This window comes from Bufo bufo, chromosome 5 (assembly GCF_905171765.1).
Source record: "Bufo bufo chromosome 5, aBufBuf1.1, whole genome shotgun sequence".
Classification (NCBI taxonomy): domain Eukaryota; kingdom Metazoa; phylum Chordata; class Amphibia; order Anura; family Bufonidae; genus Bufo; species Bufo bufo.
In genome coordinates, this window is record NC_053393.1 from 508,933,930 (window position 1) to 509,001,190 (window position 67,261).

General features: G+C 46.4%; 2 protein-coding genes across 3 annotated transcripts; one reads left to right on the forward strand and one right to left on the reverse strand.

Annotated features, from left to right (window-relative positions):
* Nucleotides 1-6,935: 6,935 nt before the first annotated feature.
* THNSL1 (threonine synthase like 1) lies at nucleotides 6,936-27,146 on the reverse strand. 2 transcript variants are annotated; one of them, XM_040434394.1, is made up of 2 exons: nucleotides 22,941-23,040; nucleotides 6,936-9,834 (listed from the first exon to the last, which is right to left on the reverse strand). In XM_040434394.1, the coding sequence occupies exons 1-2, from the start codon at nucleotides 23,011-23,013 to the stop codon at nucleotides 7,607-7,609; spliced, it is 2,301 nt and encodes a 766-aa protein (XP_040290328.1). In that variant the 5' UTR covers nucleotides 23,014-23,040; the 3' UTR covers nucleotides 6,936-7,606. The 2 variants fall into 2 exon arrangements, with proteins under 2 accessions (XP_040290328.1, XP_040290330.1); XM_040434396.1 differs by lacking the exon at nucleotides 22,941-23,040 and adding an exon at nucleotides 27,071-27,146 and having other exon boundaries at nucleotides 6,938-9,837.
* A 6,224-nt stretch (nucleotides 27,147-33,370) lies between these two features.
* ENKUR (enkurin, TRPC channel interacting protein) lies at nucleotides 33,371-54,181 on the forward strand. Its single transcript, XM_040434397.1, has 5 exons — nucleotides 33,371-33,519; nucleotides 43,109-43,254; nucleotides 45,237-45,487; nucleotides 52,029-52,175; nucleotides 53,940-54,181. The coding sequence occupies exons 1-5, from the start codon at nucleotides 33,443-33,445 to the stop codon at nucleotides 54,111-54,113; spliced, it is 795 nt and encodes a 264-aa protein (XP_040290331.1). The 5' UTR covers nucleotides 33,371-33,442; the 3' UTR covers nucleotides 54,114-54,181.
* Nucleotides 54,182-67,261: the final 13,080 nt, after the last annotated feature.

Sequence of the window (67,261 nt, forward strand, 5' to 3'; positions counted from 1 at the left end):
ACATAACAGTTGCAAAACAGATTAGGAATGCACATTGTGGAGGACCTGGAAATAAATGCATAAGATTACATTATATTAGCCCATTAGAGACAGTAGGAGGGTGAAGAAGTGGTAATGCCACTCTGGGGCGTTACACATTGAAGTAATATAGGACTGTAATACTATGTCCATAGACTGCTATACAGTACACCCATACTGTGGCCGCATGGATGGACCCTTCAAAGCTGCAATTTAAAACTATAAAACTATACACTGGGGGCAGATTTATTATTGAAAATGCAGCTGTTTTTGGAGCATTTTGCACCAACAAAAAAACTGGCGTGCATGCTTTGCATCAAATTCACTATCTGTTTTACAGTATTTTTTAAACACTTTACACCTCGTCTGATAAGGGGGCATGGCTTCACAAGAAAGGGCATGTGAAATGGGAGCGTAACCTAAATGCACCTTCATGGTCCAAAAATGCATCAAACTGTTGGCACATTTTAAGACTATACTTTCAGGGATCATTTCTATAGTTCTTTAAAAAATGTTGGCACATTTTTGGAGTGAAACTACACCAACTTATAGGTCATGTAAACAACCTAGACTGAACAGATTTTTTTGGTGCATAGACTGGTGCATGGACAAATTTTTGGCGCACAAACGGAATTCTAGTGTGAATCTATAAGATATATATAATATATAAGATAATATAAGACTGGGGTTTGTATTCTTAGATGTAAAGTGCGACACTATTAGCAAATCTTTGGATTTTCCATGAATATGCAAATCATTTATATGGTATTCTATCATTTATAAAATGATATGAAGCCCTTGAGACAGGCTTCTTGTGATTTCATATTTTATATTTAATGATATTTTAAATGCAGATGGGGAAAGATCATTAGTATAAATATGTTAATCCAGGCTAACAGTAAAGCCCATTCATCATCCAAAATAATTTTAATTCCCTCATAGCTTTACAAGTGACTGTTTAAGTGGATTCTTATTATGTTACACCCAAATCCAGATGTTAGTACAGCAATTGGAATGAAAGCTGTTTTTATTTTTTTAACTAATTCGTGTATTTACTTCATCTTACCACCAGAGGTCACTGCAAATCAGTAATTAAATTTGCATGAAGTGGGCACAGCTGCTATGACTAAAGCAGGCCATAGACTTCTACTAATCATTATCAGTCCAGCCCTTCAAGGAAAAATGCACTTTCAAAACAAAATTTCATAGTTAAAACCTGGATAAAAACGTGAAGGTTTTCTAGGCTCCCGATATTGATGACCTATCGTCAGTATAGGTCATTAATATGCGACTGCTATAGGGTCCGACGTCCTGCATACCCTGAGTAAGGTCATCAATATCGGGAACCTAGAAACCCCCTTTAAGTAACTTTATAAATACTTTATCTTGTGCTGAACTTGAGGAAATGTTATTTTCCTTGCAACTATAATGTGTTCATGTGTAATTATAGCTTGTGGCCTATTGTGATGATGTCAGAATGTTTTGTCATGATGTCACATTAGTGTTTGTGTGTATTTACAGGTGGTAATCTATTGTGATTTTCGCAATGAAGAAAATAATGGACTGGAGATCACGAATTCTCGAATTCGTGAATAATGACGAATATTTGCCCAAATATTCGCAAAATAACGCAAATTCGAATATTGCCCATGCCGCTCATCGCTGCTGATGAGGGACAATCACCACAATCCAGCTGTCTGCAGATGAGATGCTCACTTATTTAATATCCGAGTCATGTCGCAAGGCCTGTTTAAAAGGTCAAACATTGACTTGTAGGATAGCTGCCTAATATCTGGTGGCATCAGAGCTCATTTGCATCTCTTTCTTCCCAGAATTCCAGAGGAGCACATATGGCCTATAAGTCTCCTCACACTGACTAAGGCGCTCTCTCCCTAAGGAGAGATAATACCCCCTGTGTAGCTTTTGATATGCTGCCCTCTCGTGACTATGTCACCTTAGTGTTTGTCTATATGCACAGGCTGAGTTTTAGGCCTTATTCAGATGGCATTAATGTCGGCTGTTTAGTAATGATGTCACAATGGTTTATGCATCTATGCATGGTTTATCTATCCATTGTGCGCATTTATTAGCTCTGATCTATTGTGGTGATGTCACAACAGCTTGAACGGTGCTTTTTTGTGCTGCTGTCACAATACTATGTGTGCGTATTTTTATCATCCACACCCTATAGGAATGATGTCATAATAGGGTTTTATAGTCTGCACTCTTGAGTGTGTGCTTGTATTGTAAATTGCTCTCCATTATGATAACCCCATCATTACATGTAAACGAGTAGACGTATAAATATAGCCTGTTCTCTACGGCGATTATGGTCAAATAGGTTGTGTGTAATATTTTGCAGCTTGCACTGTAGGATATCAAAATTGCATGTGTATGTAAAGTCATATATTGTACTCTGTGGTGAAGACATCAAATTGTATTATTTTAAATTGTTTCATAGTGGAGTTTTGTGTGTTTATAGGCTGTGCTCTATTGTGATGATATATAAGAGGGGGGTGAGAAGTCCCGGATCATAGGTACCTTTGCATCAGGAGTTAAGGAAAATACTTGACACCTTCTGGGGGATTCTGAAGGCCTAGTAAGAGATCACCTGATACCTACCTGAGGTCCCACAGGTGACCTATCGCAGGGGGAAAAAACCTCAGAGATCACCTTGTTCACAGCCAGTTTATGGAAAATCCCTAAAAAAACATGGTTGGAAAGGAAGCCCTGTGGTACTTTCAGGTGCGGTCACTGCTCGGCCTGTGATCTTATAAAAAAAGGAGCGTTCTTCTGTGACACCACCATAGGAGTATAGTACAGGAGCCGACATCTTGTTAACTACTCCACTATTGGGGTCATCTGTTTGCTGACCTATTTGATACGTGGGGAAAACCTACAGACAGTTCTGTTGCCATATTCTGGAGAATGTCAACAATCTCTTCAATATCATTTTGTTGCTAAGCAGGGTGGCAACTCATCTCTTCTGAGATTTCAAGGCATTAAGGATGTAGCACCACCCGTGAGAGGGGAGATTGGGACGAACTGATCCGAAGAAAAGAATCCCAATGGATCTTTAGGTTAAATACCCTTATGCCTAAGTGGATTAATGACCACATTTCCCCCTCCTGTTTTATTGGCTAAAGGATTACACCGACCCCCGATTCAATAGTGGTTTAGTGTACTTTCTAGGCACCTCCCTGTCACATTTGTTACCCCCACCCCTTTTTTTTGGGGGGGGGGGGGGTCTGGCTATTTTTACGAGTTATTTATTTCTGTTATTTTGGCACACATAGTGTGCACGTTTTGTCACTTAATTGGAGATGTTGGCTGCTTACCCAATGTAGGATATTTTTTATATACCTGGATTATTTTTATATCTAAAATCTATATCCTGAGTAACCCCTTTGTAAGTACTGTTTATACCGTACCTTGATATTACTTTCATCACATGGCCAACATCATCTCATTGTGATAATTACCTGGAGTAACATCCTATCCAGTCCCCCCTTTTATTTGATGTTCAGGAGTTTTATTATTTAGTACCCATGTTCAGGGGCAGGGAGGCAATTGCCCCCCAGGCCGCCCTAAAGCATGTTAAAAACGTCCGTCTTTAACAAATAATATATATATTTTTTAATTCCTCATTATTTAGGGGCACTATGGGGGAGTGGAGCACTATTGGAGCATCTGGTGGCACTAAGGGGCATTTTTTACTGGCACATTATGGGGGAGAGGAGCACTATAGGAGAATCTGCTAGGGGCACTAAGGGGCATTTTCTTACTGGCATATTATGGGGGACACTATGGGGAAGGGGGAGAGGAGTACTATGAGGGCATTTACTGGGGCACTATATAGGGGTATTTTATACTGGCATACATTATGGGGACATTAGCTCAACTGCGGGCACTAAGCGGGGGTATTTCATGTACCGTCATATTATAGGGAGAACTATTACTACTAGGGGGTATTATGCGGAGCTTTACTACTACTGGGGGCTATGAGGAACATGATCACTAGTATGCGCACTATAGGGGCATTATTACTACTAAGTGTGCTCTGGCAGAGAACTATTTCTATTGTTGGGATTTTGGGGAGGACTGTTACTTTGGGGGGCACCCTGGCATAGTATCAGCTTAGCACAATTATTTTTGGGGGACATTATCTTTATACTACTAGTGTCTGGGTGCAGTTATTTTTTAGAGCACCGTGTGCCAATAATTGTTGAAGGGGGCACTATCTGTGTGGTAGTAGTATTTCCAGGGGGAATGTTTCTGCAGTATAGTATTGGGGGTGGCAGGAAAGGGTGTTCAGAAGATGTGAAGATGAGAGAAATGTGGGAAACTAATGTCTGTTTGTCAATCTCTGCAGAGACGGGAGATGGCTAAAAAATCATCATGGTGGTCTTGTCTGAATGGAGAAGATGAGGAAAGAGAACGTCTACAACAAAGGTGACATCACTGGATGTAAGAGGTATGGGGCGCTATGTAGGAGAGGAGATGCTACGGCTCCTCTCCCTGCCATTTACAGAGGGAGGATTCAGAGCTGGGTGAGGACGGCCAAAAGGGGCAGCAGGACACGGGCGGGTGGCAGATGGTGGAGGGAACCACAGGCCTTGAGCAGGATCTGGGGAGGGAGGAGAGCGGAGGAGCTTCCTGGCTGTAGCCTGCTGTTGTCTATTGTATAATGTGAAGACGGCAGTGCAGCCAGGACAGGCCTCCCATCTCCGTATGATGTGTAGAGACAGGCCTCAACAATAGAATTTCAGTTGTACAGTGTTTGTTGGGAGTGGCCTATTATATGTAGGAGGTGCTTTTAATAATGGGCGGGGCTAAAATGGTCCACTTGACTGGATTTTCCCCTGAAGGACTAACGCTGCCAGCCCTCCCCTGCGCCATGTTTCCCCGCTTCTTGCATCATCTTTGGGAATGGGAGGGGGTTCTCCTCTATTAGTACACTCACCACAGTGATAACCCTCTTTGCATAGCAATAACCCACTTCTTCAGCCTGTGTAGTCTGTGATGTGTTTGTCTAGGTTGGTTCTCGATGATAATCAGCGATCCTGCGTGAGACGTGAGAGAGGCGTCTCGTTTCCCTGACATTGAGTCCTCCCTGATGCAAACCTCTGTGACTTGGCAGTGATGCGCGCAGGAGGTGTGGACGGGAGGAGGCGTTCTAGGATGAGAGGGAGGGGTCTTGTTTATAAAAAGCCAACGTTCGGATTGCTGCACGTGGCCATTATCAGTGCCTGTGAAATTCAAGCAATCTAATAATATCTCATGGACCCCTGATGACATAGGCATATAGAAACACGTAGGGTCCTGTTCTTAATTTACACTGGTCCTGTTGTTCAGTAGTAGTGGCTGATAGGAATTGCCCATTAGTGTCGCCTTGGATGTCAGCTGGTATCGGTGGCAAGGTTTCCTTTTAGGAAATCTGTTACAGGAACAATTTATCCTACCAGATTTGCAGCCCGCTTTTTCATGCTGTGGACTGACAGGCCCAGGTTCTGAAAATGGGCCTCAAAGATCCAGAAGAAAAGAAACCATTTGGCTGCCTTAAGAGCCAATCACGCACCACCAGGGTCTATTTCTTTGATTCAACACCTATTAAACTATATTAATATAGGTGGTGGGCCTCAAGAATAATTTACTCTGGTGGGCCCCAGTCTGACGATGTTTGTTGTTATAATGCCACAGCAGTCTTTGCGTGTTTTTATAGGATATATTCCCTCTTATATAACAGTAGTGTTTGTACAGTTTTATGGGCTATGCTCTCATTATGATGTCACAGTAGTGTTTGTATGTTTTTAGGGTACAGCTACATGCCGATTTTGGGTGTGACGCATGTTTGCATGCCCATGTCGCATCCAAGTATCAACTTAATAGAAAGTCTATGGGGCCAGTCTCCTGCATGCAGTGAGGAGAGAGAGCATGATATGCAAGTGCTCCTCTCCCCTTGTTCTGGCAATCTGTGGTGGTCTCAACATTCCCCACCGATCAAAAATGTTTATACATCTGATATATCAAAAGTTTTCTGAAATCTTTGTGACGCTTTATGTAGTTAAAAGTTACTACCATATTAGTAGAAAATTAGTACTGATGTAATTACAGAGCTGCAAGCATTATTCTGCATCAGAGCACTAGAGGTGAAATCTCTCTGCATTCCTTGCCAGATTAATGTCTGCAGGTTACGCAGTAGGTGTGAACCCACTGTATTACTTGAACAGAGTTGGCTTGGGGCAACTCCTAAGGTTGTTATCCAAGTGGGCCCCCCTCCCCTATACAGGGATCTGGACTTCGCTGCAAGGGAACCACCAGGCCTGACCAAAGAATGAGACAAAACTGTAGTCAGGGACAGACCAAGGTCAGGCAGAGTATGTGAAATACAGAAAACAGTCCAGACAGCTCAGGGTCAGGACGGAGATCAGGCAGAAGTCAGGACAGGCAGCAAAGGGTCAAAATCCAGAAAACAGGCAGGAGTTGGTAGGATAAATGTGCAAATGAACACAAGCAGCACACCTTAGCAGGACACTAGCGGACTGGCACCTATTTCTCAGGCATGGTCCCACAGGGGAAGTTGCCCTAAGTGCCCCTCGGTGACAAGACATTATCTGTGGAAGATTAGCATATGTGCTGTTCCTTTAAGAGAGAGAGCGCATCCCCTACAGACCGAAAGAGACAGTGCTGGCAAGAAGCAGGCCGCAACCTGCGTGAGGAGCCTAGAAGCTACTCTGATGGCCAGACCCACCGAGGAGGAAGAGAGGACCGATGGGACCAGGTTGCTGGAAGGACAGAGTAGGTAAGCCAAGTGATGGCTGTGCCCGCCAGAGAGAGTGGAGTAGTCCACCTGTATAACACTGCATAGAGTTTGGACTGGTAATTTGCATTCTGGGAAGTGTAATTTTAACTATAATCTGATGTAAGAGAAACAGTAACCAGTAGAATTGTCAAAGCAATGTATTTAGATTAGATAGATAAAAAAAGAAAAAGATAGTAGAAAAAGAAAAGCACAGAATATTGCCGTGGGGTATGGCTAAGTCCCCCAAAGTTAAAATAGGAAAATGGATAGGAAGCACTCCAAATATCAGGTAAAAACAAAGCTTATTTATTCGCCCATATGTTCGTCGGTGACATTTCAGTCCACCTTCTTCGGCCCTTCTTCAAGCAGTGATTGCTTAAGAAGGGCCCAAAGGTGTCAGGCTTATAAAGCATTTCCACAATATATGAACACTGCAGGATCGGTATCACAATGCACTTGGCTCCATAGGTTGCTATCAACCACAGTCCATTCACTTCCACAGCAGTTACCGGGTTTTTGGTGTCATGTTTTACTACAGCTCACAGTACATTCCTGGCAGAAGAAAGTCCATTCTTCCGGCTAATTATAGATTGTTTCAGCCGAGGTCTTTCCTTTTGCAAAACTGGCACCGAAATAGCTTTCCTGCAACTTTACTATGTTTTGCTCATTTTCCTAATCTGTTTTGGCGGAAGTTATTTTGCTATTGTGTTTTTTTTTTTATCCTTATCAAACGTCTGGCTTTTCAAGGAGAAGGCTTCATAGGAAAGATCATTACCGCCTTGGCCCTTAGTGAACTTTTAAAAATAGACTTTGTAGGTAGTTTTCTACACAGTTCATAACATGGCTGGAGTCTGCCTGGCATGTATGGCTTTTGTGACTGTCTCCGTCTTTAAGCATCCCTATCAGGGACTTGTGAGCCGGAGGCAAGGGGTGGAAGGAATCTAACACGTGGAGCTGAGTTAATGGATTTTGCTTAATTTCTTCAATGTTTAAAGCTTGTAAAATAACAGGTGCAAACTTGGAGTAATGAGCTGTGCATGATATTATAACTGGACAAGTACGGTCCTGCACCCTGTCTGCAACTACTTTGGCAACAGCTGTGTGCGTGTCCAGGATGTATCCGGTTGCACCATGGACAGCACGGATTGCCGAAACGCAGTCAGCCTCAGAGCACCAGTCACCGATAAGGTCCTGCTGTAAAAGCTGGAATATATTTTCTGGTAACTGAAAATAGCCTTGACTGTCCAGCTGACTATAGAGTTTTTTGACAAGGCCTCCATCTTGGTTTGCTAGCAAATGCAAATAGCGTTCTAAATTGGAAGACTTAAGAATATCAATCGCCGGGGAGAAGGATTGCAGCAATTTCCTTCCTCTGAGGTCATAAAGTCCACTTTTTATAAAATCGGTCAAAATACGATTTTGATTGGAGGCACAGATAAATTTACGGAAAGGAATTCCCATTTGTCTTGCATAAAGTGCGGCCATGATGTTGCCAAAGTTTCCGGTAGGAATGCAAACATCGACTGGGGATCCGAAGGTGATAACGCCTTGGTCGACAAGATCTAGATATGCGGATGCGTGGTACACAATCTGAGGAAGGAGTCTGGCCCAGTTGATGGAGTTAGCAGTGCTTAGACTTGTTCCATATTCAGCTGTAAGAAAACCAGTGAATTCTGGATTTGTAAACATTTCTTTAATGGCTTTCTGACAGAAATCAAAATCGGACTTAACTCCCACTGCTAATCCATTCTCTCCCTGGCAGGCAATAATTTGTGATTTTTGCACTTGGCTTATTCCATTTTCTGGATAAAGACAAAACACAGCAGTTCTGCGCTTGTCAAGGTCCTTCAGTCGGCTGAACCCATCTAGGACGGCACTGCCAGTGTCTCCAGACGTTGCTACTAAGACTAGATAGTTACATACTTTTGGAATGCAGTAGGCAAAAATATGAGGCATAAACTGTAAGGCCAAGTCCTTGAATGAAGCTGTTGGTCCATGAAATAATTCAAGAAGAAACTGATTGCCCGACAAGTGTCTGATTGGAGCTATTTTAGGACAAGAAAAGTTGTCACCGTAAGCTTTTTCAAGAACGTCACCTAAAACTACAGGCGGTACATCGGTCGGATGTATACACCTTTCCAGTATTATCTGAGCCCTTTCCACATAGGACGACTTAACAAGTCTTCTCCATTCACCAGCGGCGAGCTTGGGAAGGCCATTTCCAGGAACATAAAGTCCACCATCGTTGGCCAAGCCTTCTATAACCACATCACTGAAGAATTTTGATTGTTTTTTGTGCGGCTCTTGAGATCTTGTAGAAACAAAGGTTTCGGAATCTGCTTGTAGATATCTCTTAATGGCATCAATCACTTTGTCAGCCACAACTTCTACACAATCTTCTGTCTGACAAAGTACACGAACATCATGCCACTTATTATAAAAAGGCTTCCTTATCTTAAGTATGTCGCCCATTGAAAGGCCGGACCTTTGGCCAACAATGCGGTCTACTTTCATTCGTTCAAGCCTCTCAATGATATCCTGTGAATGGACATCAAGATAAACAACTATTCCATTTTTCTTCGTGTGTTCCATGCTGCTAGGGTGAAGAGGGTTGGATCCCGTAAGGGAAATTACACTTCCAGATGCTGAAAACTTTAAAAGGGCTTTTCCTTCCTCTTCTAAAAATTGCTCATCACCAACATCCTGCAATTTACTGGAGACGCTCATATTCCAGGTTTTTTCAAGGACGTCGTCATCCACGTCTATAACGGGGCAACTAAGTTTTTGGCCAAGTACTCTACCAACAGAGGTCTTTCCAGATCCTGGAGGCCCCATCAGGATTAAATTCTTTTCTCCGACCAGAGAACTTAGAGAGGAGAGCCATAGTTTCCTTAGCTTGGAATGTGTCAAGGATCTCGAAAACAGAAACCTAGACATCTTATTTAAGGAATGCAGACTGCAGAGACTCGCCATTTTTAAACTTGTATTATTATCACATTCATTGGTATGGCTCACTGAAAAAGAAAAAGAAATAAAATATTTAGACAAAGGTAGAACCAAATATACAAACATATAGACATTAATAAGACCTCATGCACATGGTCCCATTGCGTCTCCACAGGATCTCTGAATTGTATGCTGTAATAGGCTACAGGGCCGTACTGTTCCTCTGTATGACTCTGATTTAATTCAGAAGGATATGGAGTTTTTCTTTTTCCTACAGATGCATATGGGCTCCATTGAATGCCATATTGTGAAGGTAGGAATATTGCTTTTACTAGGGAAGAATAGCCCTAATATGGCAGCATATGGAGGCATCATAAATCAGAATATGGAGTGCTACGGCAGATTCATATGCATGAGAGAGATTTTTGCTACAGCTGTGTTTAACAAAAGAATGTCTAGAGTGTTACTCTGTAACAAACCTTCTGCTGTGTGTAATCACCATTTACCATCCTCTTACTGACTAGTCGCATTTTTTCTACTCCATGCGTCTGAATGCCATAACTTTTTTTCCGTTCCGTTATGTAGATAATTTTCAATGATATATGGGGCTTAATTCTTATGTCATTTTTGTCTTTATTTTTTAGACCCAGGAAAAATGTAAAATGAAAAAAATAAAATAAATGAAAAGTCAGTTTTCTAAATGTTAAAATTTTTATTTTATTTTTTCTAGAAGAACAAAATGCAACTTTTTTAAATGATGGCCTCTTTCTGTAACAGTTATTTTGATATATGTTAAAGGAGTTGGTCGACGTTAATCCCTATCCATAGGATATAGGGGATAACTATTAGATGGTGGGGGTTCTACCGCTGGGACCCCCACTGATCACAAGAAAGGAGGCACCGTACCCCCTGCAGCACCCCTGAAATGAACAGAGAGGCCAGTCGCACATGCATGTGGCCGCTCTATTCATTTCTATGGGAGTTCCGGGCACAGCACTTCGGAATCTCCAGAATTCCCATAAAAATTTAAATTAAAAGGTGACCACATGCATGCCAGATCAGCCGCTCCATTCATTACAGGGGGGCTGCAGGGGGTACGGGGCCCCCATCCTCGTGATCTAACAGTTGTAACTTCAACCAACCGAAAAACCTCTTTAAGTTAAATAAGAAAGATGAAGCAGCATTGTGATCAATTTGGGAGATCCACCCCAAAATCTAACTAGTCCATAAATCAATGAAAGGAAGCAGCACTCCAGTGCAACAAGGATGTTTATTCATGTTATTGTCAGACAAGCAACATTTCGTTTGCTCAATGCAGTCATTCTCAGGCTTGAAATTTTTCATTTTGCATTGCGGATTTCTCCTGTAACCGGGGCTGACATGGTAGCCCCAGTTACAGGTGGAATACAACCCTTAGGCCCCTTTCACACGGGCAAGTATTCCGCGCGGGTGCAATGCGTGAGTTGAACGCATTGCACCCGCACTGCATCCTGACCCATTCATTTCTATGGGGCTGTGCACACAAGCTGTGATTTTCACGCATCACTTGTGCGTTGCGTGAAAATCGCAGCATGTGCGTTTTTCACATAACGCAGGCCCCTTAGAAATGAATGGGGTTGCGTGAAAATTGCAAGAATCCGCAAGCAAGTGCGGATGTGGTGCGATTTTCATGCACGGTTGCTAGGAGACGATCGGGATGGAGAGCCGATCATTATTATTTTCCCTTATAACATGGTTATAAGGGAAAATAATAGCATTCTGAATACAAAATGCATAGTACAATAGGGCTGGAGGGGTTAAAAAAAAGTTTAAAAATAAAACTCACCTTAATCCACTTGATCGCGCAGCCGGCATCTCTTCTGTCTTCATCTTAGCTGTGTGCAGGAACAGGACCTGTGGTGACGTCACTCCGGTCATCAAATGATCCATCACCATGGTAAAAGATCATGTGACGGACCATGTGATGACCGGAGTGACGTCACCACAGGTCCTTTTCCTGCACACAGCAAAGAAGAAGACAGAAGAGAAGCCGGGCTGCGCGAGCGAGTGGATTAAGGTGAGTTAAATATTTTTATTTATTTTTTTTAACCCCTCCAGCGCTATTTTACTATGCATTCTGTATTTAGAATGCTATTATTTTCCCTCATAACCATGTTATAAGGGAAAATAATAAAATCTACAGAACACCGATCCCAAGCCCGAACTTCTGTGAAGAAGTTCGGGTTCGGGTACCAAACATGCCGATTTTTCTCACGCGCGTGCAAAACGCATTACAATGTTTTGCACTCACGCGGAAAAATCGTGCATGTTCCCGCAACGCACCCGCACATTTTCCCGCAACGCCCGTGTGAAAGAGGCCTTAGAGAGGTTGTATAAGGTTCACTGCAGAGCCAAAATGGGTCTACTAGGACCCAGCAGCTCAGGCAGATACCCAGCCCCCAACAATGACATGATCAGTAGGAATGGAGCAGGAAGCACCATTGCGGCATCCTGATCTCTATACACATCACTTGTTGAGCCTTGTGTATGGAGTGATGGGGTAGGCTGGGATGGTAAAAAAATAAATAAAAAAAAACACACAAATTGCCTTCTCTATGAGGAGCAATGCTTTCACTGACAGCCCGTTCCCTACTTTTGCAGCTGCACAATTAGTCCAGAAACGTCCTTGCAGAGATAAGTGCCAAACGCCTATATGTATATAGTCAACAGGCAGTCAGCAAGCGGTTAAAGACGATCTGCGGCACAAAAACTATGATTTTATGTGGCCCTTTTAAATGGGAATAGGTATTAGTACAAATGCTCATCCCCGACAATTGTCCCAATCCTTGGATGATGTAAAAGGACCTTTATAATACAGCACTTCTAGACAGCAGAAGAACCTCTTAGCATTATTGGTAACACCTTTTGAGGTTTAAAAAATAAAATAAAAAGACAATGACAGTTTTTAGCACTACATATTGTCAGACCTGTTCTTCCCCTCCCAAACAGCAGTAATGGTGAACAGTAGAGATGAGCGAACTTCTGTTTTAAGTTCGGCGTCTAAAGTTCGGCTTCCGGTTAGCGGAGAATCCCGATATGGATTCCGAATTCCGTTGTGGTCCGTGGTAGCGGAATCAATAATGGTCATTATTGATTCCGCTACCACGGACCACAACGGAATTCGGAATCCATATCGGGATTCTTCGCTAACCGGAAGCCGAACTTTAGACGCCGAACTTAAAACAGAAGTTCGCTCATCTCTAGTGAACAGTCCTTCTGTTCTGGGGGCATCGATGGCCTCCCACCCCACAACTTTATCAGTAAGTCACTAGGGGCATCTAAACCTCATTCTCCCAATACAGAGCCCAAGCTATGCCGTGTATTACATCTACACGACTGCTTGTCTAATAATCTTTGCCAGATGGAAACGGAAAGGTTAACAAAATATCCAGACAGTAATTAGCAGCACTACAAGGTCAACGATGCCTGGAGAGGTGCCCAGTGTGTCCCTTACTAATAAATGGCTGCAGAATCAACAATTCTTTGCATATGACTAACACGGTCTCTTCCTCCCAATGGGACGTTACTCAGGGGCACAGTGGGAACCGGGACACCCGGATTGCTGTACAGAAATACAGGCTGCATCGGTAAATCTCACTTTACCGGCTCATACACATGGCCGCATAATGGTTCCCTGCATGAGTTGGGTATTTTGTGCCAAGAACAGGTTCGGATCCCATCAGAAAACATCTTGAAAGCCCTTTCCAAAAGGTAAACCTCCCGTCCCAGTCCATACACCACCAACTGTAAGTGACAAAGTGCAAAAGTGCAAAAGATATCCTCCATCCACATCTACAGCTGCAACTTCCACCAGTCCGGAGTAGGGTGGTCCAGTTACCCCGCCGCCTAAATGAAGCAGTAGGTGAAGCGCAGCGGCTCAATGCAGAGCAGCGGTACACTGTAAGGCCTATTGCACACAACCGTATGGCTTTTTCAGTGTTTTGCGGTCCGTTTTTCACAGATCCATTGTTCCGTTTTTTGTTTCCGTTGTGTTTCCGTTTTTGTTCCGTTTTTCCATATGGCATATACAGTAATTACATAGAAAAAAATTGGGCTGGGCATAACATTTTCAATAGATGGTTCCGCAAAAAACGGAACGGATACGGAACACATACGGATGCATTTCCGTATGTGTTCCGTTTTTTTTGCGGACCCATTGACTTGAATGGAGCATACGGAGTACATTCCGTTTTTTTTGCGGAACCATTGAAATGAATGGTTCCGTATACGGAACGCAAAAAACGGCCAGTAAACGTGGGGAAAAAAGCGGTCGTGTGCAGGAGGCCTAAGAGGGCTGTAAAGCTGTGTTTTCACATAATCAATGCATTTTTGGCATTTCTGTGCACAAGGTATGAATAGGCTGCATTTACACCTACCAGCCACCAGGTGGTGATGTTTCCCTTCCCCATAGGGAAGGAGGAGTTTCAAACAAACAATCTAAAAGCAGGGATCAGCAATCACCGTCACCCCCAACTGTTCAGAAACTACAACTCCCAGAATGCTTCATTCACTTCTGTGGGAGTTAGAAGAACAGCCGAACATGTCTGCATGCTGGGAGTTGTAGTTTCACAGCAGCTGGAGTGCTGAAGGTTGCGGATCCCTGATCTAGAGTCTAAAGGGGTCATTTAAGAACATTTTTACACCAGTTTTTACATAAAAAAGTTGCAAGACCCTTTTTTACTTTTTTTTTTTTTAAATGCCCGTGGGAGTGGCTAGGTCGCAGCAGGCACCAGGACTAAAGATGCCATTGTGTGCATGACCCCCTAATGTGCTTAGCAACTGTATACCTTAGAGCAGTGTTTCCCAACCAGCGTGCCTCCAGCTGTTGCAAAACTACACCTCCCAGCATGCCCGCACAGTCAAAGGCTGTCCGGGCATGCTGGGAGTTGTAGTTTTGCAAAAGCTGGAGGCACGCTGGTTGGGAAACACTGCCTTAGAGCACCAGGGAGCGCGACTGTGCGCCAGGGGCTTTCTCCAAGAGGACCCGTCCACTCTCCTGACATGTGTATTATTGTAGATACCTGTGCAAAAAACTAAGTTAGAGCAGCACCTCCAAACAATATGATATAAAGTACAGGTGCACGCTACCGTGGCTGACATGCAAAAGCAAAGAAACGCTCCATGCGCCGGGTCAGATTAAGGAAGCATTCTCACAACTGTATGTATTTTGTGGTCTCCAAAACGCGGATCCACAAAAAAATATGGGTGACGTCCGTGTTGCATCCATTTTTTTTTTGCAGACGCATTGTAACAATGCCTATTCTTGTCCGCAAGGGACAAGTGTAGGACATGTTTTTTTTTTTTTGCTGGACTGCAGAACGGATATACGGGTGCGGGCAGTACACGATGTGCTGTCCGTATTTTTGTGGACCCATTGAAATGAATGGGTCCGCATCCAATTCGCAATAAATGCAGATCGGATGCGGATGAAAAATATGGTTGTGTGAATGGGGCCTAATCCTAGTCTGCGTGCGTCTTTGTGCATGGAGCCGCGTGCTGCTATCCTAGGGAGAAGTCATCAAGAGTTAAATCCTGGAGAACACTTTTAAGTTAGAAAGCAATAGCGGGAACATGCAATATGTCAGGTCCAGGCTTGGATAAAGGGTAAAGCCTCATTCACACATCAGGGTTCCACGGACAGCACACATCCTCATTCATTTTAATGTGTGTATTCACACATCGCTGTTTTGGCGCTGTCCACGGGTCCGTGTTTTTAGCACGGTCCATGTCCTGTGTTCACAGATCCATCACGCCCATTATAGTCTATAGATCCGTGTCACATCCGAGTTTCACGGATCATTAAGAGGAAAATTCTTTGAAAATTCTTTTTAAGCTGTGCAGTGTCAGTAAAACATGGATGAGACACGGACATCCAAAAACGGACCCTTCACGGAGGCATCACTGACCACCTTTTCACGGATTTGAGGCTTTAAACTGAATACACTTTAAGCAAATTAACAAAAAAAATAAAAATAAATGTCTAGTCGATTTAATAGGAACCATTGACATGACAGAGGGCTATCCTGCTGGGGTATATAAAAATATTTGTGAGCTCGTAATAAATCAACAACCTTTCATTCGCCATTGTAGCGCGGCAGGATGCTCTAGAATATACTCTGTTGCCATGGAGATCCAGCAAAGTTTTCCTTGGCAATTAAAGGGTTATTCCCATCTGGGTATTTATGGAATAATTATCTGCAGGATATGTCATAAACGTCCGTATCATGGCTGCTGCGCAAGCTAGCGTGCTCATCTATTTTCGAAACTCCAATACAAGTGAACGGCGAGAGCAAAATAAGCACAGCCACCCCCACCCCACCTTCTCACGATAGGTGCAGGTCCCAGAGGTGGGACCCACACGTATTGCATATCCGGCTATACAGTGCATATGACTGCTGCAGCCGATCATGGGCCTCAGTGGTGATACCCGCATGTACAGCACTAGATCTCGGAGGCCAATGATTGGCTGCAGTGGTCATATGCATGTACATTACGTCATCAATACAGGACAAATTACAAAGAATGGCAGGGACCACTAGAGCGGAGGAGTATTGAACAGGCGAGTCATTTTTTATTTTATTTATCACGTGTCCTGAAACCCTTTAGAAAGAATCTGCACTCAATCCTGACATGTCTCTATCATTCTATTTTACGGGAAATACTTGTATTCCCCATAAAATAACTATTTGGGAGCAACCTATTATAGAACACTGCATTATGACATTATTCCGTTACTTCTCCTGGAAATATAGGAATAAATTGTCACCATTCTCATTGTCAGCAGGGCGCGTCCCTGCGCAATCCAGCGAGTGCCAACAGTGTCGGACTGTGTAGGGACGCAACCTACCGAAAGGGGCGATGGAAACATGCAGTTTTAAGGCTACTTTCACACCTGGGCTTTTCCTTTCCGCTATTGAGATCCGTCATAAGATCTCAATACCGGAGGAAAACGCTTCAGTTTTGTCCCCATTCATTGTCAATGAACTGAATGGAACGGAGTGCACCAGAATGCATTCCCTACCGTTTCACTGCGTTACCCATGACGCACACAAAAGCGCTGCAAGCAGTGCTTATGAGTTTTTGCAGGGCAATCTGTAGTTTTTATTGATACCATTTTGGAATATGCCTTTTTGATCATTTTTTACTCAGTTTTTTTTGGAAGATGAAGCAACAAAAAATAGCAAATCTGCAGTTTAGATTTTTTTTCCAATATAACAGATTTACATTTTTATACATTTATATATTTTTTTATAGTTTTAAAAACTTTTTTTTTTTTTCATTTCTTTTTACTTATTTTAAGTCACCCTAGGGGACTTTAACATACAATCCCATAGACTGTACATGTATAGCAGAGGTCGGGAAGGGGTTAAAATAAAAGTCATTCCCCCATATAACTAGGGCCTTGAGCATTATAATAGTGATTGAGAACACCCCGTGTATTTTAAAACTTTTATTCCAAATGGTCACTGGCGGGTCTTCAACAGGTACCTTCTGTATCAGAGGCAAAAACCTTAAGGCCTCTTTCACACGGGTGTTGCGGGAAAAGGTGTGGGTGCGTTGCGGGAACATGCGCGATTTTTCCGCGCGAGTGCAAAACATTGTAATGCGTTTTGCACGCGCGTGAGAAAAATCGGCATGTTTGGTACCAAAACCCAAACTTCTTCACAGAAGTTCGGGCTTGGGATCGGTGTTCTGTAGATTATATTATTTTCCCTTATAACATGGTTATAAGGGAAAATAATAGCATTCTGAATACAGAATGCATAGTACAATAGCGCTGGAGGGGTTAAAAAAAAAAAAAAAAATTTAACTCACCTTAATCCACTTGATCGCGCAGCCGGCATCTCTTCTGTCTTCTTTGCTGTGTTCAGGAAAAGGGCCTGTGGTGACGTCACTCCGGTCATCACATGATCCATCACCATGGTAAAAGATCATGTGACGGACCATGTGATGACCGGAGAGACGTCGCCACAGGTCCTTTTCCTGCACACAGCAAAGAAGGAGACAGAAGAGATGCCGGCTGCACGATCAAGTGAATTAAGGTGAGATAATTTTTTATTTTATTTTTAACCCCTCCAGCCCTATTATACTATGTATTCTGTATTCAGAATGCTATTATTTTCCCTTACAACCATGTTATAAGGGAAAATAATAATGATCGGGTCTCCATCCCGATCGTCTCCTAGCAACCGTGCGTGAAAATCACACCGCATCTGCACTTGCTTGCGATTTTCACGCAGCACCATTCACTTCTATGGGGCTTTCGTTGCGTGGAAAACGCACAATATAGAACATGCTGCGATATTCACGCAACGCACAAGTGATGCGTGAAAATCACCGTTCGTGTGCACAGCCCCATAGAAATGAATGGGTCAGGATTCAGTGCGGGTGCAATGCGTTCACATCACGCATTTCACCCGTGCGGAATACTCGCCCATGTGAAAGGGGCCTAATAGCTGAGCCACAGGCTTGACAGTTTTTCATGCCCATTTTTCAACCATTTGTGCATTGATTTTTAGATTTGTGCATCTGTCCGTTTTTAATGGCCGTTTTGCATCCGTTTTTCAGGGCAGTTACAAATGGCCTTAAAAAACGGGTGAATTTCATTGTTTTTTTGTTTTTTTTTATAAAAGATCCCAACCTCTGCAGTGCCCTCGGTACACATAATGTCCCCCAGCAGTAATAATGTCCCACATAGTGGCCCCAAGAATTAGCAATGTCTCCCATAGTGGCCCCAAGAATAATTAATGTACCCCCAACTGTAATGTTTTGCTTTAGCAAAAACCCAAAAAATACTCACCCCATCCACTTGAACGTGCAGAGGCAGTCGCTTTTCACATGAGCGTGTGGTGACTAGGGACGAGATGAAACATCCGAAGTCGATTCGCATAAAACTTCATTTCAATACTGTATGGAGCGAGAGCTCCGTACAGTATTAGAACGTATTGGCTCTCATGAGCCGCAGTTATTACTTACAGCGCTTCTATTGGAAAAAGTACTGACCCCATTAACCAAACAAGCACCATCATATCTGTCAGACACAGGACATATGACGGATGCAGTTTATACACGTCAAGAGAACACGGCAAAGGGATGAGATGCCTGTTAGGTCAAAGTGCCTGCAGCGAACAGGAAAAACGACTTTTCTTATCCCTCCTTTCCATAGTTCTTCTTATTCCAGGACACATTTTACCAAGGGCGGTGCCGGACCGCGAAGGGTTTGAATATCGCACAGCCGTACGCAAATTGCTATATGGCATGGTTTGAAAAGGAACTTGTTTCCGCCAAAGCATTACACGGTGAACATTGCATTTGTTGGCGTTGATTTATCGACGACATATTTTGCATATGGCGAGACGACATTCAAACCCTTCTAGATTTTTACAACTTGCTCAACTCCATTTTGCACTACATCATGATAACAGCGAGATCAATGTCTCAGTTCCATGGGTAATAAAAGCGGATGGGGGAGAAGATACACGTACAGATCGATCGCAACAGCCTATGGCTATACACCGGCAACCACCCACCGGCTGTGAAAAAGCCCCTCCCCTGGTCGCAATATCAAACAGTAAAACGTATCGTCACCAAACCAGAGGAGTGTGAAGCGAGACCAGTGGTGGGCAGTTTAGTCAACTGAGCCAAATATCAACAAAACCGCGATTTAAATTTCTTTTAAGAGCCAAATTTTTTCCCTACCCGGGAACTTTCACCACCCTCGTCACTTCCTGTTGTGACGCAGCACGTTCCGACGTTTAGAAGGAGGAGCTTCCTAATAGTGGGAGGAAATATGGGTGATATGAGATGTACACGCCCTTTCCAGCTATGCTAGGTGAAATGGGGCCCTGGGGCGAGAAACAATAAGGGCCCCCCAATGCACATTTCTCCAGTCCAAACAGAACCAGGGCGGCTGCGGCCCCATGGCACATTTCTCCAGCAGGGCCAGCACATGCACCGACATCTCTCTCATGAATCTGAGATGTCTGTGCTCGCACTGGCACTGCTGGAGAAATGTGCCATGGGGCCGCCCTAGGGTTCTGTTTGGACTGAAGAAATGTGCATGGGGGAGGTTCGAATGACTCAGAGTCATGAGAGAGATGTCGGTGCATGTGCTGGCACTGCTGGAGAAATGTGCCATGGGGCCGCGGCCGCCCTGGTTCTGTCACATCTCTCTCATGACTCTGAGTCATTCGCGCCCCCCCCATGCACATTTCTCCAGCTCAAACAGAACCAGGGCGGCCCCATGGCACATTTCTCCAGCAGTGCCAGCACATGCACAGACATCTCTCTCATGACTCCCCCTCCCCCCCACCCCCAATTCACATTTCTCCAGTCCAGTCCAAACAGAACCAGGGCGGCCGCGGCCCCATGGCACATTTCTCCAGCAGGGCCAGCACATGCACCGACATCTCTCTTATGACTCCCCCTCCCCCCCACCCCCAATTCACATTTCTCCAGTCCAGTCCAGTCCAAACAGAACCAGGGCGGCCGCGGCCCCCTGGCACATTTCTCCAGCAGGGCCAGCACATGCACCGACATCTCTCTTATGACTCCCCCTCCCCCCCACCCCCAATTCACATTTCTCCAGTCCAGTCCAAACAGAACCAGGGCGGCCGCGGCCCCATGGCACATTTCTCCAGCAGGGCCAGCACATGCACCGACATCTCTCTCATGACACCCCCCCCCCCCCCCATCCCAATCCAATGCACATTTCTCCAGTCCAGTCCAAAAAACAGAACCAGGGCGGGCTAGTTACAGTACACTGGCTGGCACTACTGGGACGGGTGATATGGTGGGAATGGGATCCAGTAACTAAGTTGTTATAACTAACCTACCTACCAGTAAGTGTTGGAACTCGGCTGCCTCCTGTCACAGTCCTTAAGTCTTCTGTGTGTGGGCGGCAGGCCGCGGGCCTTCCCTGGCAGGGTCTGTGGGCGGCCGCTGGTTCTTCCTCTCTGCTCTGGGGCGGAGCTGTGGCAAGGACAGACAGACGCGGCGCGCTCACTCACAGCCACTGCTCGTCGAGTCTCTTAAAGAGGCAGGCAGAGCGGCCGCCGGCAGGGGGCCCGCTCCTTTCCATATTAGTCCGGACCGCGCGCCGCCCAGGACTCCATGGACAACTGCGCTTAGCGGAGCGACAGTAGCGGAGTTACAAATCTTAGCAGCGCCGCCACACAGGTCACCGGTAAGAGCCGCATTCAAGGGGCTCGCGAGCCGCGGTTTGCCGACCACTGAGCTAGACTTAAGGAAATGACAGCCAAATTGTGCTGCGGTGTGCTGATAGATTGTTATACCAATAGAGAACACAACTGGATACATTAGAGAGAAATAAAGAAACAAAGTAACCCCCGCTTACCATTTTTTGTTAAATATTACCCCTGGATTAACAGAGTAAGGGCTCATTCAGACGGCCGTATGCTGTCCGCAAAAATGCGGATCTGTTTTTTTGCAGACAGTTCAGCATGTCCGCAGAAAAACGGATTGCATTCAGTTTTTTTGCTGATCCATAGACTTGAATAGGGCCATGTCCTGATTTTCACTGACAAATATAGGACATGTTTAATTTTTTTGCTGAGCCGTGCAATGTAAAAAAAAAGGGCCCCATAGAAGTAAATGGGACAGCATCTAATCCGCAAAAAAAACAGATCCGCATTTTTGCGGACAGCATACGGCTGTCTGAATGAGCCCTTAGGCTGAGTTCACACTTCAGTTACTTGGTCAGTTATTGTGAGCCAATACCAGGTTTGGGTCAAAAACACAGAACAGGTGCAGAGTTTCCTACTATACCTGGTCTCTGTGGAGGCTTCACTACTGGTTTTGGCTCAAAATAAGTGATGGAAATAACTGATCAAATAACTGAAGTGTGAACTTGGCCTAAGAACAGCGGCCTACTTTCACATCTGCGCTTTAGTTTCAGGTTCAGAGGATCTGAAAACCGGACCTAAATGTTTGGATTAAACATCAGGATGCATCCGCTCCAAACGGAACAAACCAGATCCGTCATTAAATACATTCTGTTGCGCTGTATTTTCTACCTTACTTTGAAAACAATAAACAGATTTTGAAAAGAAAAGAAAGTCAAAGGGTGACGGATCTGTTTTTTTTTTTTTTTTTTTTTTTTTTTTAGGATCCTAAAAAAACCGGATCCATCACCATTGACTTACATTCTTTTTAGTGACCGATCTGGTTTGTTCAGTTTCAATGACTGGACACAAAACCGCACCTTTCACAGATTTTGTTTACGGTCACAAAATGGAATGCAGCCATCAATAGAGACTGGGACGCGGTATCTAAATCCTCCCCACAGGTGGAAGCTTTCCCTGTATGATCTGCGAGATCAGAGAATATCAGAGATAAAACAGTGAGAGTGGACATAGGTGGTACAAAAAAGTAACTGAAAAAAAAAAATACGTTCTTTCTACTCCCAAGCGTATCCTTGATGTGTTCACTGTTCAAGCGTAATAGGAGGGGAATATTCCGCTCACCGGAATACAGGAGAAAGAATCTGGATTCAAGGTATTTACCACCTGTGATGGTAATTACATCTTAAAATGTCCTTGTGCTCCGTTATATGTGGGAGAAACCTCCACACGAACGAAAGAGAGATTCTCTAAACACAAGTCCTCTATAAGGGCTCATGCACACGACCGTATGGCTTTTTCAGTGTTTTGCGGTCCGTTTTGTACGGATCCGTTGTTCCGTTTTGTGTTTCCGTTTCCTTTCCTTTTTTCCGTATGCCATATACAGTATACAGTTATTACATAGAAAAAATTGGGCTGGGCATAACATTTTCAATAGATGGTTCAGCAAAAACGGAACGGATACGGAAGACATACGGATGCATTTCCGTATGTGTTACGTTTTTTTTTTGCGGACCCATTGACTTGAATGGAGGCAAGCACCGTGATTTGCGGACAAGAATAGGACATGTTCTATCTTTTCACGGTACGGAAATACTGAAACGGAATGCACACGGAGACGCTTCAGTATTTTTTGCTGAACCATTGAAATGAATGGTTCAGTATATGTACCGCATACTGAACTCAAAAAACGGCCAGTATACTGAGCGCAAAATACTGTCGTGTGCATGAGCCCTAAGACAAGGTATCTCAAGAATAAAAAAGTTCCAGCTCACCATCCATAATCAGTGCACGGAGTGGACCGGACCCGTCCTTTGCACAATTGAAAAATTCTGGAGTCTCCATCATCCGAAAAAATCTGCGTCGTCTTTATTTCAATTCCGGTTAAGAGTACACGGATAAGACTCCACCACAGGTTAACAGGTTTCAAACGCAATGTTCTTAATCATAACCTTCTGACGTGTGCAACACCTACTGTAGGGGGAAATAGTCTCCGTCCACCAATGGGAGAGGAGGGGGAGGGAAGAACAGGTCTATGTGGACAGAGAAACTCATTGTTGCACATCTAAAAATCTACTTGCCACCTCCAACGTGATATTTAACATCTCAAATTCAGTGCATATATTTAATACCATTTTCTGCTGACTAGCTTGCACATGGACACAAAGCTACTCTGCAGACAAGTAAAATTAAAAACACAATGTAAAAATACAAAAGCGTATCTTAAATACAATCAAAATAGGGCACCTCAAGGAAAACCGCAATGTGTGAACAGCCTCCTAGTTCTAGATCTAAGCGGAGACCAATTAATGCCCTAATCCTGGAAGGTGCTCAAATTAGAGTTGTTGCGATACAAAATTTTTGATTCGATTTCGATACCATAAAAAAGTATTGCGATACTCGATACCACGCGAAAAAATAAACCAAAAAAGCCACGTGCATTCCGCATTTAAAAAAATGGCGAATCGCACAGTTTTTATTTCTTTTTTCTGTTCCGGCGTTAACCGCATAGATTTTTTTTATATTTTAATAGTTTGGACTTTTATGACGTGGCGATATGTAATATGTTTATTATTTATACATTTTATATGTGAAATTGGGAAAGGGGGTGATTCATACTTAATATTTTGGTGGGGGTTTTTTTAACTTTTTTTACACTTTTTATTTAATAACTATTTCCCCCCTTAGGGGCCAGAACCTGGGATTTTTTTCATCCCTTGTCCTATTCACCCTGATAGAGCTCTATCAGGGTGAATAGGACCTCACACTGTCCCTGCTGCTCTGTGCATAGTACACACAGCATCAGGGATGTTACCATGGCAGCCAGGGCTTCAGTAGTGTCCTGGCTGCCATGGTAACCTATTGGAGCCCCAGGCTTATACTGGGAATCAGAAGCTGCCACTGCCACCAATGAGGAGGAGGGGATGGGACCCTTTGGCCACTGTCACCAATGATTTTAATACTGAAGGGGTTGAGAGGGGCGGGCGCAGTGTACCACCAATGATTTTAATGGGGTGGGGGGTTGAGGGCGCACTGCGCCACCAATGATAATTACCCCTTAATACAGGAGGCGGGTACAATTCAATGCCATCAGTATCATGCTCTTTGGAACATCTGGATATACAGCATACCCCAGCAGCACAGGGGGGGGGAGAGACAGCTTCCTTCTCCCCTGTGCTGCTGAGAGAACATGAGCGCGCCGACAGCAGTGCGCTCATGTTCAGAGATACTAGACTGCGCAGCAGCGCAGGCCAGTATAGAAAAAATGGAAATCCCGGTATCGTATCGATACCGGGACAAAAGTATTGATTAGGTATCGAAATTTCGATACCCGCAACAACCCTATTAGGGAGACTATTTCTTCCTACAGTAGGTGTTGCACACGTCAGAAGGTTATGATTAAGAACATTGCGTATGAAACATGTTAACCTGTGGTGGAGGGTGGTGAAGTCAAATCCATGTACTTTTAACTGGAATTGAAATAAAGACAACGCTGATTTTTTCGGATGCTGGAGACTCCAGAATTTATAAGACAAGGTAATGTGCTTCTCAAAATCCACCATTATTTTTATAAGTGCAGGCAGGGGTGTAACTGCAACTGCTATGGGGTCCAGGGCAAGAGGGGGCCCAGTCTTAGTTGGAATTATCTCCTCTTCTACAGGTGAAAACCTGGTCAGGACTCTACCCTATAAAGGAACAACTTTTTGCACATGAGGCAGTGGAAAAATGGCCCAAGGGTCATTGAAAAGGGTTTAGGCAGAAACCCTTCTGTCCTGTGTGGCGGTTTGATCCTTGCTATGGGGCCCTCACTTCTCTATGTACGCCACTGAGTGCAGGCATATCATATCAGATTATAGGGCATGTTGTTAAACCACGCAGAGGAGGAGACAGGAATAAGCTGTTAATGAAGCCCATGGGGCTTGAATCGCAAATATGAGCCGAATACCGTATTTTTCGCCCCATAAGACGCACTTTTCCCCTGCACCTGCGTCTTATGGGGCGAATGCTGCCATTTTACATCGCAGACTGCAATGTATCAGCGGGGAGGGAGGAGGGGCTGGAGTCTGGGAACTTGCGGAGGGGCTTACTCTTACACCGGGCCCCGCCGCTCACAGCAGTATTTCTAAACAGTAATCCTTAACCTCTTAATAACTTTAACAAAAGTTGCGCTCTCCCCTGTATCAGCACTTACTAACGAGCATCCGGAGCAGGCAGAGCGGCTGGCAGCTTACGTCACTCGCGCGCCTGCTCCTCCCACTTTATGAATGAAGAAGGCAGAGCAGGCACGCGACGTCAGTGAGTGACGTTACACTACCAGCCGCTCTGCCTGCTCCGGATGCTCGTTAGCAAGTGCTGATAAAGGGGAGAGCGCAACTTTAGTTAAAGTTTTTAAGAGGTTAAGGATTACTGTTTAGAAATACTGTTGTGAGCGGCAGGGCCCGGTGTATTGGGGACAATGTTATGGGGGGGAATCTGTGGATGACACATATACAGCAGTGTCATCCATAGATCCCCCACATAACAGTGTCATCCACAGATCCCCCACATAACAGTGCATCATCCACAGATCCCTTCCATAACAGTGCATCATCCACAGATCCCCCATAATAGTGTCATGCACAGACCACCATTAGTTCAAAAGCACACCTTTTGGTTAAAAAATTTTTTTTTCTTATTTCCTCCTCAAAAACTTAGGTGCGTCTTATAGGGTGAAAAATACGGGTAGTTTCCCGTAACCATATGTGGTCTCTTTGTTAGATAGGTATATGTAACCATATTTATTTCTCTGTGGAAATCTTGAAATAGAGTGGACTAAGATCGCACATATTGGGTGACTATTACTGTTGAGTGAAGCGAGCTTTGGTTCCTAGATCCAAAGTTGCTTCGGTCAAAACTTAGTTTGAATGTTGTACAGAGATCCGTCTCCGTACAGCATTTAAATGTATGGGCTCTGGTGAGGTGAATTAGTTATCTAAGAAGTCGAGATTTCGGTGAATAACTTCGGACTTCAATTTTTAAACTTGAAAAACCATATTAAAACTTAAATCCGAAGTCGGCTTCGATACCGAGGTACCAGCCGGTACCAAAGCCGACTTCGGATTCAAGTTTTAAAATGGCTTTCAAGTAAAAGAATCTATCGTGTAAGTTATTCAACGAAGTCTCGCGCGACTATGGAGATAATGAATTTTACCTCGCCAGAGCATTCAAACAAAGTTTTGGCCGAAGGAACACTAGTGACTATTGTAGGACTCCTTATGTATTGAGGTCATCAACTGGCGCCAGTGCATTAGTTGGAGGTTACAGTGTTGCTTAGATTACAGAAAGACATACTTGAAGGGGTGCTGCAGTTTTTTTTAAACTGATGATCTATCCTCTGGATAGATCATCAGCATTTGATCGGCGGGGGTCCGACACCCAGGACCCCCGCAGATCAGCTGTTTGAGAAGGCAGCGGCGCTGGCAGTAGCGCCGCGGCCTTCTCGCTGTTTACCGCAGGCCCAGTGACGTCACGACTAGTATCAATGGCCTGGGCGGGGCTAAGCTCTGTTCACTTGAATGGAGCTTAGCCCCGCCCAGGCCATTAATACTAGTCGTGACGTCACTGGGCCTGCGGTAAACAGCGAGAAGGCCGCGGCGCTACTGCCAGTGCCGCTGCCTTCTCAAACAGCTGATCGGCGGGGGGCCCGGGTGTCGGACCCCCGCCGATCAGATGCTGATGATCTATCCAGAGGATAGATCATCAGTTTAAAAAAAACTGCAGCACCCCTTTAAGTATGTCTTTCTGTAATCTAAGCAACACTGTAACCTCCAACTAATGCACTGCAACAAAGTATCATTGTATTTATACTTTCTATACATATAATGGAACAGGATAATGGTTGCCTGGAGGCCAACTATCTGTGCTCCTTACCTGAGGCTGTTTACATCTGCACTGTCAGCAGCACAAGGCAGGTCTCCGCTCCTCCCTCCTCCTTGCCTGCCACAGACGCCTTCCCAGCATGCTTCACTTTACTTGAATTAAAAGGGAAACGTCTTAAAGAGGCAACGATTCATGAGCTGCCCGGCTGCAGATAGACAAGCAAAACGCACTCAGCCGGAAGCTCAGGACTGGATCATAAAAGGAGAGAAAGTATAAAGGGCAGATACGAATTTTCCCTTTTTTTTAAAAAATATTCATTCCCGATTTTGACTTTCAAAACTGCATGCAGAAACCTGACCGTGTGACCTTACCCTAAGGCCTCATGCACACGACCGTTGTTGTATTCCTTTCGCAAAATGGGGTTCCGTTGTTCCGTGATCCGTTTCCGTTTCCGTGTGTCTTCCTTGATTTTTGGAGGATCACCAGACATGAAGGAAAGTAAAAAAAAGTCTAAGTCAAGTTTGCCATGCAAATGATAGGAAAAAAACGGACGCGGATGCGCGGACTCGGATGACAATCTTGTGTGCCTCCGCGTTTTTATACGGTCCCATTGATTTGAATGGGTCCGCGAACCGTTTTCCGTGAAAAAAATAGGACAGGTTATATTTTTTTGACGGACTGGAACCACGGATCACGGATGCGGATGACAAACGGTGCATTAGCCGAGTTTTTAACGGACCCATTGAAAGTCAATGGGTCCGCAGAAAATCACGAAAAACGGAACAACGGACACGGAATAAAACAACGGTCGTGTGCATGAGGCCTTACACTATTCTGTACTGACCAAGAGAACAGATATGAAACACAAGTCCAGCTCACCTGTGGGTAAGGCCTCATGCACACAACCGTATGTAATTTGGGGTCTGCAAAAAATACGGACGACATCCGTGTGCATTCCGAATTTTGCAGAACAGGTGACCCCTAATATAACAGTCCTATCCTTGTCCGTAATGTTCTATTTTTTGGCGGAACGGAAATACAGAAGCGGAATTCACACGGAGTAACTTCCATTTTTTTTGTGTGAACCCATTGAAATGAAAGGTTCTGCATAGAGTCCGCAAAAAAGACTGAACGGACACGGAAAGAAAATACATTCGTGCATACCTGTAGGAGCCCTAATTCCCGGAAGCAACACCTGGATCGGATGTACCAACCTTGACACAAAAATCTGGAGAAACCCAGTTTCCATAAAAATCCGTACTTTATTTATGCAAAAAGATAAAAAAGCCATGCAGACAGACAACAGCATCTACGTGTTTTGGGTCATTGCATACAGACCCTTACTCATGACGTAAGTGCCGCTGCCTTCTCAAACAGCTGATCGGCGGGGGTCCCGGGTGTCGGACTCATGACGTAAGTAAGGGTCTGTATGCAATGACCTGAAATGCGTAGATGCTGTTGTCTGTGTGTATGACTTATTATTTTTCATAAGTAAACTATGGGTGGATTTCTCCATATTTTTTACCAAGAGAACAAATCCGAAAAAGCGTCTTCTACAGATAGACAGCTCTGGTCTGACGGAATGACAAAAATAGCAACCCATAGGTGGCACTAGAGGGGCAGCAATCCCACTGGATGAGATTTATTTATCAAAAATGTCTGAAAACTATGAATGTGAGCAAAAATTAAACAAAAAAAATGAACTATTAGGTCTTGTTCATAGCGTATGTTCGGGGTTCTGTCAGAATTTTGGCGTGCATTCTGCATGCATTCAGATCCGCTGGCTAAGGCCTAGTTCACACGATCGTTTTTTTGGCGAGTGTACTGGCCGTTTTTTTGTGTTCCGTATACGGAACCATTTATTTCAATGGTTCCGCATTAAAAACGGAATGTGTTCCGTAAGCATTCCGTTTCCGTATTTCCGTTCCGTTGAAAGATAGAACATGTCCTATTATTGCCGCAAATCACGTTCCGTGGCTCCATTCAAGTCAATGGGTCCGCAAAAAAAACGGAACACATACGGAAATGTTATGCCCAGCCCAATTTTTTCTATGTAATTACTGTATAATGTATATGCCATACGGAAAAAACAGAAAGGAAACGGAAACATAACGGAAACAAAAAACGGATCCGTAAAAAACGGACCGCAAAACACTGAAAAAGCCATACGGTCGTGTGCAAGAGCCCTAAGGCCGTGTCCGTTTGACGTCTGTGAGAAAAATCAGTCCGTGTTTCATCCGTGTAGCCATCAGTGTTTGGTCCGTGTGTCCATTTTTTGCCCTCCATGTGTCGTTCATATTCCACGGACTCGGCTTATCTGAAAGTTAAAGGGGTTGCCCTGACATATATACTGATTACCTATCATCAGGATAGGTCATCGATATCCGATTGGCGGGGGTCCGACATCCGGCACTCCCGCCGATCAGCTATTTAAAAAGGAGGAGAGCGCTGCTTCATCTTAGTTACACTGCCTGTCGTCTTGGCGGTGCAGTGCGATTACAACTACTTGCTCCATTCACTTGGATATAGGTAATACTTGTAATTACACCACGCTGCCGCTACAGGGGACACAACGCGTAGTGTAATGACCAGGAAGCAGCTCTTGCACGGAGCGCCGCCTTCTCTTCTTCAGCTGATCGGTGGAGGTGTCGAGTGTCGGACCCCCGCTGATCAGATATTGATGACTTATCCTGATGATAGGTCATCAATATATATGGCCGGACAACCCCTTTCATTTCTAAAGCTTCTCCTACCAGTGGTCAGTGAAAAACGGACGAAACACAGACGGAACACAGATGCCATCTGTGTAATGTGCGTGTTTTTTCACGGACCCATAGACTATAATGGGTGTGTTTGGTCCGCATCACGGAGCAAACTGGTGCGGGTCTCTGCGATTTTTTTCACTAACGGTCAGTAAAAAAATACTGATGTGTGAACAGAGAAATTAAAATCAATGGATAAAGCGTGATGTCCATGGAAAATGCGGACAGCACACGTCAGGGAAAAACAGACATGTGAATGAGGCCTAAGGTCCACATGTACCGGAAATTGTAGCGAAAAAGTCTTCAATTCCACCCAAAAAGAACGCAAGAAAAACGGCATGTGATTTTTGCCACGGAAAAGCCAGCACAAAGGGTTAAATCCGCTAGTGAGAACCGCAGTATAAATTAACAGGCTGCAAATTTCAAATCCACACCGCAGGTCAGGGCTCATTCAGACGGCCGAAATGTGTTTTGCGGACCGCAGAACATGGATACCGCCCCGTTTGCGGACCGCGCATGGCCGTCACTCTGATAGAAAATGCCTACTCTTGTCCGCAATCTCGGACAAAATCAGGACATGCTCTACCTTTTCTACGGAGCCGCAGAACGGAACTACGGATGAGGACAGAACGCGGTGTGCTGTCCCCATTAAAAATGAATGGGTCCGCATCCGTTCTGCATCCGGTCGTGTGAATGAGCCCTTACCATGCGTTTTTTCTGCGCAGCGTGCGGATGAGATCTCTTGCTGGTACTGTACAACGCTGCAGATTAGAGGCGTGAAAATCTGCAACGGAAAATCTGCAGCGAATCAGTCACATGTGAACCCGGCCTCAAAGAACAGCAATGATAGAAGCCATGAACCCCCCCCCCCCACCACCACCACCTTCAGGATCTGCACTAGGTATTACTGAATCCGTTTTTCCTGTAGCGTTCCTTTAACCCCTTCAGGACTCTACACAGGGGCGTAGCTAAAAGCTCATGGGCCCTGGTGCAAGAGTTCAGCTTGGGCCCCCGTCCCTCAGTGCTTGTTGGCAAGGGGCAGGGGAGCCCCCCCCCCCCCCTCATGCCAAATTCTTAACCTAACCTCTTCCCTCCAGCCAGAGGTGTAAATTGACCAGTATGCACTTTCTATAATGCCAGTGTCTTATGTGGCACAAGGGTCTTTGGGCCCCCTCAGGCTCCTGGGCCCGGTAGCGACTGCTACCTCTGCACCCTCTATAGCTACACCCCTGGCTCTACATATGGCAGCTGATCGCCGAGAGTTTTTGAAAGGCTGGCTTCGACCGGGGATCCATGCGGCTGCCACTTATAACTCCGAGACTGTCAGCCGGGATTTGTTAATATTCTTTTCACAGGATTTTCAGATGTAAAATAAGGAGCTTTATAAAAGCCGTGTCTCCAGAGCCGCTTCCTCCGAGCCGGCGGCATAATGCAGATTATTGATTTGCGGGAGGAAGGCTTTGGTGAAAGTATTATAAAAGTGTTAGCAGGATCCAGTCGCCGCCCTCGTGATCAATAAATGTAATATTTAAAAAGTGAAAATCTTCTGCCGTTCGCATTAGGCCTCATGCACACAACCGTTTTTTTGGCTTGGATGTGGACCCATTCACTTCAATGGGGCCGCAAAAGATGCGGACAGCACTCAGTGTGCTTTCCGCATCCGTTGCTCTGTTCCGTGGTCCGCCAAAAAAATATAACCTGTCCTATTCTTGTCCGTTTTGTGGACAAGAATAGGCAGTTATGCTAATGGCTGTCTGCGCCGTTCCACAAATTGCGGAAAACGCACACGGACGCCACCCGTGTTTTGCGGATCCGCAATTTGCGGACCGCAAAACACACAACGGTCGTGTGCATGAGGCCTTAAAAGGATTTTCAGATGTGTTAATATTTCATATTGGGAAATGGAAGCAGCTGAAGCTATGATGTGGGCTGTGCACAGGCGGAATATCCCCACCTGTAGGGGGCAGCGTGCATCCAGCGGCTGTTAGTAACGGAATAGATCAGCGCCTTGTAGTAGAGCCTGAGCCAGGAGGTGTCCTCAGCCTCCCAGGGTTGGTTGGTGATAGAAACGCTCCATAGAATTGCAATCGTTGCCACCATTGCTGGGACGTCACCTGTATGGCTACAGGAAGAGTTATTCCTGGCCTCAGTGGTCGCCGGGAGAAGCAGGAGCCATCGCCAAAATGTGTTCGAAATAATAATAGTTTCACCATTAATAGCATATAGACATTAGATAGACAGAAATACAATCAATTATCTATCTTATATATAATGTGTATAGATGGATATGAAATAGATACAGTAGATCACTCCTCCCAACTGTCCCGGCTCTGACAAGACAGTCCCAAATTCATCCTCTGTCCTGTAGTCTCGGCAGGACTACAACCATACCCAACTTCCACTGTGTCCGTGTCTGTCAGCTCCCTGCTCCGCCATTACTGCTGCTTGTGGTTCGGTGCGATACAGTGACATCATCACTCCTGCCGCTAGGGAGGCTCGTCCCCGGGGATCAGGAGCGATGTGGGTGTCGGGGAGCGGGGTGAATATAATCTATATGGGGGCGGCCTAGGAATTTGGGGGCATGTTTTAAAGTTTGGATAACCCCTTTAAGAATTGCCCCCGTGTTAGCCCGAATTGAGAGAAAATCCGGATTTGTTGCAAATCAAAGTTTTCCTAAACTTCGGACCGAATTCCGCTTTGAATGCTTCTCTTTGCTCAACACTAGTTATTTATGACTCTGTTTGTACATGAAGCCCCTCATTATAAAGCGCTACGGAATATGTTGGCGCTATATAAAAAAAGATTATTATTATACTGTGTGGGGGCAATAACGGAGCATCATACTAGGTCAGGGGCACCAAGAGCACATTCCTATGATGTTAGAGCAGTAAAAGGGTATTCTTACTGTGTGTTGGGGCATTCATGGGACTAGGTGGGATTAGTTGTGTGAACATAGACACTGGGTGGGGTACAAAACCGCTGCACCCCCAGTAGTGCTGATAGTGTCCCTACATAGGTACCGTATGAGATAGATAGATAGATAGATAGATAGATAGATAGATAGATAGATAGATAGATAGATAGATAGATAGATATTAGATAGATTGATAGATACATAGAGGATAGATAGATAGATAGATAGATAGATAGATAGATAGATAGATAGATAGATAGATAGATAGATAGATAGATAGATAGATAGATAGATAATAGATAGATATGAGATAGATAGATAGATAGATAGATAGATAATAGATAGATAGATGAGATAGATAGATAGATAGATAGATAGATATTAGATAGATAGATAGATAGATATTAGATAGATAGATAGATAGATAGATAGATAGATAGATAGATAGATGATAGATAATAGATGATAGATTACATAGACAGACAGATATCTGAGATACTTTAGTGCTGACACAGTGTAACTGTACCTCCTGTAAAACGTGTAACTTTCTGCTGAAGATAAACGCAGTGAAACTGTGTCAATAAAGCTGGTTGAAAAGAAGCAGCAGGGGAAACATAACAGCTGAGTGGAAACGGTTGCCGTGGTGACGGTAGAGACAACACTGCTGAGCTGCTGTGCACTGAGCCCAGGGGAGCCGCAGACACCGCACACTGCACCAGGAGCAGCAATCACTGTACTGAAGATGAAGAGCTCCAATCCTGCGGAAAATATCTACAACCTCATCCCCACAGAGGAGGTCAAGATACCCAAACCCCCCAGGTGAGAGCCAGGACTGTCCATTCCCCTCTCTAGTGTGTAATACAGGACAGTATGTGACCTTCAGGTAGGTACATCCGGTGTGTGAATAAAGAGACACCAAAGCTAGAAAGTGAAACAATGTACAACATGTCATAGATTTTTATATATTCTAAAGGTCATAATCTCCTGTATGCAGGTACCCCCCCCCCTCCTCTTCCCCCCCCCCCCCCCCCACACACACTGATAGGTGAATGGATCTATTTATTAGCTATCTATGTAATATCTAATTATCTATTTCTCTATCTATATGTCTGTCTGTCTAGCTATCTAGCATCTATCTACTTATCTATATATCCATCTATCTCATATCTATCTATTGTGAGGTTTCGCTCTGGTAGACAGGATTCGCGGACGCAGTATGGAGGAGGCAACAACAAGTTCTTTGGATCAAACAGTTCAGTGTTTTATTCGCACTTTAGGCAAGTGACAAAACAAGCAGTCATAAACAAACGAATTTTGATTCGTGCAAAATGGCTACAGCCTGACGTGCCGAGTCCCACTGCTATGCTGGATTGTCTGTTGGCCGATATGTTCTATGAAGCTACCAGGAATCTAAAGGAGGGTTCTGTCGGGGGGGGGGGGGGGGGGGGTCGGCAAACCCCGGAAATCCCCACCCCATGCCCGGAGATTTGAGCCGATAAAACCCGTCCGGGATGTACCAACAGCAGACCTGGCTCCCATAGTCTGCTGGCGGTGTCAGGAGCCTGGCCATGTAAGGGCTGACTGTCCCCATTGGGCTGAGCCCATGGACACTAACTATGGCTACCGTCAGTCGCTATATGCCAGGAGGCTGTGTGCAACAGGTACCCCAGAGTCTCTAGATTACTTGTGCCAGGTGGAAGTAGGAGACACTCCAGCTCTGCTGGACTCAGAGAGTCTAGTGACTTAAAAGGCTACACCACCGCGCTGGTGTCTCTAACCACAGTAGCCAGTAGATGGACCCACAAATTTACATTATGAACTCATAATAGGGAGAGACTTCCCGGCACTGTGGCCTGCTATGAGAGTGACTGATACCCAGGGGCGTAACTATAGGGGAAGCGGCTGCTTTGGGGCCATGACCCAGAAGGGGCCCATCCAGGAGGAGGAAGACTAAAGGATTTTGTCAGGGCCCCCTCAACAGTATTACACAATGAAATTATATGGCAGTATAGACAGTGTAGGAAACGGATGGAACAGCTGCCGGCCCTGGTCTGAGAGAGCGATCTTTACTAGCCACAGGAATGGGGGCGGCATGAAAGGAAGGGGTTGCGAAAAAATTACTGGGGGAGGGGGCCCCATTCAAAAATTTGCTGTGGGGCCCGATCATTTCTAGCTACGCCACTGCTGATACCCATGAGACAGGGATAAGCCTAGCAGAGTGGTTCGGCTTAGGGGGGAGACCAGAACCCTAGGAACCTGAGACCGAAGGGCCAGCGGTAGGGGTGACCGCCACTAAGGGGGAGACAACCCCACTAAGTGTGATGGTAGAGGACTTACTGCCGGGTCCTGAATTGTCAATGTCTCCAGGGATAATTTTGGTACAGCCCAACGTCGGGACCCAACCCTATCCTGCACCTGGGAAAATGTGTTAATAGTAGATGGTGAACCACAACAACCTGGGGCAGAGTCAGTGCTTCCCCGTTTTGTGGTTCATCAAGATATCTTGTAAACCAACTACGGGGTGAGCCTATTGAACAGTTGGTGGTCCCCAAGGCTTATCGCAAGCTTGTGTTAGATCTAGCCCACCAACACGTTCTCGGGGGTCACCTGGGGCTGCAGAAAACTTAGGATTGTATTCTACAGAGGTTTTACTGGCCCAGGATATTCAAAGAAGTGGAAGAGTTTTGTAAGTATTGCCCTACCTGCCAGATAACTAGCCCCCGGCCACATTTCCGTAGTCCCCTAGTACCTCTCCCGATAATCAAAGTACCGTTTGACCGAATAGCTATGGATCTCATAGGCCCAGTACCCGGAGGCGGTGCCACTGCGACATACCTCGGCCAAACTTATAGCTAAGGAATTAATGGAGATGTTTTCCCAAGTAGGACTACCTAAAGAGGTTCTGACCGACCAAGGGACCCCTTTTATGTCTAAGGTGATGAGGGAACTCTGTAAGTGTCTGCACATAAAACTACGGACGTCCGTTTACCATCCGCAAAGGAGAAAGGTTTAACCAAACATTAAAAAATATGTTGAAAAGGGTGGTGGCTAAAGATGGGAAGGACTAAGACCTCCTTCTGCCCTATCTCATGTTCGCAGTGCGAGAGGTACCCCAGGCCTCGCCCTTCGAACTGCTATATGGCAGACACCCTCGCGGTCTTTTGGACGTGGCCAAAGAGGCGTGAGAACAACAACCCACACCACATAAAAGTGTCATTGAGTACAGATGCAAGATCGGATAGAGACAGTGTTGCCTCTTGTTAGGGAGCATATGGAGGCAGCTCAGCGAGGCCAGAGTTGGGTCTATAATCGGCAGGATCGGGTCCTGATCTTTAACCCGGGTGATCGAGTTTTGGTTCTGGTGCCAGGTTCTGGTGCCACCCTGGCCAGGTGGCAGGAGCCCTACGAGGTACTCGAGAAAATTGGAGCTGTAAACTACAAGGTACACCAGCCAGGGTGGCGAAAGCCGGAGCAGGTTTACCATTGGAATTTACTCAAACCGTGGATAGATCGGGAAACCTGTTCAGAAGACAGCCCGCGGCCGGGTTTTCTAGAAGAGGTACCGGCCCCTCTGTCTGATGCAAGAGAGGCGGCTGCCACAGTGAAAATTGCTGACAGCCTCTCCTCTAAACAGACTCAGGAGACCAGGGAGTTCGTTAGTCGGAACACAGATGTGTTCTCGGACCTCCCTGGACACACGTCCATAATCCGGCATGACATGGTCGCTGAGCCTCAGGCAAAAGTCTGATTAAAACCATACCAGGTACCTGAGGCTCCGCAACAAGCCGTATCGGAAGAGATGCAGCTAATGTTGCAGCTAGACGTCATTGAGGAGTCAAAAAGTGAGTGGGACAGTCCTATAGTATTTATACCTAAGCCGGACGGGACGTTGCAGTTTGTAACGACTTAACGAGGTTTCCAAATTCGAAACCAGAATTGCGTTATGGATTCCGTTACTACGGACCATAACGTAATTCTATCACGGAATGCATAATATCATAATAGAAGTCTATGGCCTGCATAACGGATCCGTCCCGTTTCCGTTATGCAGGAGAGGACTCCCCTGCATAACGGAAATGGGACGGATCCGTTTTGCAGCCCATAGACTTCTATTATGACGGAATGAATAACGTAATGCCTCAAAAGGCCTTCCGTTATGCATTCCATCATAGAATTGCGTTATGGTCCGTGGTAACGGAATCCATAATGCAATTCTGCTTTTACCACCAAACGAAACGTGAACGAATTTCAAAATATGAAATACGCTCATCTCTAATTACAGCATTCACAGTACGTAATAAATATATTCATACTAGCAGAAGGACCCGGCTTCGCACAGGTATATTTAATCTATTTCATTTAATGTTTGTGTGTGTCATTAAAAGATATCGACAGTATCCCCCATAACAGTGACCTCTACAGTACCCCGCCCGTTTAACAGTGAACTCCACAGTCCCTTACCCCTTAACACTGATCCCCCCACAGTGCCCCGTCACTCTAAAATAGGACCTCCACAGCAGCCCATCCCCTTAACTGTGACCGTCACAGCAGCCTGCCCCTTCAACAGTGAGTTTTAAAGTACCCCATTCGCTTGACAGTGACCTCCACAGTACCCTGCTGCCTTAACAGTGACCTCCACAGTACCCCGCTTCCTTAACAGTGACCTCCACAGTACCCCGCTTCCTTAACAGTGACCTCCACAGTACCCCGCTTCCTTAACAGTGACCTCCACAGTACCCCGCTTCCTTAACAGTGACCTCCACAGTACCCCGCTCCCTTAACAGTGACCTCCACAGCAGTTGCTCCTTTACTATTGGCCCCTGCCCCCTTTAACAGTGACCTCCAAAGCGGCCTGCCCCCTTAACAATAACATCCACAGTGAACGCCTCTTTAACAGTGACCTCCACAGTGCCCGCCCCTTTAACAGTGACCTTCACAGTGCCCTGCCCCTTTAATGCTAGGGCTACATGACTACATGTGTCGCACGACATTTTGTCTCAACAATTTTTATAATGATAGGCTATGGTGTCGCACTCCGACATGTGACATGCTGTAACTGCAACACGACAGTCGCAAAAAATCCATCCAATAGGGATTTTTCTGCGACTGCCGCGTCGCAGCATGTCACATATCGCAGTGCAACCACCATGGACTATCATTATAAAAATTGTCGCGCGACACATGTAGCAGTGTAGTTGTGCCCTATGTGTCGTGCGACTTATTGTCGTTGTGTAGCCCTAGCCTAAAGCTGACCTACAGCAGTGAAGAAAAATGGCTGGGTTGTTATGAAAACCTGGAGTAAAACTGTGTGTATGTGGAGACTAAGGGCCTGCGAGCTTCTATTGGCTGATAAGGGACATGTGACCGTGTGTATTATTATTATTTATTATTATTAAAGTGCCATTTATTCTATAGCGCTGTACATATGATAAGGGGTACACATACATAATACAGACAATTGCATTAAGCATAAACAAGACGAGTTACAGACTGGTACAGAAGGAGAGAGGGCCCCGTCCGTGAAGGGTTTACAATCTACATGGTATGGGAGAAGGACACAGTAGGTGCGGGTGAAGTTGGTCATGGTAGTATAGAGGCAGCAGGGTTACTGGTTGTAGGCTTGTCTGAAGAGGTGAGTTTTTAGGTTTCTTTTGAAGGATTCCATTGTAGGTGAGAGTCTGATATGTTGGGGTAGCGAGTTCCAGAGTGTGGGGGATGCACGGGAGAATTCTTGGAGGCGGTTGTGGGAAGAGGTGATAAGAGGAGAGAAGGAGGTCTTGTGAGGATCGGAGATTGTGTGTGGGGATGTATCGGGAAAGTAGCTCAGAGATGTAGGGAGAGGACAGGTTGTGGACGGCCTTGTATGTATTTGTTAGAATTTTGAACTGAATTCGCTGGGCAATGGGAAGCCAGTGAAGGGATTGGCAGAGAGGAGAGGCAGAGGAGTAACAGGGTGAGAGGTGGATTAGTCGGGCCGCAGAGTTGAGGATAGATTGGAGGGGTGCAAGAGTGCTAGATGGAAGGCCACAGAGGAGAATGTTGCAGTAGTCTAGGCGGGAGATGATGAGGGCATGTGCAAGCATTACCTCCTCATAGAAACTGATTAAATTAGTTTGATATGACCATGCTGATATGGCGTTATTTGCTTATTTTCTTTGAGGTATTTCAAGATAGCATCTCTTAGAATACCTTCAAACAGCTTACCCACGACAGATGTTAAACTTACCAGCCTAAAGTTTCCGGGCTCTGTTTTGTTTAAATATTGGCACCACATTTGCCATGCGCCAATCCTGTGGGACATTCCCTGTCAGTATAGAGTCCTTAAATATCAGAAATAAGGGTCTGGCTATGACATTACTTAATTCTCTTAGGATATGGGGGTGTATGCCATCTGGTCCAGGCGATTTGTCTATTTAAATATTTTTAAGACGCCGCTGTACTTCTTTCTGGGTCAGACAGGGCACTTTCTATGGGGCATTTACTTTTACATTCTGCATTTCATCTTATTTTTCTCAGTGAATTCAGTGGAGAAAAAAATATTTAACAGCTTTGCTTTCTCCTTAACTCTCTCAGCAAATCCTCCATCATTGCTCTGTAGAGGGCCGACACCTTCAGATTTATATATTTTTACCATTTATATAATTGAAAAACCTTTTAGGGTTAGTTTTACTCTCTTTGGCAATTAATCTCTCGGTCTCTAGTTTGGCCGCTTTTATTAGTTTTTTACATATTCAATTTTTTTCCTCATAGTTTTTCAGTGCTTCCGTTCTACCCTCCTGTTTTAGTGATTTAAATGCTTTATTTTTGTCATTTATTGCTTTCTTTACTGTTCTATTTATCCACATTGGTTTCTTCTTGTTCCTTAACCTTTTATTCCCATACGGTATGTACCTCTCACACAATGAGATTTTAGGATGCTTTTAAAGATATCCCATTTTGTGGCTGTATTTTTATTTTTGAGGACTTTGTCCCAGTTAGTTAGGCCTATGGCCTCTCTTAGTTGGCTAAATTTAGCTTTTTTGAAGTTTGGTATTTTTGTTCCTCCATGTAGAAATGCTCTTTTGAATGACAATTGGAAGGTTGTTACTTTATGGTCACTATTTCCCAGGTGTCCCCCAACCTGCACGTCTGTTGTTCTGTCAGGTCTATTGGTTAATACTAAGTCCAGTATGGCCGTCCCTCTAGTCAGGTCCTGAACCAGTTGGGAAAGGTTACCGTATTTTTCGCCCTATAAGACGCACCGGCCCATAAGACGCACCTAGGTTTTTGGGGAGGAAAATAAGAAAAAAAATATTTTTAACCAAAAGGTGTGCTTTTGGTGGGTTTGGAACTAATGGTGGTCTGTGGATGACGGACACTGTTATGGGGGGTTCTGTGGATGACGGACACTGTTATGGGGGGGATCTGTGGATGACGGACACTGTTACGGGAGGATCTGTGGCTGGCACCGTTACAGGGGGATCTGTGGCTGGCACTGTTACAGGGGGATCTGTGGCTGGCACTGTTACAGGGGGGATCTGTGGATGGCACTGTTATATATGTGCCATCCACAGACCCCCCACCCCATAACAGTGCCATCCACAGACCCCCCCATCCCATAACAGTGCCATCCACAGATGTCCCCCAAAAAATGTCATCCACAGATCCCCCCGCCGCTCCAGTATACTAATAAAAAATGTCTTATTCAATTAATAGTTATTAAACATGCCCCCCCACTCCTAATAGTACCGTACATCCTAACCGCTTCAGTACAACGCAGGCAGGCCGGGCGGCCGGCGCGTCCCTCACTGACGTCACTTGCCTGCGCCGCCTGCTTCATTCATAAAGTAGGCGGCGCAGGCACGTGACATCAGGGAGTTACGCTGCCGCCCGCCCGGCCTGCCTGCCTGCATTCTACTGAAGCGGTTAGGATGTAAGGTACTATTAGGAGTGGGGGGGGCATGTTTAATAACTATTAATTGAATAAGACATTTTATATTAGTATACCGGAGCGGCGGGGCGGGGCTATAGTACACTGACTGCACCGCCCCGCCGCTATTGCCGGCCCCCAGCTCCTCCTCCCAGTCCCTCCCCCGCTCGCTCGTACATCGCAGCTTGCGATGTAAAACTGCCAGCATTCGCCCCATAAGACGCAGGGGCATTTTCCCCCCATTTTGGGGGGAGAAAAACGGCGTCTTATGGGGCGAAAAATATGGTCATTGTCTTTGGTTATTGCCAAGAACCTGTTTCCTTTATGAGATTTACATGTTTCCGTTTCCCAGTCTATATCTGGGTAGTGGAAGTCCCCCTAATAACCACCTCATTATGACTTTACATAAAGGCAGACCCCTCCCCCTCTCCGGTTTTGACGATCCTTTCTAACCCTGTACATTAACCGCCCAGTCATAGCTATCATCCAGCCATGTCTCAGTTATTCCCACTATGTCATAGTCCTCCTCACACATCACTAATTCCAGTTATCCAGTGTTATTAGTCAGGCTTCTGGCATTAGTGTTCATACAATTAAGAGGTTTATATTTTTTACCCTACACCTTTCCTTCTGAACTGTTCTAGTCCCTCCTTCCATTCCTCCCCCAGTCCCACTACCTTGCCCCCGGTCTCTATCTGCACTATCTTCCCCTCCTATAACGGATAGATAGATAGATAGATAGATAGATAGATAGATAGATAGATAGATAGATAGATAGATAGATAGATAGATATGAGATGAATAGATTACTTTCAAAACTCAATTTAAACTGTACAATAAAGTTACTTTATTATTTATTGTGATCAGTGACTGCTTTTAATAAAAGGTAAAACCGTAAAAATTCTGGCCTTGAGTCTAGGGATTGCACGACCCCATGGTCGCACTGAGGCACAGGTAAGCGCTGTGTATGTTACCTGCGATTTGGCTGAGACACAGAAGTCAAGAAAGATACAAACCTTCTGGAATTTTGGGGGCAGAAGATCTCTTCCAGTATAGAGTTCAGTGTAAGACGCGTGCAACGTCAACTCACGTCTCAACAATTTTGGTTTTTGAAGGCTACCCTGTGACTTTAGTTTTGAGGCAGCAAGATCGTATGATCACTTTGGGACTTTGCAAGTGATAATTGTGAGTGCGGGTGCATTACTACATGCGATGTGATGCGACAATTGCAAAACTCCAAACCCGATGAAGTTTTACACACAAGGCTTTTCAGTTCAGTGTCTTTATGTGCGATTCTAACTCACTTGCAACGTCAGCATTTTCTTTTTTCAGTGTCTAAATTGCAGGCAACCTGCAGCCAAATCACCCCCTAAAATAGTCCTGCAACTTGACTGCAACTGCATCAGAAACAAATCACACACATTGTGAATTGCACGATTATCATGAAAATTGATGCCGTGCAACCAAAGTCACCGCAAAGCCCTAATCGAAAAGGAGAGCCCTTTGAAGAACACCTACCAAGGATTAGAGATGTCGCGAACATCAAATTTTCCGTTCTCAAACGGCGAACGCGAATTTCCCCAAATGTTTGCGAACGGGCGAACCGCCATAGACTTCAATAGGCAGGCGAATTTTAAAACCCACAGGGACTCTTTCTGGCCACAATAGTGATGGAAAAGTTGTTTCAAGGGGACTAACACCTGGACTGTGGCATGCCGGAGGGGGATCCATGGCAAAACTCCCATGGAAAATTACGTAGTTGACGCAGAGTGTGGTAAGTTGAATTCGCAATGCGATTAATATAACCTGCATTAATCGCATTGCGATTACAACTTAGAGCTGGGTTACTAATGGTTGTATTGCTAGAATTGACGAATATAATGAATATAGCACTATATTCTCAATCTTCGTTATATTCTAGCAATACAACCATTAGGAACCCAGCTCTAAGTTGAATTCGCAATGCGATTAACATAACCTGTATTAATCGCATTGCGATTACAACTTAGTCAAATTTGTGACACTGCAGCTTGAGAATGAATCGAAGATGGATGTTGTCCTTGCTTTTTGATAGGAGGTGGGAGGGTCTGGGAGGGAGGGTATGATGCTGATTGGCTGGAATGTGTCTGCTGACTGTGAGGTACAGGATCATAGTTTGCTCAATGATGAAGTATAGGGGGCGGACCGAACATCGCATATGTTCGCCCGCCGCGGCAAGCGTGAACAAGCTATGTTCGCCGGGAACTGTTCGCCGGCGAATAGTTCGGGACATCTCTAGGGATCCCTGACAATAGGTTGATCGCTGGGGCGCCCCCTGGTGGAGATATGAATTATTAATATCAAGAAGGATTCCCTCCATGATGGGGGGAGGAGTGGGGGCAAATCTTTATTTGGTATCAGTTGTAACACATCTACCAAGGGTAAGTGACTTGTTAAGAATTGTTCATTTCCACTAAATTAGATGGAATTGACTTTATTTTATCATGTCTTTGTGTTCAGGTATACTTCAACATTCAGGGATTCTGTGAAGCTTGAAGAAAACAAAAATAAAGCAGCCCACAAAACCATGGGTCCAGCCAAAGTAGAGGTGCCCTCCCCTAAAGAATTTCTACACAAGCACACAAAGGAGACCACCCTGACAGAAAGTAAGTGACGTTATATGTCTGCAGGTAGATTAGAGCCTAGCCCTTGGTGGTTTCACAATACTCCATTGTTCCCACACTTCTAGGTTGAAGTGAAGATAATTTGGTGTCCAGTATTAGAAATATAGGTATTTTTTCTAGGAACAGTGCCCCTAGAGTCCTTGGGCTACGTATGGTATTGCAGCTCAGTAATACATAGAATGGGGCTGATCTGCAGTTCTAGGCCCTGCCCGTGGTAAGAGTTTATGGGTAAGAGAAGACCCTTTGAAATCATTTGTTCTTCACTGCAGTTATTTGCATGAAAACTGTTTGGGAATGTGAACATCATTGCTTTCCTGTCTCTTACAGTTGAAGTTACATACACCCTGTTAGGGTCACCTCATAACAAGGATTTGGGGGTGCATTTTAATTTTAAAAAAATTGATGCACATTGCATTTTTTTGCCTCAAGCTGTGGCATGACTGGACAAATGTGTGAAGTGCAGTGATCCCTAAAGGCACAAATGTAGAGGCAAGGTTGTTGTAGAACCTGCACAGATTTGGTCACATGACCATATCTGTGCAGGTCCTGAAGCCACAGGGCAGAACAGCATCGCTTCTCAAAAGAGGAGAGAGTGCGAGCTGTAAGTGTACAGGGTCTATTCTAGGGTTTAGTCTGGGGTCTGTATTTGTTTACGGGGTCTGATCTGAGGTCTGTTTATTTAGGGAGTCTGGTCTGGAGTCTGTTTACGGGGTCTACTTTAGACTCTCTATTTGTTTAGGGGGTTTGGTGTCTGCATTTGCTTACAGGGTGTTATGGCATGGGGTGTGGAGCCACTGTGTCAACCAACATATTTGACTTTGGGCCAATCCTAAGGGCATTATCCTGGCAATCTCCTGGTATTCACCCTTTAACTCCTGTGCTGCCAGGGACAGGGCAAGGTCAGGGCTGGCTAAGTATGTGTTATACAGTAACATTCTGAGGTCAGGGCAGGCAGCAAAGGAACAACACTGATACCAGGCAAAGGTCAGAATGCAGTAAAAGGGCAGAAAGTCAGTACACTGGAAGACAACAAAACAGACCCCTTTGCAGGATACTAGCATGCTCGGAAACATATTGCTCAGGCACCCTCCCACAAGAGCAGGTGTCTGAAGTACTCCAAGGTAGCTATCCATTGAATGGAGCAGATTAGGGTGCATGTGCTGGCCCTTTAAGAGCCATAGGGAGTATGCGCACCTTACGGGTACAGAAGGAGAGGCCAAGACAGCAAATAGGATATAGCTTGCGTTGAGGGATAGAGTAAGCTTGGCAGCCGGGCCCCCCAGGAAAGGAAGAGCAGGAGGTGGGTCTGTGTTGTCACAAAACCCGGGAGGGGTGAGTGAAGCAGCAGCAGCAGCCGGCCGTCACTGTATCAGAGGGTTTGGTCTCTACATAGGGCACCAAAGTACCTTGACCCGGGCCCTGGGCACCAACAATGCTTAAATCATAGGTGCAATTTCACTTACCAAACCTCCAAAATCCCCAAAGTGCCCACTCTAGGACTGGAGAAATAAATCTGCATATCACATATTGGTTTTCTCACCTTTTATTGCTTGGGACACGACCACACATTCAGGTTTATTGATGAAGGTTTTGGAAGTCAAAACCAGGAGTGGATTCAAAAAGGAGGAGACATTGCATCTGTCCTTTATACTTTCTCTCCTTTATGATCCACACTTGATTTTGGCTTCAAAACTGCATCAAAAAAACCTGAACGTGTGGCCATACTCTAATTTCGCAAATAGGGCATAGGAAGAAAGGGGAGCCACCATGCTCTTGGTGACATATGGAGGACACTACTCCCCCCCACCCCAATCAGCAATTTAACCAGAGTTAAATGGGTGCATCGGAAGTGACTACTACGGTATTGAAAATCAAAGTATATTAAAAAGTGGCATTATAAAATGATCAGATATTTCAGGAAACCCATCATGACATATGTGCTTTGCACTCTTGTTACCAACAAGAGAACGCATTATATGATTCCACAGGTAGACCGCCCCGGTGCTTGGCAGAAGAGAAGCGCCCGCCGGTACCACAAAGAACAGAGCAGCCAATCATGGGAGTGCAAACAAACAAAAGCTTCATCACCACCAACGTAGCTGAAGCGGTTATGGCCGTGCCCAAGAAACCACAGCCCATCTATGTGGACACCAAAAAGGGGGATAAACATCTTCTGGAAACCTCTGGACTTGTTCCCAAATACTTAAAGAAGAAGGTAATATCACTGCGGCCACCTCACGGGCTCTTAACAGAACAGGAAAGAGTACATAATTTATACAGTGCATTAATAGCAGGCTGATATCAATCATCTCAAGTGACAGGTCCCTCATACTTACTGAGCACTCCCGCTGATGTGTACGTTATTGTGGAGGCTCCACATGACAGCAGGCCTAATGCATAGGATATACTGTGCTCTAGAAATGGCCATTACCTAATCCGAGCAGAACGAAACGCGCGGTCTCCTGGTTGAGCTTTTAGACGGTCTTTGAAAAAGCTGAAACAAATCATTCAGAACGGGCCAAAGATCCCGCTGTCCAAGTATCTTTACCATAGTTCTAATAAAGGGGTCTTCTAATGATATGCCGTCCATATCCGCAGCCCTGAGGGCTGGTACGAGAGAGGTGCTGCATAAGACAACTACTGTAGGAGAAAAAACATTACCTAGAAACGCGCCTGCCGCCATAGATGGCTTTCATCGGAAATTATTTTTAAGACTTCTTGACTGGGAACCCAAAGCTAAGATCTGCAAAAGATCCAAATCTTGTGATACAATCAGAACCTTAAAAACTGAAGAAATGACCTCAATATCATTGATGTAAAAAAAGAAAATCAGGCAATCTCTTTCTAAGGCCGCATGCACACAACCGTGGTGTGTTTTGCGGTCCGCAAATCCCGGATCCGCAAAACACGGGTGGCGTCCGTGCGCGTCCCCGCAATTTGCAGAACGGCACGGACAGCTTTTACGTATAACTGCCTATTCTTGTCCGCAAAGCGCGGACAAGAATAGGACATGTCATATTTTTTTTGCGGTGCGGAACCACGGAAAGAAACACCACGGAAGCACTCTGTAGTGCTTCCGGTGTTCCGTTTCGTGACTCCGTTCCGCATCTCCAGAATTGCGGACCTATTCAAGTGAATGGGAGAGCATCCGTGATGCGGGGTGCACACGACCGGCGGCCGTGGATTGCCGACCCGCCGTTTGCGGGCCGCAATATGGCCGCCCAACGGCCGTGTGCATGAGGCTTTAAAGGGGGTTCTCCGGCCCCAACTTGAAAATTGCCCATATTCATTACCTGTGGAGGAAAGGTTATTACACCAATACTTAGGCCTTCCCGTTGCCGTATTGCGGATCCGCAATACACGGGCACCGTTCCGTGTGCATTTCGCATCACGGATGCGGACCCATTCACTTCAATGGGTTCGCAAATCCGGAGATGCGGAATGGTGCAGAACGGAAGCACGGAACAGAACCCTACGGAAGCGCTACTTCCATTCCGCAAAAAGATAGAACATGTCCTATCTTTTTGCGGAACGGGCAGATCGCGGACCCATTAAAGTGAATGGGTCCGCGATCCGCTGCCCCACGGTCGGTGTTCGTGCATTGCGGCCCGAAATTTGCAGGCCGCAGCACGGCCACGGGTTCGTGTGCAGGAGGCCTTACCCTCCCCAGCGCAGCCCTTCCTAGGATTCTCTTCACAGTCACGTGACCGCTCCTGAAGCATTTTCAAGTCTTCTGGTCCAGCGCCGTCTTCTTCTTTTACTGCTTGAGGCAGGAGACGGAACCTCATCACTGACGTCACCCCCTCCTGCCGGCCTTCCTCGGTCCCGTCGCTTTCACACTACTGCGCAAGCGCTGGGACCGCCGGCCAACTTCTGAGTGTACAGGCTTCTATGTGAAACCTGTGCTGACTCCTGCACAGCGCGATGTAAGCGCTGTACATGAGTGACAGCATAGCGATCAGCCACAGAGGATGATGACTATGCTGTGGAGGTCTCGTCTGCTAGACCTGGAGAACCAGCTGCCCTGAAGGTGAGGAGATCACACCCCGCTGTTTGTTCAGTAAGACAGGAATTTAGGAATTTCTGCCAAGTCCATTCAGAAGAGACCAAACTCGTTCCTATCTGTATACCGCCGCCTGGTATCGGGTCTATATACCAAGTAAGACCCCGATCTATGCATGCCAGTGTAACAGGGAATGCTGGGAGGGGTATCGGCGCAGGTACGGTTATAAATGGGTATCGCCCAGTTTATCTAGAGGCAGATATAACCAAAAAATAGCTGAATTCTATTAACGGGGGCGACCAGGCTTTTAAAATTGATGGCCTATGGTCAATATTAGATGGGTGGGGGTCCCACTCTCGCCAATCAGTGGTGGGGGCAAAAGCTGCCATCTCTTCGTTGTTCATATTGTGAATGCCATGTTTTTAGCTGTTCTGACTTCAGCTCACGCCCATTCAAGTGAATAAAGCAGAGCTGCAATACCAGACAGGGCCTATGCACATGAGTGGCGCTGTTCCTGGAAATAAAAATAAAAATTAAAATGCCCCTTTTTTCTAGTCCTAGACAACCAGTATAAATGGGAGCATTTCACCTAAAAATGGGTAACTATAAAATCAGATACGAAAAACAATGGAAAAACGTCTCGGTAACAGGCGCCTCGTAGATTCAAGGGCAGCAGAGAGACAAAACAATTGTAACATTGGGCCTCATACAACCAGTAAGATAAATTACTGACGGAAGGGACGCATTCTTCCCAAATAACTCAAAACAAACCGAGGAACGCTCCCTCCCACGAGATAGGGACGTGGTACAATACGGTGGTCAACCAGATTAGGAAACCGCAAGCCCACACAGGGTTACGGCGAGGCCCTTGGACACGTTCCTGTCACCAGCAGCATACGGGCCGGCCAAACTACATGTAAAAGAATAGCGTTCAGGCTGAAAAACAGCGCCACACTTGTCCACAGGTCGGGTGTGGTATTGCATTCTACTGTAACTCGGCAGATATCCTGAATTCCTCAATAGTCATGTACCACTGTGTAATATGTAACCCATGGTACGACAATATTAGTACATGTGTGCTGAGGCCACCCGTCGGATATATTGGCCCACATTTACTACACTTTGAGGAAATTATCGCAAATGACGGCAACAAATTTGACGAGGGACCAGAAAACTGGGCACCGGATGTAGATTTTGTCAAATTTCTTAAGAAAGGCCGGTAATGGTTATATTGCTGCAGCCTCTGTGTCTGTCTCTCCCACTTCAGCTCACTCCTGTGGATGTGGATGTCACTGTTATGGGGGGCGCTGTTATGGGGGGCGCTGTGGATGTCACTGTTATGGGGGGCACTGTGGAGGTCACTGTTATGGGGGCGCTGTGGAGGTCACTGTTATGGGGGGCACTGTGGAGGTCACTGTTATGGGGGGCACTGTGGAGGTCACTGTTATAGGGGGCACTGTGGAGGTCACTGTTATGGGGGGCACTGTGGAGGTCACTGTTATGGGGGTCACTGTGGAGGTCACTGTTATGGGGGTCACTGTTATGGGGGTCACTGTTATGGGGGTCACTGTTATGGGGGGCACTGTTATGGGGGGCACTGTGGAGGTCACTGTTATGGGGGGCACTGTGGAGGTCACTGTTATGGGGGGCACTGTGGAGGTCACTGTTATGGGGGGCACTGTGGAGGTCACTGTTATGGGGGGCACTGTGGAGGTCACTGTTAGGGGGGGCACTGTGGAGGTCACTGTTATGGGGGGCACTGTGGAGGTCACTGTTATGGGGGGCACTGTGGAGGTCACTGTTATGGGGGGCACTGTGGAGGTCACTGTTATGGGGGGCACTGTGGAGGTCACTGTTATGGGGGGCACTGTGGATGTCACTGTTATGGGGGGCACTGTGGAGGTCACTGTTATGGGGGGCACTGTGGAGGTCACTGTTATGGGGGGCACTGTGGATGTCACTGTTATGGGGGCGCTGTGGAGGTCACTGTTATGGGGGGCACTGTGGAGGTCACTGTTATGGGAGCACTGTGGAGGTCACTGTTATGGGGGCCCTGTGGAGGTCACTGTTATGGGGGCCCTGTGGAGGTCACTGTTATAGGGGCACTGTGGAGGTCACTGTTATGGGCGCTGAGTATAAGTGATAGGGCTCGTGCACAGAACCGTATCTATTTTGCGGTCTGCAAGTCACGGATCCACTAAATAAGGTTACTGTCCGTGTGCGATTTACATTGAGTTCTATGGGTTTTAGATCTGCATTATGAGGACCAGAATAGGACATGTTCTATCTTTCGCAGAATTGACATACGGATGTGGAAAGCACATGGATGTTATCAGTGTGTTTTTTACACCCGTATGTCAGTTCCAGTACAGATAGAACATGTCCTATTCTGGTCCTCAAAATGAGGTCCTCAAATCCATAGAACTCAATGGGACTGCAAAAAATGCGGATCGCAAAATGGATACGGTCGTGTGCATAAGGGTTTAGATAAACAGCTCAGCAGGCAGGATCATACAAGACAGGCTTAGATACACCACTCAGCAGGCTGTGTCATACAAAATGGGATTAGATAGACAGCTCAGCAGGCAGTATCATACAAAATGGGATTAGATACACATTTTAGCATGCTGTATCATAGAAGATGGGATTAGATACACCACTCAGCAGGCTGTATCACACAGGATAAGATTAGATACACATGTTAGGGCAGAGCCTGTGGACGGTCAGTGATGGGATTAGATACACCACTCAGCAGGCTGTATCACACAGGATAGGATTAGATACATGTTAGGGCAGAGCCTGTGGACGGTCATTGATGGAATTAGATACACCACTCAGCAGGCTGTATCACACAGGATAGGATTAGATACATGTTAGGGCAGGGCCTGTGGACAGTCAGTGATGGGATTATATACACAGCAGGCTGTATCACACAGGATAGGATTAGATACACATGTGAGGGCAGAGCCTGTGGACGGTCAGTGATGGGATTAGATACACCACTCAGCAGGCTGTATCACACAGGATAGGATTAGAATTAGATACATGTTAGGGCAGGGCCTGTGGACGGTCATTGATGGAATTAGATACACCACTCAGCAGGCTGTATCACACAGGATAGGATTAGATACATGTTAGGGCAGGGCCTGTGGACGGTCAGTGATGGGATTAGATACACCACTCAGCAGGCTGTATCACACAGGATAGGATTAGATACATGTTAGGGCAGGGCCTGTGGACGGTCAGTGATGGAATTAGATACACCACTCAGCAGGCTGTATCACACAGGATAGGATTAGATACATGTTAGGGCAGGGCCTGTGGACGGTCAGTGATGGAATTAGATACACCACTCAGCAGGCTGTATCACACAGGATAGGATTAGATACATGTTAGGGCAGGGCCTGTGGACGGTCAGTGATAGAATTAGATACACCACTCAGCAGGCTGTATCACACAGGATAGGATTAGATACACATGTGAGGGCAGAGCCTGTGGACGGTCAGTGATGGGATTATATACACAGCAGGCTGTATCACACAGGATAGGATTAGATACACATGTGAGGGCAGAGCCTGTGGACGGTCAGTGATGGGATTAGATACACCACTCAGCAGGCTGTATCACACAGGATAGGATTAGATACATGTTAGGGCAGGGCCTGTGGACGGTCAGTGATGGAATTAGATACACCACTCAGCAGGCTGTATCACACAGGATAGGATTAGATACACATGTGAGGGCAGAGCCTGTGGACGGTCAGTGATGGGATTAGATACACCACTCAGCAGGCTGTATCACACAGGATAGGATTAGATACATGTTAGGGCAGGGCCTGTGGACGGTCAGTGATGGAATTAGATACACCACTCAGCAGGCTGTATCACACAGGATAGGATTAGATACATGTTAGGGCAGGGCCTGTGGACGGTCAGTGATGGGATTAGATACACCACTCAGCAGGCTGTATCACACAGGATAGGATTAGATACATGTTAGGGCAGGGCCTGTGGACGGTCAGTGATGGAATTAGATACACCACTCAGCAGGCTGTATCACACAGGATAGGATTAGATACACATGTGAGGGCAGAGCCTGTGGACGGTCAGTGATGGGATTATATACACAGCAGGCTGTATCACACAGCAATTGCGGACAAGAATAGGCAGTTCTATGGGGGGTGCCGGCCGGGTGTATTGCGGATTCGCAATGCACCACGGACGTGTGAATGGACCCTAAGATTGTTCTATCCGCCTGTATGAGGACAAACCTTTTTGACAAGGTGACTAGTAACAGCCATTTGTCAGTTTTCCCATACATTACTAGAAGGAATAACAAAGGAAGTTAGGACAGAGTATAGGACAAGGTTCTCTAACTTTGTTACGTCAAGGAGAATGCAGGTATTTATGGTTGAGTTTTAGAAAGTTGAAAAACTATTTAAGGGTTGCAGATTAACATGACCTAAAAAGACACCGGCTCGGATCATTCTGGATGTGCCGCGGAACCAGCAGTCATTTTAATGTGTGGCGGCCGACAGTTTCCCTCAAAAGAGGATTTTCTTAAATTCCCCAAATAAAATCTGTGTATAGTTGTAATCTTCTTTATAAAGATGAGATGTGTCTCACGTGGCGATTCACATGCATCGTATATGGAGCAAGCATCAAACATCTGGAGATTTACACAGTAAACATGCATGCGGACACATCGGTAATATTGTTATTGTTCAATATGTTGTTTTTTTTTGACTCTTCAGGATTATGGCTCTACTCCTGAGTATTTAGCAAAGAGGAATGAGGAAGTCCGGAGGGCTCAGGAGGAATATGATGCCTATGTGAAGGAACGACTGCGGATGGGAGCCATGAAGCAACTCTCTGAAGAAGAGCGACAGTGCGTGCTCGAGGTAAGGATTTTTATGTCGATGTTTTGTCACCTCTTAGGACACTACCCCAGGGGTGTGCAGATCATTGTAGTCACCGTGCGTCACAGGTAAAATCACAGCATTAGGCCTCATGCACACGACCGGTGTGTTTTGCGGTCCGCAAAAGGCAGATCCGCATAACACGAATAGCGTCCGTGTGCGTTCCGCAGTTTGCGGAGCGGCACGGACAGCCTTTAATATAACTGCCTATTCTTGTCCGCAAAGAGCGGACAAGAATAGGACAGTTTATATTTTTTTTTTGCGGACCACGGAACGGAGCAACGGATGCGGACAGCACACGAAGTGCTGTCCGCATCTTTTGCAGCCCCATTGAAGTGAATGGGTCCACATCCGAGCCGCCAAAACTGCGGCTCGGATGCGGCCCAAAACAACGGCCGTGTGCATGAGGCCTTAGGGCAATTTGACACGAGTGTAATCTGTCCTGCAAACGCAATCCATGTGACGGCGGTACCCTGCTCCTCTGACATGAACTCACAGCATCATAGTGATTTATAGATGCTGTGTGTTCCTGTCTGACCCATGGGGCTACTGAACTGTACTCACAGCATTACGGGAAGCCAGCAGTCAGACAGCAACACACAGCATCATAAGATATTATGGTGCTGTGAGTTCGGGTCAGAGGAGCAGCGTTTAGTCCAAGAATTACAGCCGTCACACAAAGCGTGTATCCCAAACTGAATACACTTGTGTGAAATTGGCCTTGGGCTGAGTTCACACTACCACTTTGGCTTCCAATTATAATGGAAGCAAAAACACACTGGCTGATCTGATCCATCAGGGGTTCTTCCTTTTGATGGGAACCATAGCACTGTATTTTGCGCTACTCTATTCTTCCAGTCAAGTATGACGGAATCTGCATTAGAGACTCCATCACAGACCTGAACATGGCCCTGCGTCACGTGACCTCACCGTTTCCCAGCACGAAAAAAAAAAAAAGTTTGCGCATGACTTTGCGACCATTGCAAAAAGAACTGACCAGGTCAACAAGTCAACCTATAGCCCTAGCCGTACTATACATCATTCCTGTGGTGCCTTCAAAGTGGGAAGCTTCTGCTGGGGAGAAACAAAGGTCTGACCACAAATTGCCTTTGATCCTCCACGATAAGCAGCATCGGCAATATCTGGCAGCTGCTTAATTCCCCTGCGGTGTTAGATTAAAGAGCTTCATGTCAGATGCACATGTTCGGGAGGGTAATACAGATGACACATCAACAGGATAGGCCATGAGTCTGTGATCATTTATGGTCTGACCCCTGATATGATCACAGATGAGCACAAAGAAAGGACTCTCGCCCATGTGGATGTATCTTATACTGCAGCACCAGACAACTACATAGCTGTGGACACACTGTATATGGTACTTCATTCAAAGGACTTCCACGCTCCAGACACTGTGGTCCCTTTGTTCTCCTGGTTGGAGCCCCTGCAGCCCAGAGGCCATCAATGAGAGATTCGGGAAATGCTGTTTTAATGGGGGGAGGATAGAACTGGTAAATGTTGCCAAAGATCCATGCTGTTGTCATATGGAGTGAACGTGGATCTTGTCTGAGCTGACCCCGGCCCTCCATCATATTGCACATACCTGAGTCACTGCATATTATATTAGGTCTGCTCATATGGCTATGGCTTGACCTGTTTTCTATAGGCACCCCCTGCTTGCAGTTTTTTTTCCTATGTAGTCAACTATGACTTATTTTCCAATAAAAAATGTTCTTATTTTCATAGGGAATCAAGAAAAACTGGGATCAGATCCACCACGAATATCAGAGCCTGTCAGTAGTGATTGATACACCCCTGAAAAAAGCGCACAAAGAGAGGATGGAAGCAGAAATGAGACAGTTGGAGAAAGATATGGATACGATTGAAAGGCACACGATCATCTACATCGCTAATAACTAAATGTCCCCTAGACGTAGTGTGCATAGTAAATATAGGGGAGAAGATAATAAATTATACTTTTCGATGTGGCTGTTGGTATTCTTTATTTATCTTTGCGCTTGTTAAAATGGTATTTACATCTTAGAATTCTATAAAAGGATGGTAAATCGCTAGGATATGCCATCACTTTATGAAGGGTAGGGGGTCTCACACCGATTCTGAGAATGAAGGGGCCATAGTGCTGATCTAGTGCTGCATCTGCAGGGGCCAGGTACGGGTGGATAATATTCTGTATTTGTCGTGACGCCAATTGCAGCGTGCGCAGGGTACTATCCCAGGGCCCTTCCAAGGTGTTATAACGCACGTCCCAGGTTAGGAATGCCAGAGTGGTGTAATGGCTTATAATGTCTCTATAGGGTGGTGATAGTTGTGTCAACGGTGTCTCCTACCTGGGTATGGCTGGACTCCTGGCTCACTTGCAATAAATTTGAGTGTAGTGATAGTAGGAGTAATAGAGGAACTTTGCAGAATAAATGATGTCCAGACCTTTAGATGAAGTTCAAACGTTTCTTTACTTGACATAACTTGTATCCAAACAGTATACAGCTTTGGTCTCTTGGTCCCAGCAGGTTTTGGCAATGATTGGCAGGAATGAGTACTTCTGCTTTAAATGTGGAGCTTGCAGGATAACCTTCTGCTTGATAGCTCTGTAACTGTGGCAGGATTAGCTTCTGCACTTATCTGTAGCTTCTGCTCTGTGGGGACAGACTAGCTGAGGAGGAATAGGCTTCTCCTAGGACTCTGGACTTATCTCACAGATGGATTCTCAGGGGATGCTTACTTCCTGGAACTCTGGAGTTTGCCTGTAGTTTCTGCTCTCTTCATCCAGCAGAGCTGAAGGTGCTCAGACTGGGTATATGGCCACATCTCGTGGCCCTACTTTCTTCCCTAAGGAGGGAATACCACTCAATACCCCCCTTTCACCAACAGGGGGTAAACTATATCTGGTTCTAACAGTTTTTTCCCTCCCTTGCTGCAGGAAGAGGGACTAGACCACCTCTCTCCAGAAGGGGGGACAGAATAGAACAGGAATGTTCCACTCTGAAGTGCCATAACATTAAGACCATCTCTGCCAATGATGCTGCCACCCGCTGGTAACCAGGATAATTACATAATTACATGAACCATTACATTTAACATAGGTTTATATGCACATTTCTGGAGAACATAAGCAAAGTCACATCAGATGACAGTATAAAGGCTCTTAGAAGATAGTAGCGGGGTAGAGGCGTGTAGTAACACAACTCTGGGGTGTTACACATCCCCTTCTAAGGTCTCCCTACATTCACTTTAATGGAGCTGTGGTCCCATTATTTTTGGGGCCGCAAAGGTTGGACCCCAAGCAATCATAGCAATAAGATCGGAAAACTCCTTTAAAAAGTGTAAGCAATACCTTTGGCTCTATTCACAGCCATTGTGAGCCTCACTTGGGGGTTTCATCATATTGTACCTCAGGAGTTGCCCAGCAGACAGCACTGTTCATGGAGTCAAGCCAACAAACCATTCGCACTGTAAGTTAATGAGGTCAGACGGGTGCCGTTTGGATCGGTCGTATAATGGTTCTAGCACAACATCATGGCTTCTAGATATGCATAAAATGGAAACTGATATGTGCAGGTCCCAACTCCCAACTTTGAGACCCACTTCCATCTCAAGAACGGGACCCTGTCCCACACTACAATGGAGAGGTGGCGGCCCATGAGCAGCTCTTTCTATTCATTGCTATGGGACGTCTTAGCAGTAAGTAGAGAGTAACGCATACAAGGCCACCTCTCTATCCAATGCAGTACACAATGGGGTACCGTTCTTGAGATAGGAGAAGGTTCCAGAGGTCTGACCTGCATTTGATGGACATTTATGGCATATCCTGTGAATGTGCCATAATTGTCATTGAAATACCCCTTTATTCATGTTACTCCTTGAAACCCGTTCCTTGAGACTCACAAACCCATAACAATAAATTAGAACAATATTATTTCGACAAGTGGTGTAACAGTGATATCATGGAGACCTGGTACAACTTATCTCCATAGAAAGAGGCCACCCTGAGGCAGGGCCAGTTTTAGACAAAGTGTGGCCCTGGGCAAAGTTTTTAGTGGGGCCCCAAAAGAAATATTGCACAAACAACACATTCACACATAGCCTGCCTGCACTGATTGAAGATTACACATGGTTTTTCCAAGGAAATTCTCGTGCAGAGAAACTGCAGTGTAAGGCCTCATGCACACGACCATGCCGTTTTTTGCGGTCCGCAAAAAACAGAAGCCGCCCATGTGCCTTCCACAATTTGCTGAACGGAACGGGCGGCCCATTGTAGACATGCCTATTCTTGTCCGCAAAACGGACAAGAATAGGACATGCTATATATTTTTTTGCGGGGCCTCGGAACGGAGCAACGGATGCGGACAGCACACGGAGTGCTGTCTGCATCTTTTGCGGCCCCATTGAAGTGAATGGGTCCGCACCTGAGCCGCAAAAAACTGCGACTCGGATGCGGACCTGAAAAACGATCGTGTGCATGAGGCCTAATACAGTACCAGCAAGGTGTATAAGATTATCTTTAGGATAGGTCATCAATATCAGATCCCCTGGCGTCCTTCTCCCGGGACCCCTGCCAATCAACTGTTGGGAGGCCAGTGATGTCACTATATATCAGTCACATGGCCTAGTCTCAGTTCAGTCCCATTCAAGTGAAAGTAGATGAGCTGCAATACCAAGCATCGCTGCTGTCTAATGTACGACGCTGGGCTTGGTGAACTATAAAGAGACCGCAGTGCTCACCGGGGCTCTGGTGAGCGCTGTGGCCTCTTCAAACAGTTGATCTGCAGGGGTGTCAGGAGTCGGATCCCCACTGATCTGATACTGATGAACTATCCTGAGGACAGACCCTCCAAATCAAATTCCGAGGTAAACCTTTTAACTGAAAAAAACAAAAAGCAGGTTGGAAAGACAAACAAATATAGCCTTTAAAGTGTAACTCTCCTTTAAAAACACTTTCTACATGTCATAGTGACCACATACCTCTTACTTCCAGGGACATCTCCTGTCATGTAGGCCTTTTCTTTCTTCTTCTCCTCCGTTTGCCCCAGACCACCATGACAAATTCTTTCGGCCGCATCTCGTCTCTACAGAGTTTGTAACACAGACACATTTGATTTCTAAATTTTTCCATCAACCTCCCCATCCTGGTGTCCCCACAGTGTCATCCTGCTGCCACTCCCAATACTGTGCCTGTTGTGCTCCCAATGCCCCAGTTACTATACTGCTGGAAAAATTGTGACCCTAATAGACATAATTGGGGTCATTTATAAAACTGGTATAAAGTAGAACTGGATTTCCAAAAGAGCTGTCAAAAATGAAAGGTGAGATCTGATTGGTTGCTATGGGCAACTAAGCCAGTTCTACGTTACACCAGGTTGATAAATTACCCCAAATGTCCCTATAGCGTCCACAGCAGCTATAATGTCCCCTAGAGTGCCCCAGTAATAATAACACCCTATATTGTGCTCCTTGTCACTGCGCAATCCGGCTGCTTTCCTCTCACTGCGCATGCGCCAGGCACGCGCGCACAATGACAAAGCCCGGCGCATGCGCAAAGAGAGGAAAGGGGCCGGCTGAGTGCAGGAGCCGGAGACGGGATCGCACAGTGACAAGGAGCACACTGCGCATGCGCGAGACTTGCACAATCCCAGCCTCACAGCAGGATGTCAATCACAGTGAAGGGAGGACGGGTAAGGGGCAGGCTTAGCTTGACTTTAAGCAAGGAGGCCGCTGCCCCCTTGACTTCAAGCTGACTCTGAGGATAGCGAAAACACAGATTAAAACAGCGTTTTTTATAAAGTATACAACAACCAGTGGAGGAATGAAAAACATGATTAGGAACACACTGGGGGCTACTGTAAGGTAATGATGTCGGTTTAAAATGTGTTTTGGAGGTGACAGGTTCCCTTTAACCTTATTGAGATACTGTGGCATGACCTGAAGAGGCCTGTGCACATGCATCCCAGAAATCTTGAAGAACTAATACACATTTGCAGGGAGGAATGGTCCAAACTTCCTCCTCAACATTGTGCAAACCTCAAGCCTCAACATTGACTCAAAACTCCATCCTCACCATTACGTAAATCTTATATGCAGCTACAGGAAATATTTGGTGGATGTGTTTGCTGCTAAAGAGGGGGATCTACAGGCTATTAATTTTTTCTTCTCCACCTGAGGAAACTTTCTGAATGTGCTCAATAAAAGACATGACGGAGGTACTGGTTAATACCACTCGACCCCCATAGTCATACCTCCACCCCAAACAATCTGCCTCCCTCAACCCTCTCTACCCCAATAAAGACACTGACACTCTTTCTTTGGATTAATTTGGCCACAGCAGCCGATTTATTACAAACATACATATAATATTATAACACTGTTAACCTCATAAATGCCAACCAAAAAACACATTAACCTGTATGTCCCTTTTTTCAGAGGGGGAGGTCCTTGAAGCCCTAAAACCCAAAACAACCGTGCCGAGGTGAGCCGACTTACCCCCAGCCATTGACCACTAGCTCGGAGGCACCCCTGATGGCTCACCCTGACAGTTCCGCCACATCCACCCAACAATCCTGGGAGTCCAGCCCCACCTGTAGGGCCCTCCCATCCTCATTACCCTCAAATCATACCGACTCCAAGGACCTCCCACCGCCGAACTGCCGTTACAATCTACCCCTGCTCCTTGGCTTCCCCCACTCCTCAACGTCCCCCTTTCCCCCCTTAACCCCCCTTCATACCTCCTCAACAGGGCGGATGGGTGGGCGCTTGCTTCACAAAATGGCCCCTGACCGGCTGCTGCTCACCTCATTTAACCCCTCAGCCACCCCCACTAACATAAACCCACCAATCCCTACACCGGGGGGGGGGGGGGGGTCTCGCTAACCACCCCCCTGTCATGGTCGCCTCCCCTAATCTCCATGCCCTCCTGTATTGCCAAGCTCCACATATCCAAACCCAGAGCGTTGAGGTGCACCCAGTCACTACGCCAGAAACTCCCAACAAACCCCTCCAGATCCCTATGCCGCACCGCTAACCCCCCATTCCTCACCATAAACCTCCCAATAGCCCTATTGACCTTTACCCGGGTCTTGTTCAAACTCTCCACTGACCGAGCTCCTCGCCACACCGTTCGCGGCACAATGTCTGACCACACCGTTATCATCCCCAGATATAAAGCCCACAACCTCAACAAATCGAATTTTACATCTCTCACCAACTCCCTAAAGGGCCTAGCCCCCAAATCATTCCCCCCTACATGTAGCACCAAAACATCGGATGCCCTGTCCTGCCTAACAAATCTGTTAAACTCCGGAAGAACCCCATTCCACATCATCCCCCGCCTCCCAATCCACCTTACCACCGCCACTTCACGAGCCAACCCGAGCTGTAAACCGTCCGTCCTAACCGCAGCCCTGGCAGCTCCCCACCACACATACGAGTGACCCAACAGCCAAACCAACGCTGGGTTCGAACCTGCAATGACAAAGGAAACAAAAGAAAACAAGAAGCAACCATGCCCCCCACTACAGAACACCTTTTCCCCCTTTTCCTCACCCAATCACACCCTCTGGTCTTACATATGACCTAAACCGTATCGATTCCCACCTACCGATCCTCTTTAGGACGTCGTCGCCTAACCCCCATCTCGCTGCCTCTGTCGCCGCCCCGATTCTAAACGAGTGACTGGATAAACCTAACTCCCCCACCCCCAACCCAGCCAGACACCGCCTAAAAACTGCCGAAAACTGGAATCGAGAAAGAAAGGAACCATCATCGTGAAACAATAACGGATTGCACCCATCTTCCACCCTGTCCCCCATGAAATCCCGCGCGCAACGCAGCGGGCACATCAAACAACCCGGGATTTCAAACAAAACAACCCGCCGCCCTTTTCCTTCCATGTCAGTCTTAGAACGCCTAATCACAAATTCCACCCTATCAGGCCAAACATCAATGTCATCCCTAAACAACCCCCCTTTTCTAACCACAGTCGGGCTAACCAACTCTCCGAGCCGTAACGCCCCAAAAAACGCAAATGAAAAAGCCAGCCTAAACAACTTTACTTCCCCAACTGACCTACACACCTTCCCCAACTGCTCCCCCAGCTTAATCAGCAATGTAAATGACACAGGCCGCCGAGAGTCTGCCCCTGCCTTCCCCCGCCGCCAACCCTTCATGGCCCGCACCACCAAAAACGATTTAGTCACATTCCTTAAATTCCTAAGCCTAAAACCAAAGACCAGCCCTGCCAAGCAACTATTCATCCTAGAAACGGACCAACCCTCATCCCTGCAATGCCCAATAAACAACAACATCGGTATTTCCAAATCCTCGTCGCCCACACCCAAACTCCCCTTCCACTGTTCCCAACACTCCCAGGCCTTCGAATACCTTTCCCACGTACCAGGTGCCAAAGATGATCGGATAAGGCCCGACACTGCTACTCCAGAACGTTCCACAGCGAGGCTGGACATTCTACCCCCTCCTCCGCCGCGCCCGGGGCTAGCTGACGAAACCGGTCCCACTGTGAACGAGAGAGAGCATCAGCGATACAGTTGTCAACCCCAGGCACATGCACAGCCACCACCCAAGCATTAAGTACTAGGCACTCCAGCACTAACTTCTGCAACAACCGAATCACCAATGGCGATGAGGCCGATAAACCGTTAATCGCCTGAACTACCCCCAAGTTGTCACAATGAAAGCAAACTTTCTTGTCCTGGAAACACTCCCCCCACAACATTACCGCCACCACAATCGGGAAAAGTTCCAATAGGGCCAGATTGCGTACCCAACCCCTCTGGACCCAGCTATCCGGCCACACTCCCGCGCACCATTGCCCACCACAGTACACGCCGTACCCGCAACCCACAGCCGCATCTCAAAACAACTCAAAATCCACCGCATCCACCAACTCCCCCATACACAACGACCTACCGTTATACCTATCTAAAAACGAACCCCAAACCGCTAGATCAGCCTTCAACTCCCGGCCCAACCTAATGAAATGATGCGGAGCCCTGCATGCGAAGTTCAGCTTACCAAGGAGTGACTGAAGTTCCCTAAGCTTTATTTTTCCCAACCGCCCCGTCCTGGCCACCTCCCTCTTCAAATCCTCCAATTTATCCGATGGCAGCCTACACTGCATCCGCTCTGAATCAATCATGATCCACAAGAAACTCAATTCAGTTGTAGGCCCCACCGTCTTTTCCCCCGCCAACGGAACCCCAAACTGCCCAAACAACCCACATAACGTATTTAGCAAAACCGAACAAACCCTCGAACTCGCTGGGCCCACACAAAGGAAGTCATCCAAGTAATGGATGATGGAGTTACAACCCGACACCTCCCTAACCGCCCATTCCAAGAATGAACTAAAGGTCTCGAAATACGTGCACGACAGGGAGCAACCCATTGGCAAACAACGATCTACAAACCCCCCCCCCCCCCCCCATCCAAAAACACCCCAACAAATGCAAACTATCCAGATGCACCGGCAGCAGACGGAACGCAGCTTCAATATCAGTCTTTGCCATAAGCGCCCCCTTACCAAACCGCTTCACCCATGCCACTGCCGCGTCAAATGACGTATAAACCACGGAACACAAAGCCGGGTCTATGCCATCATTGACAGACGTTCCCTTAGGGAAGGACAGGTGGTGAATCAGCCGGAATTTATTAGGCTCCTTCTTCGGGACCACCCCCAGCAGAGAAAGACACAGGTCTGCTAGAGGCGGCGCCGAAAACGGGCCAGCCATCCTACCTAACTTAACCTCCTTACCCAACTTCTCCGTAACAACCCCCGGGTGCTCCAACGCCGAACGCAAATTCTTTTTAACTAAACGAGCACCGGACTGAACAAACGGTATCCGAAAACCCGACGCAAACCCTTCTTCCAACAAAGCCGCCGCCTGCCTATCTGGGTACCTATCGAGGTAAGGCCGCATCCTTTCCAGCCACACTGGCGTCTCCCCCTTTTCCAAAACCGTCCGCCCCTCTCTGCTTACCTCCCCGGAAACAACGCGAGGCTCCGTGTGACCCGCCGCAAGTGGAGCATTCGTGCTTAAACTTGCACTATGCCCCAAACTTGCAACTCCCCTCGTTAAAAAGGAAGCACAGCCCCTTTGCGGATGCCACTGCAAATCCGGACTGCCCCCCACTACTAGATTCCCCCCGAAAGGACTGCCCTAACCGGCGCTGTCACCTTTAACCACAAGGCGATATCTTTGTGGTCCCATTTTATCCCCGGACGCACCGCCTTCCGCTGCCTGAACTGCTCGTCGTAACGCAGCCACGCAACACCCCCATACACCCTATACGCCTCCCCTATCGCATCAAGATAACAAAAAAGCGCGGAGCAGCACTCCGGCTCTTTTTCCCCAATGACACTAGCCAAAATCGCGAACGCCTGCAACCAATTGGCAAACGTCCGCGGAATTAACCGATGTCTCCGTCTCTCTTCTTCCTCCTTCTTGCCCTCATCCCGCTTTGCCCTATCTAAATTAAATCTTTCCAAGGGAAGCAGGGGGAAAATATCCACATACTCCCCTTTCCATATTTTTTCCCTTAACTCTTGTTTTAGATAGGCACCCAACGGTCCCTCAAAACAGACATACACCTCACCTTTTGCCCTGTCATCCAACCTCGCCACCTCTTCCTCCCCAGACCACCCCGCCTGCGTTTGCACAGAGACCGTACTCGCCCGCCCCAACGTCCCCAACTCCGCCAAGACCCCCAACACCCCAAGGCGGTAACGGGGACAGCCCCCCCCTACCCAAGCCCGCAACCAAACCCGCCAAGCCTCCCAGCAACTGGGACCCCCTACCTAGATCTGACTGGGACCCCCCATCCCCGCCTGCTAAATCAACCCCCAACTGTACTAAAGAACCCCAAGGTGCCTCACCTGGCTGCGTGGGTGCTGTGACCCCACCAGCCGCAGATCCTGAATCCTGACGACCCGACCTCCTTGACTCCTCTTCAGCCAGATGTCCCCTGACCGCACTGGAGCCAGGGACGTAGCTCCCAGAGCGCATCGGTCCATCTTCAGAGGAGGCGGAGCCTTCCTCCTCCACTCTGCCTGTTCCCGCCGAGGGCCTGCTGGAGGCGGTCCCTTCCCCCGCAGCAGCCCCGTTCAGACCTCCATCTTTTCCATGCCGAGGGACCCAGTCACTGATCCATGTGCTGGGGCTGCCGATCACGGTCCGGCGTCCAAACGCCGGGTCAACCGCCGGGCAGACCTGGCACGGCCTGCAGGTGGGCTCCGCCGAATCCTCGGATTCCTTCCACGCCCGGGGGTGCAGGGAGGAACTGTGTCAGCTGTCCCCCGGCGTGAAGGGTCCCTGGTGGGGCTCCGTTTCCGTCGCTGAACCTGAGGGGACGCCATGTCGCAGCCGGGATGCCACAGGCGGAGGCACAGCTGGAAACTCTGCCTCCCCTCGCAGCAGCTCCTGTTCCCGCTCCTGCAGCCACCCTTCTCCACGCTCCGCTGCCGCCCTCCGCAGTTCTTGAATGATCTCCATGCCGGTGAGTCAGGACCTGGCGCTCGTCCGCTTGCTGCTCACCTCATTTAACCCCTCAGCCACCCCCACTAACTTAAACCCACCAATCCCTACAACGGGGGGGGGGGGGGGGGGGTGTCTCGCTAACCACCCCCCCCCCCCCTCCCGTCATGGTCGCATCCCCTAAAGGCTTCCGCCCCCCCAGTCCGGCTCTACTTAAACTGGTTGTGTGCTATTCGATAGATTGTGTTTGTCTATAGTTGTGACTTTGATAGCAATCAGACCACATTTTATTAGTAATCAATGCAGAAATCCAAGTAAATCCTAAGGGGTCACTTTTTTTCTTGCAGCTGTAGCAGTTCCAATGCATGGAAACACATCATACTACAGAAGTTAAAGTAGTTTTTTTAAGGGTTTCTATCCGATTTACTACAAAAAGCAGCAGAGAAGAATATGACCATTACACTGCGTGCAGAATTATTAGGCAAATGAGTATTTTGACCACATCATCCTCTTTATGCATGTTGTCTTACTCCAAGCTGTATAGGCTCGAAAGCCTACTACCAATTAAGCATATTAGGTGATGTGCATCTCTGTAATGAGAAGGGGTGTGGTCTAATGACATCAACACCCTATATTAGGTGTGCATAATTATTAGGCAACTTCCTTTCCTTTGGCAAAATGGGTCAAAAGAAGGACTTGACAGGCTCAGAAAAGTCAAAAATAGTGAGATATCTTGCAGAGGGATGCAGCACTCTTAAAATTGCAAAGCTTCTGAAGCGTGATCATCGAACAATCAAGCGTTTCATTCAAAATAGTCAACAGGGTCGCAAGAAGCGTGTGGAAAAACCAAGGCGCAAAATAACTGCCCATGAACTGAGAAAAGTCAAGCGTGCAGCTGCCAAGATGCCACTTGCCACCAGTTTGGCCATATTTCAGAGCTGCAACATCACTGGAGTGCCCAAAAGCACAAGGTGTGCAATACTCAGAGACATGGCCAAGGTAAGAAAGGCTGAAAGACGACCACCACTGAACAAGACACACAAGCTGAAACGTCAAGACTGGGCCAAGAAATATCTCAAGACTGATTTTTCTAAGGTTTTATGGACTGATGAAATGAGAGTGAGTCTTGATGGGCCAGATGGATGGGCCCGTGGCTGGATTGGTAAAGGGCAGAGAGCTCCAGTCCGACTCTGGTTTGGGCTGGTATCATCAAAGATGAGCTTGTGGGGCCTTTTCGGGTTGAGGATGGAGTCAAGCTCAACTCCCAGTCCTACTGCCAGTTTCTGGAAGACACCTTCTTCAAGCAGTGGTACAGGAAGAAGTCTGCATCCTTCAAGAAAAACATGATTTTCATGCAGGACAATGCTCCATCACACGCGTCCAAGTACTCCACAGCGTGGCTGGCAAGAAAGGGTATAAAAGAAGAAAATCTAATGACATGGCCTCCTTGTTCACCTGATCTGAACCCTATTGAGAACCTGTGGTCCATCATCAAATGTGAGATTTACAAGGAGGGAAAACAGTACACCTCTCTGAACAGTGTCTGGGAGGCTGTGGTTGCTGCTGCACGCAATGTTGATGGTGAACAGATCAAAACACTGACAATATCCATGGATGGCAGGCTTTTGAGTGTCCTTGCAAAGAAAGGTGGCTATATTGGTCACTGATTTGTTTTTGTTTTGTTTTTGAATGTCAGAAATGTATATTTGTGAATGTTGAGATGTTATATTGGTTTCACTGGTAAAAATAAATAAATGAAATGGGTATATATTTGTTTTTTGTTAAGTTGCCTAATAATTATGCACAGTAATAGTCACCTGCACACACAGATATCCCCCTAAAATAGCTAAAATTAAAACAAACTAAAAACTACATCCAAAAATATTCAGCTTTGATATTAATGAGTTTTTTGGGTTCATTGAGAACATGGTTGTTGTTCAATAATAAAATTAATCCTCAAAAATAGAACTTGCCTAATAATTCTGCACTCCCTGTATTGCAGTTGCAGGAAGTCCATCGGACAGTCAGACGCAGATGATTCTCATTAGTCACAATTCAAAGCTGTTAGAAAATGTTATAATATCAATGTCTGTCACATGTCACTGATTATAAGGCTTCATGCCCCAACACTGATCATACAACCCTATAACAGGGTTCCATTTACCTTGATTAGCCTCCTATCACGCCCCTTAACATTTTATCCAAATCTCCACTCCGTGGAGGCTTCTGGCTATCTTCCATTCAACTGACTACTGGGTGCTCTTGTCATGATTGATCTGTCTGGATCTAGACTTTATGCACCCAGCAATGTGTTGTTCCTCGTACAGAGGCACACAGGGGCCCCATGTCCTCGTCATATGGGAAAATCTCTCTGTATAACGATAATATGGTGTACGATGATCCTCACAGACTCATACGTAATATAGATATAAAATCAGAACTTCGGTATGGATCCACACCAGACTGTGTGTTCACAAATTGGATCTGCTGTGTCCTTTGAACAGATTTGATTTGGGGATACTCCTAAGACCATTATCTAATTAGTCCTCCTTATTTTCGCAACCCCTCCACAGGGATCTAGACTCCACTGCAGGGTAACTACCAGGCCACTATTTCTGGGCAGCTCACGGTCAGTATGGAAATCAGAAAGAAGTCAGGTTAGGCAGCAAAGTTTCAAATCTAGAAGTCAGGCAAAAGTCTGTACATGGATGTTATGCCAGCAGGTGTGGACCCACTGTGCCACTGACCGGCTATACCCTGGAGGGGCGTGACTAAGTGACTACTTGGTCTTCACTAGAGTCTCTGATGAGGATAGGCTTGGGCCATTTGGGTAGACACCAGGTGCCACTCCAGAGCAGTGGCAGCTGACCAAGGGGTCATAGATACCGCTGCAAAGCACCAAGGGGAATTACACAGTCCGGAAGTCCGGGGTCAATCAAGCAAAGTCCGTTGAATCAAGAAGCAGGGTCCGGTACACAGAAAAGCAGAACTACAAAACACCTTCACACAAGTAACTATACAAGCTAGTGACTAAGATTGCTCCGGCGCCTTCCTGGGACAGGAAGCGCCTTTCAATACTTCTTGCAACCCAGCCATAGGCTGGGGAGACAGAGGGCATGTACGTGCTGCCTCACAAGGGAGGAGAGACACACCCATGCAAGCCTTAACAACAGTTCAGGATTCAAGTAGGAAGCCTTAACAACAGTTCAGGATTCAAGTAGGAAGTTCAGGATTCAAGTAGTTAAGCTACCTGCTGCTCGTGCTTGTCAGTACGGCGCACGGCAGCAGGAGGGAAAGAGGGAGCCCGACGCCCCCGTGCCCGCATGTAGGACCAGCGGCACAGGCACGGAGCGCTCGGCTAACAATGGAACAGGCAAACAATCAAACAGCACACCTTTGCGGAAAACTAGTGTACTAGAACTTATTGCTCAGCATCTTCCTACTGAGTACTCCAAGGTTATCAACCATGTGCTGGGGAGGATTAGGGCATGCACGCATCCAGGACGCAGGCCTTAGCCTGCATGGAGTACTAAGAGGCAGCATTATGCAGTGGCTAGACCTACTGGG

Excerpts from the sequence above, each read along its gene's own strand:
- THNSL1 (XM_040434394.1), bottom strand. The coding sequence starts at position 23,013 with ATGATGGAGACTCCAGAATTTTTCAATTGTGCAAAGGACGGGTCCGGT. Across the intron at positions 9,835-22,940 it reads CCGTGCACTGATTATGGATG|TGAGCCATACCAATGAATGT; the intron begins GTGAGCTGGAAC and ends TTTCTTTTTCAG.
- ENKUR (XM_040434397.1), top strand. The coding sequence starts at position 33,443 with ATGAAGAGCTCCAATCCTGCGGAAAATATCTACAACCTCATCCCCACA. Across the intron at positions 43,255-45,236 it reads GGAGACCACCCTGACAGAAA|AGAACGCATTATATGATTCC; the intron begins GTAAGTGACGTT and ends GTTACCAACAAG. Across the intron at positions 52,176-53,939 it reads AGCGACAGTGCGTGCTCGAG|GGAATCAAGAAAAACTGGGA; the intron begins GTAAGGATTTTT and ends TTATTTTCATAG.